The sequence below is a fragment of the Lytechinus variegatus genome, chromosome 4 (genome assembly GCF_018143015.1).
Source record: "Lytechinus variegatus isolate NC3 chromosome 4, Lvar_3.0, whole genome shotgun sequence".
NCBI classification, from domain to species: domain Eukaryota; kingdom Metazoa; phylum Echinodermata; class Echinoidea; order Temnopleuroida; family Toxopneustidae; genus Lytechinus; species Lytechinus variegatus.
Window position 1 is genome coordinate 37,897,739 of NC_054743.1, and position 63,894 is coordinate 37,961,632.

The following is a 63,894-nucleotide window of genomic DNA, read 5'->3' on the forward strand; positions in this document are numbered from 1 at the left end:
TTTCAATTTCCTCTTAAAATGCAAAAAGTTTCCTATTTCCTTTATATAATTGGGAAGGGAATTCCAATGTTTTATAGCATTGTAATAAAAGGAGTTACCAATACTCCCTATCCTTTCTGGTAAGCAAAAGTTGAAATGGCTGTTTCTTGTATTATAGTTATGTATTTCGGTAACGAGATTAAAGTTTGATCCAATGTAATGGTTCGATCTATTGTGATAGATTTTATGCACGTGGTGCAAAATAAGCTGCTTTGATCTTTTGTTGACTTCAAGAAAACCTGCTCCAGTGAGTTCGGTATAGCCAACATGGGTTCTGGGACCAGAACAGTTAATGAATCTAACAATTTTATTCTGTATAATTTTCAACTTCTTTTTATCGAGTTCGCTTATGCCACTATACCAAGCAGGGTTAGCATAGTCAAATAAACTCTGAATAAGTGCAAAACAGAGAATACGCCTTGCTTTTTGATCCATACAACTTTGATACCTGTACAAAAATTTCAAACGGGCATTCGCCTTTTTTACGATTGATTCTACTAAAGATGAAAATGAAAGGGAGCTAGTCAACTCAATGCCTAAATACTTTACAGATTCTTTCCTCTGAATTATCTTATTATTGTATGATACTTCAAATTCAAATGAAGTTTTATGATTACTTTTAGAACAAAACAGAATGCTTTCGGTTTTGCCTAAGTGTAACGATAATCTATTATCAGTCATCCAATCGACACATGTAGACAGCTGTTCGCTAAGTTTTTCCTCAACAAATTTTGGGTTGGAATTTGAACAAAGTAGTACGCTATCATCTGCATACAATAATAATTTACAGCCAGCTTTTATACAAATAGACATGTCATTGATATAAGTTGAAAATAGGATTGGGCCTAAAATACTTCCCTGTGGAACTCCACACGTTATAGGCATAATTTTGGAACGAATATTGCGAATAGCCACTACTTGATGTCGATTCGACAAGTAGGATTTGAACCATGCTACAGTAGCCTGGTTAAAACCCAATATTTGTAATTTTTTTAATAAGATGCCGTGATTAACTGTATCAAAAGCTTTTTGAAGATCTAGAAGTACCATACCAACGAATTGTCCCTTAGAAATATTTGTTCTCAGATAATCAGTCAAGTGAATAAGGCATGTCTCGGTCGAATAGTCATGTCGAAAACCTGACTGATATTCGTAAATCATATCAGTTTCTTTAAAATATTTTTCGATCTGAACACATACCGCCTTTTCAAGAATTTTGGATACTATGCTTAAAACACTGATAGGTCTATAGTTTTCAACAGCAGTTTTATCTTTCTTCTTATGAATAGGAGTTACTTTTGCAATTTTCATATCCTCTGGGAAAGTGCTAGTAAAGATAGATAGATTTATCAAGAAATTTAATGGTTTGTACAAACTCTTTGCTCCTTCTTTTAGAAATTTAGCAGGTATCAAATCTAAACCAGTGCTTTTTGATACATTTAATTTACGCAACTCATTAAAAATGAATTGATCACTAACAGGTAATAATTCAAATTTATCTTGGCTTATATTTTTTTTTTCATAAAATTCACGAATCTTTTCACTGTCTGCACTAAAAATGTCTTTGCAAGATGGAAGTTTATCTACCAACGTAGCTGCGACATTTGTAAAATAGGAATTGAATTCATTGGAAATAGTTATCTTATCATGACATAATTCTCCATCAATTGAAACGACTAATTCTTGGTCCTTTCCATTTTTCTTTTTTAATCCCAAACTTTTTAGATTCTGCCAAAGTCTTTTAGAATCATTTTTATTTTCTTCTATTTTATTTTGAAGGTACTCTAATTTGGCCTTTTTCACCTCTCTTTGAACCATATTTCTTAATTTCTTGTATCTTTTGGAAAGCGTGTCATAATCCTGATCGCTTAGATTTTTCTTCATTTTTCTATACGCCACATTTCTTTCTCGAATAAGAGAAATAATATCTTTAGTCATCCAGTTTTCTGATCTCTGTTTAATTCTAATCCGTTTTTGAGGCGCTATCATATTCAACGTTGAAATAAAAGTATTTTGAAAAATTGACCAAGCCTTATTTACGTCAGTGCATTGGGTTAAATCTGACCAATCAACGGCAGACAATTTAAGATTGAAAGATTCTTCGCTAACAATGGTCGTTTAACAATGCATCTGGTGTTTACAAAGGATTAGTTCGTGAAATATTATATTCTCTCGAATCAGCATTCCATTTGCACTCATCATTATTTACAAACGATTAACACGACTAATTAAGTTTAGGTGTTACTAATGTGTGTCATATGGAGATGTGTGTCAAGGATGTCAGATGATTCAATATGCCTTTCATAACTCTTTTGCGGTTCTTGTAGCCACTGGTGGATCCAGGGAGCACAGCCGGCCCAAGCCCCCCCCCCCCTTGAGAGGCACAATTAAAATTTGTAATGTAAAAAAGGTCGTTAAAACAAAAGTGTGCCCCCACCCTTTCAAAGTGAAGACCTTTTTTTTTTCTTGTCAAATTTTTCGTGGACGAAATACCCTTCATTTGTGGTAAAAAACCCTTTTTTTGCTTGTCAAAATTTTCCTTGTCAAAATGTGCCCTCCCCCCCTTTCCAAAAACCTGGATCCGCCTCTGCATGTAGCATTTTTACTGTATTGCGTTTCTGCTAGGAAATACTTGATAGTACGGAAAAAAATCTATACATGATTATAATAAATAAACAAAGGATATTGCAGCTTAAATGAAAAATCATGTATTGCTTTAAAATATGAGTTGCCTTTGAAATAAAAATTTAAATATCAAACTTCTAAAGGAAATAAATGTGTTGATATTCATCATGTTAATAAATTAAAAATGTATATATACCTATATAATACCTATATGTAAAAAAAACAGGTCTTCACGGCACGCTGTTAGAATTAGGTGGTTTGGATAAAATTCACCTCCACATTAGTTTCTTCACGGCACTATCAGTTCTATAAAAAAATCCCTCCAAGCTTTACTTTGACAAATTCTTTCTTTAAAAGAAAGTTAATGTCATTGTTCAGTTTGTAACCATGGTAACTAACAACCACCGAAATGCCAATAAATCGAATAAATTACATTTATTGTCGCTACTAAATTGACTTTGAAATTCTAATGGCATAATGCCAAAATGAGGGTACCCACGTATAAGTTATTGTTGTATGCCACGATGGCTGACCTAAATTCTTTGTTAAAATGGCACAAAGAACCGTAATAATGCGATATCACTGGTGATTCCCCCCCCCCCAAAAAAAAAAAAAAAAAAAAAATTGAAATCCAGATCATCCCGTCATTACCCCCATCCTGGGGCCAGTTTCATAAGTAGTCATAACTATTGTAACTTTACCAATATGACAACTTACCATGGAAAGCTTGATTGTGATTGGCTGCTGAGCCCCGTCATCTCGGTAGTTGCCCAAATCATGATTGGGAGCTCCCCCCCAAAAAAAAAATCAAGACCAAGATAAGGAGAGAGAGAGAGAAAAGGAAAGGAAAGAGTGAAATATGATATTATTTTCCGAATTGTAGGCCAAAATCTATCTTTTTTTTAATTTCCTTTTATGGAAAAAAAAAATCGAAATTTTTGCCTGATAAGCCATATCTGGCCCCCTCAAAATTGTTGCATCATTACGCCCTTGCTGCAAACCATCATGTTATTGCCATGCATTAAATATGAATTTTAAAGTTATATGGGCCTACAGGCTACAGGTATATAAATACAAATGTTGCGTCTGATATATCTCAGATTTCCTGCACATTTCCGTTTTATGTACTCCATTCATTGATTTAGAATGCTTGTTATCTATATTTCGTATTTATCGTATGTACCAAGTAAAGGTTGTTCAGATGAGTTGTGTAATTATATCAAAGTTTTGTAACATGTCGTGTTTGTGGAATAAAAGCCAAAATGAAAATGAAGTTCATGCCCGTTATCATCGAACAAAGCTTAGTGTAACTTTTTTGGGGGGTTACACCTGGGCGCCTACCTTACTCCACACGAGGTACTTTTGGTCATCTTAATCGTTCACTGAAGTAAAATTATTCAAAACATTAATTGATTTCTACTAACTTTTTTGTTTGTTTATCCTATATTTTCAGAATGCAGGAAAATATAAAGAGAATAATATCGTTGTACATGTTGACTATTTAACAAAATAAAGGCAGAATCGTTGACGCGTTACCATTGAATATTTTATTGTTATTTTTGCCTTATTTTGAAGAGACAGAAATGCATTGTTTTGGGGAAAATGATAGAAGTAGATTGAAGTTAACAAATCAACCAGTTCTGGATGAATTGATGGGTTAGTGAATAGTGACTTTGCGGTGTTCTGGTATGCCAACATCACATTCCATTTGTACTTTTTAATAAAATTAAGGATTAATCGTAAGAATTGATTTAATGTTATCTTTTGTAGACAGAAAGTGCATTCGAGGCTCGAGTCCAACAAGTTCGAAAGATTTTACAATAAAGTGATCCAGTTATTGACATTTCCAATGATTTAAATTGTCTCAATTCCAAGGAATGTTCTTATGTCTTCCAAAAAGAAATTAAATACATTCAAAGAGACAAAATAAAAGTAAAAGAATGAGAGATAGACAACAAACATTCTTAAAAATGAAAATATTGATTTCAAGGTCGGTTGTTCTACGGCATTTTTAGGTTGTCCCCAAAAGAAATAATACTTCAACCTATTTTGTGTTTTCCTCTCCTGATAATGCGTGGTTTGAATTTGATAATATACACGACGTCACAAAGATAATAGCGTCAAGTTAAAAGGCACAAAATAATAAATGTTTTGCATACTTTCTGTCCAATTCTTCTCGCCCCCACCCGGTGATCAACGATGCAGAGGTGAAATAAACAAGGTAATTTTGATAAAAAGATGGATGTGGATACTTCATCAAGCATGAAGTCATTACCTGGATGGAAATTAACCTGAAATTGTTGATCTACATTGGATTGGTGCTGCTGCTAACAAAGTGAGCTCCTACAACTTTAAAACGAGAGCTCTTGAACTTGACCGAGCTATTGGTTTGTCAGCTTTCTTGCAGCGAAGACGAACTTTTACTCCCATACGACATTGTTGTGTACAGCAATTGGAGTTCATGATTCGACGAAAGGCAAGCTTCCAGACGTTCATATTGGCTGTGATACAAGCGAATAGGTTGCCCATGTTTTGGTTGAATTTTGGCTCGCACGTCTCTCTCTCTCATTTAGACTTGGTCATGTTGGTGAAGACAGTGAAAGATTTTTAAGCTTATCTGTAATTCTTAATCCATATTGCTAATTCATCAGTGATGATTGTTTAAGAACATTGGCAAAGCTAACATACGACTTGTAAATCAGAGTTTCGTCTGCAAATATTCGTTCCAGCCCAAAGTAATACTGAAACTATAGCAAAGAAGTTGAACTTTAGTTTTACGATGATCCATTATTCACGTTAGTTTCTACAACAACGAACCTTCTACAACGGTCTAAGAACAGAACATAATAGAACCATGTCTTCATCGGCGAAGAAGATGATCTCAAAGATCATCCCTAAGAGGAAAGCGAGATCGAGGAACATCTCGTCAACGGCATCATCATCAGGTGACGATGATCGACCGAGGAAGAAAAAAAGTTCACTCAGAGCGAAGGTCCAGGTAAGCCTATCTTTTTCCAATTGAAAGCATTAAGAGGTTCTCGTGGGAAATGGGGGGAGGGGGAGGTCGATCATTTAAGTAAGTTGTATTGGTGTTTTTTGGGGGTATACTTATATTTACACTAATATTTTTAATAGGAGGCTGCACTCAACAAGCTCCGCTTTTCAGCGGCCTCATTTATTCCCAACCTGATTATATGATTATCTTGATTATGATGTACATTGACATTTTCTATCGTTTATTGCGTATACATATCAAGATGTATGGAACAAAACATATTGTAAATGTTGGAAATGGAAATAAACGACATGAAATGAAAATGACATTTATTTACTCTACGTCACACAAATTTTCTACTCGGGCGCTGGTAAGTTCTCCACAAGTATCGAGTGTCTATGATGGCTCAGTGATGAGTGTGCAAGGGCCGCCGAACGATTCTGAAAGTGTGAGGGCAGAACATGCATGAAATCAAAACTTGATGGCATATTATTAACACTGTACTTTTTAAAAAAGTAAAGTGGGACTAAACTTGTTCCGTGGCTCCTGATATGAATGTATTGTAAGATAGAAAAGAAAACTAGCTAAAGGAAACAGAAGGACATAAATATAGGTTCAAGATCAAGTTCAAGTTTTATTTTACATTTCCATTATCAACATTTTAAGCAAATACAAATCAAACATACATTATAAATATAAACAAATAGGCGCAGGAGTGATGAAGAGTGGGAAGTGGCGAACAAGGTGGTACATTATGATAAGGATATGAACGGCAATCATGGCAATGGCGAAGACAGACCAGAGAAGTTAAAATATAAATTTGGAATTCAACAAACAAATGACAGATTTTACAAGGGATTCCCCTCACCTTATATTATTCCCGTTATACAGTGAAAAAAAACCGGGACCGATTTGAAAAGTCTAAAATTTTTGTTTCAAATTATGATCTCTATATTTCGGTGTCAATAGAAGCTCTTGGGTATTATCCTTCAAATGTTATTTTTAAAAATTAATTTCGTTCAGGCTTGAGCGAACACGGAATGTTTTTGTCTAGGGTTAAAAAGGAGACTTGCGCCAAAATGGCATTAAATGATAAATATGATGGTCGGACTTCTTGCTAATCAGCATACTTCCTCTTAATCTTTTCATTATCTGTGCCATAATTTTCGAATTATGCGGTCAAAATTCATTTCCAAATCTACTTATTTGCTTGAATATTTCTGTCGTTGTTCCTTTTTAATATGTTCTCTTTTAGGTTTGAATATTCCTTCTTTAGCATTTAGGCAAGAACATTTTTTTTTACCGAAGTTAGGGAGAACGTGTGTTTTTTTCAAATCCTTTCATTATGTGCTACAAAGGTTATGGTGCCTTTGAACAGTGGCATACTGATGGCTGGGGGCTCGAGGTGCTCCCCCCCCCCCCCCCCAATTTAAAAAAATTATGACCAAAAGAAAAAGTGGAAAGAAAAATAACAGAAAACATAGAAAGTGAAATATGATATCATTTTCGGAATATTATGTCAAGATCACAAAATTTGATATTTAATGAAAAAGTGGAAAATTTTGCTTGCTCGCTTCTACCCCGATCTCACTAGATGGAGATTCCGCTGCGATTGTCAAAAATCGACAAAGCGTGGTATATCGTAGCTTGAACGTGGCTTGATCTTTTCAATCTTCTCCGTCGTACCTTGATCTTTTCAGAAGCGGCAAGGATCGCCACCATCTTCCTGGTCGCCACAAAATTTTGAACATGTTCAAAACTTACGTAGCGAGATCGCGGAGGTGCTAAAGCGCATCATAATCGAGTCAAGAGCGTATTACAAACGACATATTCGTAGCTGTAACAAAGCTCCAACGCATAAAGCGTAGTAGAAGCGCATTAAAAGCGGCACCGATCGCCCGTGTTTTTCAGGCCCGTTCCCAAGACAATTCTGCTACGCTGCTTCCGTTTACAAGTTCGAGGCCTTGCGCTCGACACGCTTCACACCGTTTCCACCGCGACGCTTTCCCTTTGCGTGGCATGTGGCACACGTTCTCAGCCCGCTGCAGGCATTCGCGTTGCGCTTTTGCTGCGCCGCTGATGACTGGGCAGCGATTGAGCAGCGACCGTCCGCGCTGCTACAAAACACCGTCCCGATGGTGGCGGATTATCACATTTTCAACAGATTACGAGGCGACACCACGACGTTTTCAAATATACCTCCCAGAAAAAGGACCAAAAAGGGCTGTCGGCGGTCCAAGAGGAAGAACAAGAGGTTATGGTGGTGGTAGAGGAGGAGGAAGAGGGGGTACATGTCTTGATGACGACATGGGTTACCTCCGCAAAAAATATATAAATCGACTATGTTTTAAAAATAGAATGAATTGTAACTACAGTGACAGTAGACAATATTAGAATTTTGTCACTGATGTATTGATTGGGAAAGCACACTGTCTTTATGGGGATTCTGGCATTTTGCCTCCCCCCCCCCCCATGAGTGCTCTCACATCAGTAGACTACTTCTTGTAAGCAAATTTGAAAGGAATTTACCTAGCAATTTTGAGTGACAAACTTTTGTGGAAAAAAAATCAACAGAATATCAAAGATTTTTATGCGCTTTTATAAAATTCTGGATGCATCCCTCATATTAACTATTAGGCTCATCGACATCTTTTGAATGAAATTTCAATAGATATTGTATATTATGACTTAAGCGACAGCCAGGATTCTGGATGCATCCCTCATATTAACTATTAGGCTCATCGGCATCTTTTGAATGAAATTTTAATAGATATTATTATAGCCAGGATCGGACCCAGTATTTTTTTGGTCTCCTTCTCCTGTCCTCGTATCAGGTCCTCGTATTCAACTATAATGCTAAGATGTATAAGTCCAACCAAATTCTGGACAAGTCATCCATCTTGGTTGGAGGTTGGCAATCGACTGAAAAATGTCTCATCGGCCGCGATTAATATGCCGATTGCTTGAAATCGTTTCAAGAGCCCATCATGAACGTAACACAGTCGCTCCATTCGTAGCACCACCGTACCGAGTTCCTAATTAGCGTATGAGCCTCGTTGTACGGTCGCTTTGATCGCAGAAGCAGCGCAACACATCTGCCTCAAATCGTGGCAAGCGTCGTACTATCAGCGTATTACCATCGCCTTCAGCGCAGGTCCGTCGCAGTGAAGTTGCAGAGCAATCGCCTCTCAGGCTAAAAATAGAGTTCGAGGACGATTCTGCTACGCTTTGCGGGATTTAGACAGATCGCCATGGTCGCCGTGATCGCCATCCTAGTGAGATGGCGCTGAATTCACAAATTTTTGATACATTTTACCCGATCTGCCAAATCTAGCCCCTTCAAAATTGACTCAATACACCATTGCCATTGAAAGACATGAATCTTTTCCTTTTTGTCCTGTCAAGGACATAATTAAACTTGGTGAATGATTCAATAACCCCTTGAAAATAGGATTCATGTCTTTTATATTTACCATAACATAGTTTGTTTCACAAGATAAAAGGATTTGAATGATTACAAATTCTTCCTATTGATAATGCAATTCTTCTCACCAGGGTTGACAAAAAGTCTTCTTTTCTTACTTATAAAGGAAAATACAAAGGTAAAAGAAGTTTGAATGAAAAACAAAATAATTCAGGTAAATACATGTATATAAATTTATAAATGAAATTTGACAGCATTATTCAAAAATTATGGCAAAGATAATGAAAAGAGAAAGAGAAAGTCTGCTGATTAGCCATAAGTCTAATCATCAAATTTGTCATTTCTGCCAATTTGGCGCAAGCCTCTTTTTGAACCCCAGACAAAAACGTCCCGTGTTCGCTCAAGCATGAACAAAATTTATTTTTTTAAATGGCATTTCAAAGATAAGATCGCAGAGCATCTATTAACATCAAAATATAGATATAATATTTTGAAACAAATTTTGTATAGACTTTTCAAAACTGTCCCGATTTTTTTATACGCACTGTATATAGTACAATATATAACTCCTTGGTGCCAGGGTCAGTGGTTCAAACTCCCGGGGCCAAATCGAGTATCATATCCAGTTTGTTCTCATTCTCCTTGCGACGGTGCATGGGATTGTGTGTCTGACATGAAAAAGGGGCACCAAGATGTCAGACTTAGAATGCCCGGGAGAACAAACCCGTACAAAAATGTTGTGGTTGCCATAGAAATACTCTACTCAGCGAATGTTGCAGAAATCAACATAAATCAGCAGTGCACGTGTTGTCACGATTGTCCCGTGTTAATTCTTTGTATTCGTGTTTATATTGGTTCAGGGTTATCTTTTATCATGTCTAATGATCAATGTAAAATTTTCTATTCCTAATCGTATGCTAGTACCCGATAGACACTAAGTTTTATATAATAATTATCAGGATTAAGAAGAATAATGACGCAAAAACGAACCCTTGTACCTTTCTTCTATCTCTCCAACTCTCTCTCTCCCCTCCCCCTCCCCCATCGGTAGGTTTGGAGTCGATTTCGTTGGTTTGACAGTAGAAAATTTCATTTCTTCATTCATTCATTCATTCATTCTTTCATTCATTCATTCATTCATTCATACATACATTCATGCAATCATGGGTGTCGATCGGTATTCTTGGTTGGGGGGGATGATTGACACAAATGTTCTTGTGGATGGGGATCTTTCAACATATACCCCCACTAAAATCACAAGTTAGGACATTTGGGAGTGGTTGATATGCATGGTGTTCTTGGAAATTCCTTCATTGTTGTAGTGTACTATACTTGTATAATTTTTTTGAAAATTCAATTTGTGTTACAAGTAAGCCTATTCTAAACTCATACCGAGAAAACAGGACAAAAATTGACTGGACCATGTACATAGTGATCTGTTTATTGAGCATGATGTATACACAGGGGCGTCGATCCATTTTTCAGATGGGGGGGGGTGGCAAAATTATGAATCAACGTTCCAAAGGCGCTCACAAAAAACGAACAAACTCACCCACACACCCCCACACACATAGGCATATATATATATAACTCATGAGAAAGAGACGCATACCTCACCTTCACCAACAATGCGAGCGCGAAGCGCGAGCTAAATTTTTTTAGTATGTCATGAAAACAGGAAAAATGTACCTGTTTAGGTTTGTTTGTAGTAACTCATGAGCAGGGTCGATACATCTATCTCACTAGAGAGCGAGCTAAAATTTCTTTATATTCTGACCTGAAAGCTTGATATTCTAAGCATTGTTGGCACCAATGATTAAGATGGGTATCTAGAAGAACAATAGATGCGCGAGCTGAAAATTTTGATCTGGAAAAAAAGACACTTTAATGGAAGATATATATCCAACAAAAGATTTTTGCAAATCAAAGTTCTTTTGAGGTTTAGAATTGAAAACGGGACATTCTATTCACCTATATAATCATGATAAGTATGGGTTTTTGGTACATGATGCGAGCGCGAAGCGCGAGCTGAAAATTTTTATATTCCAATCTAAAAAACCGACATTTTGAGCACGATTTTAAATCAAATTCGAGTTGGTATCTCAATCTCGCTTGCTGATTTCAGTGTAGCATTACAATATTATTTTATTTTTAGTTGCACATGCGGAATTATGGGGGGGGGGGGCAAAACGATATGTTTGCCCCCCAATATTTTATTGGTGGGGCGATCGCCCCCTTCCCCCCCCCCCCACCCAGGATCGACGCCTCTGTGTATACAACTTCTCTCTTAAATCTAACCTGACTGGCAATATTTTTATTCTTCTTAATGCATGATGATAAAATGCAGATTCGGACCAATTAAGACTAGCACAAATTCAACCTGTGTGGCTTCTCGTGCGCCATCGGGCTTACCGTCATTCCTTAGAGATTTATCTTGCCACCCTTTTAATCCCGTTTATTTTTCCACCCTTTTGAATTAATGATTTATTTAAATTAATTTATTCACCACTGGTGGGATGGAACACCCTATCAACAAAAGTTGATTTTCGTTGGGGTCCATTTAGGTCATGTGCTAAAAAATATCAGATACATAAACATTTCATTCTTTTTCATCTTGAACCTCCACCCATCTGTTTAATAGTCCTGAATAATAACAATATACACAAATTGCTAGGGAAACAAACTGATTGATGGCATACTATAATCACTTTGTAATTGTATATTCTCCTGTAAATTGATTGTAAACTTTTTTTGTTGAAATGCCGAATAAAATAATAATAATAATAATAATCATGATCAAACTTTTCATTTTTTCATCATCATTATTATAATTTTTCTACCCTAAATTATTGGGGGGGATGATAATACAGGCCATCCCCCCCACTTGAAATATTGGGGGGGATATATCCCCCCCATCCCCCCGTGATCGACACCCATGCATGCAATACTTTATTTTCATTTCCATTCAATCATCATACAAATTGATATAAATTAACTGATAATCATGATAAATATTACATAATTGGTAATTGTGAGACTGAATTATAAAATACGTAGCATGAAATAGATGTGACAGAGCTTATATAATTGAGGAGGTCAACTAAAAGTAAAGGGTGGATCACAATTGAAAATGAAAGAATAAATTATTAAGTACTTATTCATCATGTAAATGTATGAAGGAAATGAAAAATAGGAAGGAATAAAAAAGATGGATGAGATTGATGTAAACAGTTTTTTTTTCCATTTCAAAAGGAGGAGAAAAGCCTTGATTAAGGATAAACAACAAAAAATTAAATCCCTGAATTTATAATTAACAACCAACTTTATAACTGAATACTAATGATCAGTCCGGAAACAGTGGGAGTTGACTCTTGATTTTTACGAGGATTTAGAAAAGCAAAATAGCGCCGTAAACAATAAACAAACAAACGAATGCAATCAATCAGTTTGCCCACACTTATGAAAACTTATTAGTCAAAATAGGGAATCGTCAAAGCGTTACCATAGCATGACGATTATTCTAATCAAAACAAGTGTTTCCTTATTCCAAAACGCCTAACACAACCATTATACCATGGAGTATATAGCCCCATGATTATATATATCTAATCAATAGATAAAACAGTTTCGAATGGTTGACCATTCACATAATCGCTCATGAAGAAAATCAAATTGATTGACGGTTTAAATGAATTCTTGTTGTTGCTTTTTTCGTGCAGAGCTCATTATGTGACCTAGTAATACAGGGTTCGCATTTTTGATCTGGCGGTTCAGACATTTTTTTTTATTGAAACCATTAATGATTCTCATGTGGTATGATATTAGTGTGCACAGAGCTTTAAGCATAACCACTTGACAGTTATGACTATTAATATTAATAATATCGACTGCATATTTATGAGTATGCTTATATATCATCAACTTTGTCTCCACAATTTATAAGTTTCTCTTTAATTCACAAACAGGACATGAACGTGCTCGGAGGGGTACCTTTGTTTGTAAATTATATGATTTTACAAGTAGAGTAAAAATATAATAAATAGACAAGACACTGATGATTAGATAAAAAATATAATGAATGGAGAACAAAGTTATTGAAAATTACATTTTTTCGGCTAAAACAACTATTGCATGCATGAATAATGTAATCAGCAAAGATAATGACGTCATGTCTCCACATTTTTTTTGTAATTACATATTGGGTGTTTTGTATTGTTTTGTGTTTTTGTTTTGAACAGAACATTAGCAGATGCCAATGGTCTTCCGATGCATTCAATTCAATACTGAATGTATGCGTATAAAACATTTCCTGCTGTAAAAAATGAATTAAAGCAATGATGATGTTAAACATTAGATCAGTAGGCTATCGCATTCTTACATGCTTGGCACTGACGTACAGATAGGGTTGGGGGCCACGTACCCCCCCCCCCCCACTCCACCCCTCAAAAAGTGAATAAATAAATGAATGAAATAAATAAAAACATAAAATTTAATCAAATAAATTAAATAATATAACATAACATAAAATGAAATAAGGTAAAATAAAATGAATTGAAATAAAATGAAATGAATTAATGACATGAAATGAAATAATAATAATAACGTATCAAGACCAAGGGGAAATGAGAAAAAGAAGGAAAGGGAAAGACAAAAAATAGAATATTAAGTAGAATTCTATCACAAATTCAGATTTCTGTATATAAAAAAATGCCCAATATGCTTTGTCTGGCCTCCACAATTTTTTGGCTCATTACTCCACTAAGGCTTGGAGCGGAGAGCTTGAATACTCGTAATTGTATTTACAATATGAATACGAAATAATGAAACATCATTAAGTAACTCATCACATGTTTATGGATTTATGGTGATATATGCAAAATTCTTTAATGTTATTATTCTGTCATTTTCTATCTAATTCAGATGGAATTTTCTCTCTCTCTCTTTCTTTTATTTTTTTCTTGCTTGTTTGATTTTGTTCAAAATTATTTATTTATTCAAGACGTACTGTATCCAGAATGGATAACAATTCAGTGGTGCGATGAAACAAACGAATAACTTTTAATATTTCAGCAGCAAAATAAACACCATTGTATCATAACATCAACACTAATCTTTGGACAAAGAAGCTAAATGAACCGCTTAAATTGTCGGATAAAACATCAAAGGATGGAAAACAGACTAGCAGTAAGTTATTTCTCAGTGTTCCAAAGATCAGGATATAATAGTTAAAATTCCTTGGAATTAATAGTCTGTGAATAGTGGATTGATATTTAGCATTTGCAGTTTTCGTGTGAAAGGAAATGTATTCTAATTTAGATTATCGTCAGCAAAGCCTGGTAAATTGTATGCCTATTAGAAAGAGGCAAGAAAGTGGTTAACCCAGACTGTGGTAACACGACAGGACACTCTTTTTATACGTTTAAGGGGGGGTACCCTGACCCCCCCCCAAAAAAAATGTAAAAATAGTAGAAAATGATAAAAAAATATTGATGATGGTTTGATGAACATCCATCAATTTTTTTTTTTTTGGGGGGGGGGCGGGGGTTCGGGACGTCATATGCTAACAGCTAGTAGAAAATCAATGAAATGTCATTTTTATTGCACCCGAAGTATATCAATCGACAAATCTTTTCACAACCGCTCTTGAAATGATTTTTAGTCATCATGATCCACTAAAAAAATTCCAATGTAATCTTATAATACATAACACACGGGGCATCTGCTTGCATGGCGTCACAAATCAAAAAATGACATTGGAAATAGCTTACTTAATCTTTCATGGATTTTCCTCAAACAAACCACCATCCCAATTACGGAGACTCATCTTTGCCTCTTTAAATTCTCAATTTTTGCATTCTTTCTCAATCACTCGTTAAAAAGAATTTATCTTACCTTGTATTTTCACTCAACTCCCCACCCTAAAAGCATCTCTAGGACCTACCCTTAATGTTCTCCAGGGTTTTTTGGCGTCACCTGTGCCAGGGAGTCGAAAAGAGAACCGAATCAAAATGACCAACGGCTCTCGATTTAACTGATTGGGGGTGATGGACAGCTACCCCGGGGTTTAACCCTAGTCCAATCTAAATTCTGTCATTTTTGTATTTCGTTAGAACGTGAAACCTAAGCTGAATCCTCCTTTCCGAAAGAAGAGATCGAACATCAATGTGAGGAACTCCCAGGGTCTCACTCCACTTCATCTAGCTGTGATCAATGGCAACGTAGAGGGCGTCAGAGAACTTCTCTCCAGAAGGGACATCGACATAAATGTAAGAAAGCATGAAACATTACTACCAATCTAATCCTTTTCATTCATATATGATCATTTATTTTCTTCCATTTTCACATAAATTCAAACAAATTCCATTCATCATGAAAATTATAGAAATATTTACCGGGATTCTTGACAGAAGAAGGCGTAAATACTAAGAAGCAAATGCTTGTGCATGTGATGGGTTACATCTGCAACACATCTGCAATACGATTGCAATAATACATACAGAGTAATACCTTGGTCACATTCGCTCTACGGCGGCCGTACGACGAGTCGAAAACAGCCGTTTTATTAATTTTAAGTCAAACCACCTATATATAGTTGGACCAAAAAAAATGTTAAAACGGCTGTTCTCGACTCGCCGTACGGCCGCTGTAGAACAGATGTGACCAAGATATAAGGGTTCTTCATGTGAATCACTTTGGGTTTTTAATCAACATAATCAAGGCATACATCATTAGTCACCCATCTCGTTCATTACTAAAAAGGGATTATGGTAATATTTTTTAGTTCAGATCCAACTCTCAAACTCCAGTAGTTACAGGTTTTTAGCCGTTTGTCTTACGCAGATCCTTAATTTCTTATTCAAAGGACAAGTCCACCCCAACAAGAAGTTGATTCGAATAAAAAGAGAAAAATCCAACAAGCATAACACTGAAAATTTCATCAAAATCGGATGTAAAAAAATAAAGTTATGACATTTTAAAGTTTCGCTTAATTTCACAAAACAGTTATATGCACATACTGGCTGGTATGCAAATGAGGAGACTATGACGTCATCCACTCACTATTTCTTTTATATTTTATTATGTGAAATAAGAAATATTCTAATTTTCTCCTCATGGTCAAGTGACACAACAATTGATTCCTCCCTGAACATATGGAATTAGCATTGTTTAATACTATATGGTTCAGTCAAGTTGGTCCTTGTTGCCAAATGTATTTAAAAAAATGAAATATTGTATAATTCAAACAATAAAAAACAAAAGAAATAGTGAGTGATGGACATCATCGACTGACTCACCTAGTTGTGCATATCACTGTTTTGTGAAAAATAAGCGAAACTTTAAAATGTCATAACTTTCTTATTTTACATCCGATTTTGATGAAATTTTCAGCACTATGTTAGTTTGATTTTCTCTATATATTCAAGTCAGCATTTCCCTGGGGTGGACTTGACATTTAAGAGAAATGTTGAAGTCCATTGTGTGTTTTAAATGTTAAAAGATTTTAATTGAGATATTAAAAACCACCTGGGGAAAAGATACCAAATATAGAAAACAAAATGTAAAGTTAAATATTGTTTTCAAAGAATATGAACTGGTACTTAATTTCTTTATTATGTTTATTTTAACTGTGCAGTGTATTTTCACCAGCACTCCATCAGAAGATGCTTTTAACATCAATAATACATTTCAGATTTCCATTTGTGCATAACGTTCTTGCAAATATCGTATGGCTTTGGATGAACTATTTAAATCCATACTCGATCACCTGATCATTCGTACACAGGCCGAAGATCGTCGCCATCGGACGCCCCTGATCATCGCTTGCGAGAACAACCAGACCGACATCGCCCTCAAGCTCATCAAGCACAAGGCGGATCTGACAGTTTGGGACGAAAACTTCGACACTCCACTCCACATTGCTCTGAGAAAGGGAAACAGAATCGTCGCAGATAGGATGATTGATCGAGCTAAGGCTAAAGGACATCTGATAGAGGTAGGGTCAGTGGGCAAGAATAGATATCCGTGGTCTTTTTACCTAAATCATCTTCTATATTCATATCTCACTCTAATTCATTAGACCATAAGATTATTTTTTCATGTAAATATATTTCATACTCGTAAGTGTGGAGAAGGTATTTTCAGATATTCTGTTGAAGTGGAATCTGGCAATGTGTTTAATGTCGCTGAACATTGAGGAATCCAAGATGCCTTGTTTGTTTCATATTCATTTTTGACTTTGCAATAAAATCAATGATTTACTGCATGTAATTATATTCTCCCATTCCTATTCTCTCTACCTCCCACGTCCCCGCCCCTCCCTCTTTCTCTCCCGTCCCCGCTTTCCCTCCCTCTCTTTATCGCTCTCTCCCTCCCTATATCTCTTTTCTCTCTTTTCTCTCTCTCTCCGTAGTTGGTGACCGAGCCTAATTGGAACTGGGTAGCCCCCATTCACGAAGCTGCAAGAGTAGGCCATACAGACCTCATCAGGAAATGTCTTGATGAAGGTGAGTCACATAACGAATCTGTTACCCTCGGACTGAAAATATATCATATAACACGAATTGTATTTATATTCCAATTGTAATATTTAATCCATGTTCGCTATGAGAAATATATATTCATGTTGATGAGTCAAGAAATGTGATAATACTCTTAATCATGAAAAAGACGATGATGATGATGCTGATGATGGTTATGATGATGATGATAGTGATGGTGATGGTGATGATGATGATGACGAAGATTATGATGATGATGGTTGTGATGAATTTCTGTTACATGTTAATCGTCTAAAAGCATATCAATTCATGTTTTCATTTTATGTAATCTCGTAAAGTAGACAAACATGATGAGATCGAGAAACACGACTTCGGAAGTGGGCCCCACGATGACCGCGACTATGTGCTCGACCTCCGCGGTGAGAACGATGATTCTCTTCTGCATATTGCTTCTTCGAACGGGCACATCGATCTAGTGGAGCTGCTGGTCCAAAGAGGTGCGAAAATCGACAGTACAAATTGGGATCTTCGTACACCATTGCATCTATCGTGCATTGCCAATCAAAGGGCCGCCGTGGAATATCTTGTAGAAAAGTAAGGATGTTGAAAGATTGATATGAAATTTTTTACCCAAATAAAGAAATAGATGAGCAATGTTATTTATTATACTCACCAGGATATAAGCTGACTAACATTTCAGTCTTTTTGTCTGTCTTATGTCAGCTTTTGATGTTTTTTGATAGTTTTGTAATACAGGAAAAGTATATCATTACCAGCTTATTCCAGATAGAGTCACTCTTCACATTCTCAGTATAAGTTTTTATTTTACAACTTCTTTAAAGGTAACGATATTATATAATTTTTAGCAAAAAAGGCAACATCACTACGTGATGGTATCATGCTGGAGCAAGCTAGTAATTATAATAAACTTATAAACTTATAAAAAGCTAGTAATTATAATAAACTTATAAAAGTTTTTGGTTTGGAATATTAAAGAATGTTTGTTGAAATATATGGTGCATCTGAACGTTTCAATTTAAAGACAATTACTTCTATAGAAACTTCTTTTGTTTGCATTACCAGGAAGGCCAACCTTGAAAAGATCGACGTCGACTACCACACCCCTCTCCAGGTTGCAGCAAATGCAGAGAGTTTCGACGTCATCATCGCTCTCATAGACCGCTATTACAACAGTAAAGGCCTTGCACAATCGTCCACCAAAGACAACCACGACACAGTGACCATTGTCAGTGAGGGTGGAAAGTCATCGACTGGGTTTGCAGATGGGAATGAACTCAATGTCATCGAGGAAGAGGACGATGTGACTGTGGTTGATGGCGGGCATGATGAGCGATTAGACGAAAGAGACGGAATCGAAGGATCGCTTATAGATATCACTGATCAAGCAAACGACGATGTCAATGGAGAAAGCAGTACAGCTCAGGAGGAGCTCGACAAAGACGAATCAATGGCAGCAGACGAAATGGTAGATGATGTCGAAGAAAACCAAGGTATTGATGTCGACGAAGATGGTGGAGTTGATTCCGTGATTGAGCAGGAGGGGCCGACCACGCCTGACGTAGTGGATGATAAGACCAGCATTGCGACTTTCAACGTCGAACCAGTCCCTGAACCGGTTGCCCAACCAATCAGCGAAGAGAAGGAGGAATCGTTGGCTGAATTCATTGACTGGGTGGTTATTGAAGATAGGGCCAAAGTATTGAAGGTAAATAGACAGGGAAATGATATGTTGAGATGGGAGGGAGGAAGAAGAAGGAGAAGAAGATGAAGAATAAGAAGAAGAAGAAGAGGAGGGAGGAGAAGAAGAAGAAGAAGAAGGAGGAGGAGGAGGAGGAGGAGGAGAAGAAGAAGAAGAAGGAGAAGAAGCAGCAGCAGAAGAAAAAGAATGGGGAGGAGAAGCAGAAGGAGGAGGAGAAGAAGAAGAAGAATTTGTAAAATCGTGGGGAACAGTACACGAAAAAAATATGTATACCGTAGAAGAAAGATTTATTGCATTAAAACTTAGTCTTTAGAGTCACTCTTCACATTCTCAGACTATGTTTTTATTTTAAAGCTTCTTTTGAGGTACAAGTCGAAGCTAAATGACGTCAGTGATGACGATATCAAGAAGTACATGGGACATGCTGCAATGAATGGACATACCGAGTAAGAAGCTTTGATTTTAGTATTTACAATTATTAAACTACTGTAAATCCTAAAGGAAGCCAATATTATTTCAATGTTAAATGTCACACTCTGTCAATTTGGAGTAATTAGAGCTAAATTTAGTCTTTAAAAACTGTCAAAAAAGCAGAAAATGCAGGTCCTATTAAGCTGATCTTTGACATTCTTCAATAAAAAGTTAATATTGATCAGTAACTAGGAAGTGTCATCTGTTTTATTTGGTTAAATCAGACCAGTTGCGTCAATGCCTAATTCAGATTCAGATTCATTAATCTATTGTCCTCAATGGAAATTCACTCTGTTGGCTTTACAAAATATACATACGATATTTACATAGATTATGCTGCACAACGATTCAACTAATATGCATTTATATACACACCTTAGATATTCGCATAAAAACAAATAATTAATTAAATCATTATTCTAATTATTACACAAAATCAAGGACGCTCGGAGTTTTGATTCGTTGGAAGCCAGAGGTTGTCGATTTTTACGACGATGACGGAAAGACACCGCTCCATCACGCCGCTGAGCACGGCCACGACGGCGTGGTCCAGGTGCTAACCAAAGCTAGCGCATCAGTAAATGCCACAACCATCGACCCCGTCAAATTGGGTTACAACAACCACATCAATGCCGACGATGTCACGGATAATACCAGGTGACTTTAACATCAATGAAATCACGTTGAATTATTTTGTGGAATAAAAAAGCCGCCTTGAAAAAAACTAAATTAATTAGATAAGAAGTATTTTCAAATGCTCATAATACTCACCAAATAATTTTTCTTATTACAAAATTTTACTTTTCTTTTGTTACATTTTTTAACGTTCTCACAAAGTTCACTTTGTATTCTCGTTTCCTCTCTTTCTTTTCCTTGTCATCTCTTTGCCTTTCTTCTCTTGTTTCTCACCCCCACGTTTAACTCTCGGTTTATCACTAAGCCTCACTTTCGATTTTTCCCCCTTTGTCAATCCTTGCCTGTCTTTACGTCATATTCTTTCATTCCCAATACTTTTTTTATCGATGATTAATAATACTGAGCTTTACTCGTCAATCCATTTTTTTTTCATGTATAATTCATACTATATAGATCCAGCAAGATGGCCCATGAAAGAACAGCCCTTCATTTAGCTGCCATGAACGGATTCGCCAAGTCAGTTCGATCACTTATCAAAGCTGGGGGTGATATCAATTTTTCTGACAAAAATGGGGTAAGCTAAGACTGTGCCCTAATGATACTCTACATACATCTATATTTTTGAAGTAAATTGATGTAAAATTCGTGTCAAGATAAAGCGCAAATTTCATTAATAAGAAACTGGAACCTTCAATGTAGATATATAGCAATTTCTAATTGAATTATTTCTAAACAATTTCTTCAAATTTATATTAAATGACGATATTTTCATTTCTCTACTAATGATTGTCGATGAATTGTCCTTCCCCCTTTTTTCTCTCCCTCTCTCCTTTTTTCTTTCCTTAACTTTTTGACGCAACCGTTTCTAGGTCACCCCGCTCCATTTGGCGTGCATCGGTGGCCATCTTGATGCCTTAAAACAACTCGTCGAACATGATGTCGACCTGTTGAGTCGTGATCATCGAGGTCGAAATTGTATGGAATATGCCGCTGATGGTGGAAATGAGTATGTCCATTATGAATACCTTATGTCGATATTTTGCTTTCAAAAACAATGTCTAATTTAAGAGAACATTTAAATTTCCTTTCATGTATTTACGCTATCACCCTACTACATTATTGTTTGTCATAGAATCATGTGCTACTTCTCTTTTTTCAAATTAGTTTTCCCTATATTTCTACACCTTTTACCCCCTTTTTGCTATCAATATGTTCCAAATACCCCATTAACCTGTTTCCATTGAATACGTCAACCTCATGTTTTGATGCCCCCATTTTGAAAACAATTTACTCTTATTCCTCTCTCTTAATTTGTAACTCCCAAGTTATCCTCGTATGTCAAATTTTTTTATCATTCCTATTCCCTGTCATCAGTATTTTCTATAACTGCTTTTGTTACTCCTATGATCGCCGCTAATGTCTTACTTTTGTTTTTTGTTTTGTAAGCTTTCATTGCGATTATTCCTTCTATGACATATTGTTATATGTTCTTACACCTCTTTTCTACCACTCTCTTAATGTGTCGCAAGTGCCTTCTGAAATTCACTTTTCGTCACCCCTATGTTGGTCATCTTTTTTCGTCACCCGTATGTTCGTCATCCCTTTTCGTTACCCCTATGCTGGTTACCCCTTTTCGTCACCCCTATGTTGGTCACCCCTTTCCGTCATCCCTATGTTGGTCATCCTTTTTTCGTCACCCCTGTGTTGGTTACCCCTTTCCGTTATCCCTATGTTGGTCATCCTTTTTCGTCACCCGTATGTTGGTCATCCCTTTTCGTCATCCCTATGTTGGTCACCCCTTTCCGTCATCCCTTATGTTGGTCATCCCTTTTCGTCACCCCTATGTTGGTCACCCCTTTCCGTCATCACTATGTTGGTCATCCCTTTTCGTCACCCCTATGTTGGTCATCCTTTTTTCGTCACCCCTGTGTTGGTTACCCCTTTCCATTATCCCTATGTTGGTCATCCTTTTTCGTCACCCGTATGTTGGTCATCCCTTTTCGTCTTCCCTATGTTGGTCACCCCTTTCCGTCATCTCTATGTTGGCCATCCCTTTTCGTTACCCCTATGTTGGTCACCCCTTTGCGTCATCCCGATGTTGGTCATCCCTTTTCCGTTATCCCTATGTTGGTCATCCCTTTTTCGTCACCCTTATGTTGGTCATCCCTTTTCGTCACCCCTATGTTGGTCACTCTTTTTCGTAACCCTTATGTTGGTCATCCCTTTTCGTCACCCCTATGATGGTTACCCCTTTTCGCCACCCGTATGTTGGTCACCCCTTTCCGTCATCCCTATGTTGGTCATCCCTTTTCGTCACCCGTATGTTGGTCATCCTTTTTTGTCACCCCTATGTTGGTCACCCCTTTCCGTTATCCCCATGTTGGTCATCCTTTTTTTGTCACCCCTATGTTGGTCACCCCTTTCCGTTATCCCTATGTTGGTCATCCCTTTTCGTCACCCCTATGTTGGTTATCCCTTTTTCTTCACCCTTATGTTGGTCATCCCTTTTCGTCACCCCTACTGTTGGTCATCCCTTTTCGTCACCCCTATGTTGGTCATCCCTTTTCGTCACCTCTATGTTGGTCATCCCTTTTCGTCACCCTATGCTGATTACCCCTTTTCGCCACCCGTATGTTGGTCACCCCTTTCCGTCATCCCTTTGTTGGTCACTCCTTTTCGTCACTCCTACTGTTGGTCATCCCTTTTCGTCACCCCTGTGTTGGTCACCCCTTTTCGTCATCCCTATGTTGGTCATCCCTTTTCGTCACCCGTATGTTGGTCATCCTTTTTTGGCACCCCTGTTTTTGTCATCCCTTTCCGTTATCCCTATGTTGGTCATCCCTTTTTCATCACCCTCATGTTGGTCATCCTTTTTCGTCACCCCTATGTTGGTTATCCCTTTTCGTCACCCTTATGTTGGTCATCCCTTTTCGTCACTCTTATGTTGGTAACCCCTTTTCGTCACCTTTTTGTCGGTCATCCTTTTAAGTATCCCATTTCGTCACCCCTATGTTCGTCACCCCTTTTCGTCTTCCCTATGTTGGGCATCCCTTCCTCGTCACCCTTATCTTCGTCACCCTTTTCGTCACCTCTATGTTGGTCATCCCTTTTCGTCACCCTATGCTGATTACCCCTTTTCGCCACCCGTATGTTGGTCACCCCTTTCCGTCATCCCTTTGTTGGTCACCCCTTTCCGTTATCCCTATGTTGGTCATCCTTTTTTGTCACCCCTATGTTGGTCACCCCTTTCCGTTATCCCTATGTTGGTCATCCCTTTTCGTCACCCCTATGTTGGTTATCCCTTTTTCTTCACCCTTATGTTGGTCACTCCTTTTCGTCACCCCTACTGTTGGTCATCCCTTTTCGTCACCCCTATGTTGGTCATCCCTTTTCGTCACCTCTATGTTGGTCATCCCTTTTCGTCACCCTATGCTGATTACCCCTTTTCGCCACCCGTATGTTGGTCACCCCTTTCCGTCATCCCTTTGTTGGTCACTCCTTTTCGTCACCCCTACTGTTGGTCATCTATTTTCGTCACCCCTGTGTTGGTCACCCCTTTTCGTCATCCCTATGTTGGTCATCCCTTTTCGTCACCCGTATGTTGGTCATCCTTTTTTTGACACCCCTGTTTTTGTCACCCCTTTCCGTTATCCCTATGTTGGTCATCCCTTTTTCATCACCCTCATGTTGGTCATCCTTTTTCGTCACCCCTATGTTGGTTATCCCTTTTTCGTCACCCTTATGTTGGTCATCCCTTTTCGTCACTCTTATGTTGGTAACCCCTTTTCGTCACCTTTTTGTCGGTCATCCTTTTAAGTATCCCATTTCGTCACCCCTATGTTGGTCACCCCTTTTCGTCTCCCCTATGTTGGTCATCCCTTCCTCTTCACCCTTATGTCCGTCATCCCTATTTGTCCCCCGTATGATCTGATGCCATATGGTTTGTCATTCCCAGTTTCGTCAGATTTGTTCTGATAAAATCTATATATCTATCTCCTTACTCTATAAATCAATCACTCAAATATGGGTTTTAAGATTGATCCTTAAATGGGAACAGGAAATGACAAATTCTAACCCCCTGCCTTTATAGTTTTTAAGATTTTGTTTAGTTTTGTTTTAACCTACATTAATATGAGTTTCAATTATATTAAAAACAAGAGAGAATTAAGCATCATATGTTGTCGCCCACATTTCCAATCGAATCTAATTAGTTTACTTATACCGCGTTCCGTTTGTGTTAAAGGAACATAGCATACTATTTGCTAAGCCATCCCGACTGGAAACAAATAATGTCATCAAGCTCGTGGGATGAGTATCATAAGGACAGATCAACCCCGATGAAGAAACTCATAGAGAAAATGCCAGGTAAGCAAATATGTCATCATTCAGGGTTGATGCCTCGACGGAGCAGGGGACGAAGCATCTCTTCGACTTTCAAGTAGTGTAAAGAGGAGAGATATAAGGAGGGAGAAGGAAAAGTTAGAGGAGGGGAAAGAAATAAAATCATGAAACGTGGAAGAGCGTTTAATCGACATTTGCCGTCTGATAAGTTGTCAGATCTGACAACTTTCCTTGATTTTGATTGGCTGAGAATCGCAGATCCGATGGTAACATATTTTGTGAGATGAAACATCTCACAAATCCTTTCAAGAAATGCCCTTCCCCCACGGGTACAGTACGTGGACCATCACAAGAATTATGTCAATTTCTTTGTGTCGGCAGAATGAAAGACGAAATGAAAAATTAATCGTTCTTAACTGACTTAACATGTTTGGAAATACCGTGATTAGGGCAAGTTCGAGATAACCTTCCATCATGTTTATTTTGTAGATTTTTCTCCATCTTCTTCATCGTTTTTTTTTCTTTTCAGATGTAGCGCAAGCTGTCATGGACAAGTGTATTGAAGTCTCTCCATATGCTGACCGTAAAGATGAAGAATTCTGGATTGAATTTTACTACGAATTCTTGGAGGACTCGTTCTCACTCTGGGAAAATAACAGTAAGCAATCATCACTCTTCCTTTTCTCCCCCTCCCTCCCCCTCTCTCTCTTTCTCCCTCTCCCCTTCTCTATTTCTCTGTCTCTCTCTCTCTCTCTCTCTCTCTCTCACACACACACTCTGTTTCCCTCTCTTTATTTCACTTCCTATTATTTTCTCTATCTATCTATCTATCTATCTATCCGGATGTCTGTCTGTCTATTATTCTATATATATATATATATATATATATATATCAGGAATGCGATACAAATTCACGAGTAATGCAGTTTTTGCCATGCCAACAAATAAGTTCTTTTATTCAACTCTCCAAAAAGAACTTACTTGTTGGCATTGCAAAAACTGCATTACTCGTGAATTTGTTTCGCATTCCTGATGTCTTATTATTGCCAATACGTGGAAAACCAAGATGCTCGTACATATATATCAAATATATATTCATATCTATTTATATTCATATATTTTCACTATCTTTCTTTCTTTTCAATATGTTACATGTTGTAATTCATGTAATTTAGATTTCATCACCTAATGTGCACTTTAAAATAATAAGCAGGCACTGAATTATCTGTCCACAAGAATTCATTATCGTTACAGAGCTACGAATTGTTAGATTTCTATTTCATTTCCCTCGTATGTGTCTTATCTATTTTCGATAGATAAAAACATCCCCAACACCAACAACAATAATGACAGCCTACAGGATGAAACGCCACTGACCGAAACACAATCCACACCTACCAACGATGAGACAGACACCCTGCAAGAAGGTGAAACACAGGAAGAAGACGGCGAAACACAGCACAGTGAATCGGAGCATGGCGCCAACCAAATCGCTGACGAAACACAAGCTGATGGTGACGACACCGCTCTGGAGAATGAGACGTCATTCACCGACCAGCCGGATGATAGTGGTAAGATCAACGGCGGATTCAAGGTTGACGAAGGCGACATCGAAGCTCAAAAGCCAGAGGGCATAGCCAGCTACAAAGAGTTACAGGATGAACAAGAAGAAGTTCTGATAGTGACGGCGTACGACGATGACGGTCGTTTGAGAGCCAAAATGAGACCTTATTCAAGTAGCCCTGCAAGGATGGTGAAAAATCATCCCCTGATTGCCATGGTAAGTAACACTTGCATGTATAAGATGCCTTCTTAAATATATCATACTCCAGATGCATTTTGCGGATCTTTATTTTGGATTTATTTTTATTATTTGTAGCAAGCTAATAACGTGTATGGGAAAACATAACTCTGACAGAAGATAAAACCCATCTCTTTCTATACATTCTAGAAGCCAGTATATCCATTAGTTATATTCTTTATTAAAAACGCGCTTTCATGGTCGTTACTTACGGTTGGCTCGTTTCATTTTAGGTTAAATCAGAGCGGACCGACCTCCTCACCCATCCCCTAGTCGTCAGCCTTCTGAACCATAAATGGTCAAACCTTGGTCGCTACGTCTTCTGGCCGTCACTCATCATCTACTTTATCTTCCTGGTGATGCTTACTGGTTACGTGACCGCGGTTGCACCGCAGTACTATGCCGACGTTTCCAACGGGACGGATCTCGAGTGGTTTGGTGACGGCGAGCAGCGCTGGATCGACGGTATTCCGCAGGACACTCTGGTTGTTTTTGCGGTCAGTGGTCACTGGGTCATACTAGTCTTGGCAGTATTACATCTCCTGTGTGAGGTAAAGTATCTACAAGAAATGTGATGTTATTATGTATTTACGAATAAATCTCCCCGCACTGTTCACACTAAGTTGCCCATTCACATCACCCTTACATGGTATCAATATCAGCTCTCTGAGAGGTATGAATCCGTGTTTTACAATCGCTAGTGGTGAATGTATATACAGCTGGTGGGAAAAGTGAGGGGTGTTTACCAAGACGGCGTCAGCATCACAATTGAGAACAGAATGTCAAGAATTGAATGGACAAAGAACATGATAATTGCAAGAGGTACAACTCGTGCACTAAAAGGCCAGTATCGAAGATATACATCCCTATGTGTTCTCGTGATTCGTGAAAGAGCGATAAACATGGAGCTTTCCATTATGATTTTGTTCATATATATTTTATTGTTTGTCTCGCTATGAGTTTCATCTTTTTTTCTCTGTATTGATGGGATATATTACAAGGGAAATATCACTATGATGAATCCATTTTTTTTTAATCCTCTCTGAAGCTTATTCTTCTGGTGATACAGAGACTGTCCTATTTCCGGTTTCGGAAGCTTGTTGAATGGTCCGTGTATATCTTGGCTATTCTCTTCGTCATACCTTTCGCTGGACAGACTGAATATCAACCAAGTATATCACTGCGTATGGTAAGATCCCTCCCAAAGACACTATAAAACTGAAGTCTTCGGCAATACCCTAGCATGGTTAAGAAAACATCAAATTTGGAAAATGAAAACTCACACATAACGTGCTTTTTATGTGTAAATTGGATTGTGTTTGATACTGTTTTTTCCATGCGCTTATACGTAAATTGTAATGTATCATTCACTGATTTGTCATATTGCAAAGAAAGTGTATTTGGTAGCAATTCTGTGTTCAAGTCCCATTACGTGATTACATATTGCGATTTCTTCGCTCCCAGTGTTTCATTAGACAGATATCGACCCGTATCTGTGCCCCGTTGCTTAGAAGTTACTGTTATGGTAACTTTGTCATCCAATGATAACTACCATGTTAACGCTAATCACCAACCAATCAAAATCAAGTATTCCTTTTAAGTTAAAATTGGATGGCAAAGTTACCATAATTATAACTTTTATGCGACGGGACCCTGGACCCTGGTGTAATTTGGGGGAAAATAGAATGATTATACGAAACGCAGGGGGTTCTTTTACGCAGCAAAGCGTTCAGAATGGAAGCATGAGCTTTTAATTGCTTGGGATTAAATGTTCTTCTTTAATTTGGTAACGAGAGTACCGAAATGATGACGTCAGTTGCCATGGTGTAATGGCGGCCTGGTTCTAAACAAATGAACCCGCCGAATTTAAGCGTGTGTTTCTCATACATGTCATAGGAGAAACGGCTGCTATCGGAATTTGATCGCTTGCAACTTTCAGTCGAGCCAAAGTCATACAAATGTGTACAGACGATCGTCAGCTTCGACTATGTTTAGAACTACCCCGCCATGACACCATGGCAACTGACGTCCCAATTCGGTACTCTATAGATGATAGCTTTTTAAGTTATGGATTCCCAGTTTCTAAAAACCAATCTATCTCCATTGACATGTTGACACAGGGATGGCAGTGGCAGTGCGGTTCAGTAGCAGTATGCCTTGCATGGATCAACTTCATTATGTTCCTAAGACGATTTTCATTCCTTGGTCTTTATGTTCTCATGTTCATGGGTAAGTTTGGTTGCCATGGTAACCTTGAATTTATAATCGTCATCAGGATATATTATGTGTACTTTATGTGACTCAGGATCCTATAAGATGAAATAAAGTCTTAACCACCTACAGCACTAAGTTATTGTACATGTAGTTGCTGCTGGAAATGTGCTATTAGTCATTATTTCACTGCATATGTATACTTTGCAATCGCAGGGCAAACGCCCAAAATAATGTTAAATTGTTTCTCTCAACCTTTTTCTAATTTTTCGGCTTCTTGATCCACCGCAGATATTCTTCGAAGCTTCCTAAAATTCATCTTGGTTCTGTTCTGTTTTCTGATGGCCTTTGCCCTCGCTTTCTACATGTTGCTCCTTAATCAGGTAATAGGTCATTCAGTTTTATTGGATTCATTCTTATTAACACATAAGATAGATTGATAAAGACACTTAAACAACGAGGTCATACTTTGAATTAAGAATGTTAACGTTTTCGACTGAAAGAACAGCAATGTACCATGTGTTCTTTACATTAATTTACTATCATTTTTTTCAAAGATGTAGTCAGATGAATTCACAAAGGCCAAATCAGTAAGACTGTACCTTGTTATTTTTTAATGACAGTGAAAAATACCGAAACGTGGATTAAAACCGATATCTTTTCAATGTTGTCGCCAAAATAATCTTTTCGTAAAAAAAACCTATAAAGATGGGTAGAATTTTCGAACGAAATGGCTCTCAAAGGTTGGTACAAATTAGCCTCCGGAATTTTAACCACATGGCCCAGGGTTTTAATCCCACCGGGACACTCGACTTTTATCTACATTTATCATTTTCTCGATCAACATGATCAAGGTGTAGTACTTGTGTGCCGGGGGAAGAAATTCATTGAGTGCTCGAGAATGAACCAAACATTGGTAACCTTACTAAAGCTGGGGCAATATAAAGTGCGTAACAAAAAAAAATTACGCTTTGAAAAAGCCTGGGGAATTAAAAAAATATACAACATGTGTGTAATTTTTTCACATATAATCTTGTGTTTGGGTCTCATCTATCCAATGAAATTAAAAGTTTTGACAGAATGTTACACTTGTGTGAGCACTGTCCAGTTTTGTAAAGCACGCAGAAATCTTTTTTGCGCAGAAATGCTTTTTTTCGCGCTCTGTTAAGGGGAAAGGGCGAAATAGAACTTACCCTGCAAAACATTTCTCATACATTTCCTTTGCACTTTTAGTCCGTTTAAATAAAGCGAATACATTCAAGCATTTTGTAACAATTTTGCCACCCAAATTGAAATTTCAACACTTAGTAAGCACAACCTTTACCCTTTTTGTGCCAGCTGGATCTGAGGACATAACTGAATCTGAACAAAAGTTTATATCAGACATCTCCAGCATTTTTTCACTAAGTTCTTATCATTTAAAGTGGGTTTACATTTCATTTTCATTTAATAATTGTTTCTCCACACTTTTTCCAAGCTTGACAATGATTAACAAAATAAAAATCAAGCCTAAGCCATTTTATGTAAATCACAGCTCAGTGTAAAACAAATATCGTCACGATGGCCTCAGTGTGTAGGGGAGTGGGGTGGGGCGCAATGCACTCTTTGAAGTGTTTTGGGCAAAGAAACCAGTTTAAAAGGGTAACAAATATCTACAAATCAATTTTACTAGCAAAATTCCATATGTTCTTCATGATTAAGGTCTACCTTTATTCGCAGAACTATTTCAAAGTTCTGCGCAAATCATTTTCCACTAACTTTTCAAAAGTGAGTGGTGCTCACTCAAGCGGAAAGATTTTCGACGGTTATATCGTCATTTGCTTAAATGGATCTGTACCAATGCTAAAATGCGGAAAAATCTTCAGGGTATTACAAATATATAATTTTACAGGATTTGTTCAAAGTGAAAACTTTTTTGATACGCACTGTAGTTTGAGACGATTGTAAATAGTGCATTAGGCGCTGTATAAATGTTTCATATTATTTTAATTGTTATCAATATTTTCAGAGTTTGTAAAATCCTGATATCTCTCACTCTTACTCTTCTCCACACACTGCCACAGCCGCCATTCAACCGCATTGAGCAATCCCTAGTGAAGACCATGGCCATGATGTTAGGTGACTTTGACTTCGTTGGGATCTTCCACAGACAGAACTACCTAGGTACTGAGAATACTCTGGATGTTAACGAAGATGACTTCTTCCTGACATCCGTCTTCTACAAGGCCATCACTTACGTCATGTTTGCTGTCTTTGTTGCAGTGATGTCGATCATTGTCGTCAATCTTTTGGTATGTAGCCTTAGATATGCTTGAATCTGTGGGTATTTATTAGTTGTTGTCTCAGACATGTATAATGAAAATTATGAAATATATTATCAGTGCGTCGCCCTTTTTACGGGAACTGCAGACCACCACAAGTTCGCAAAAACTCCCCGAATATTCAGCATCATAATCGATTTCATTGTAATACTGGTCGTCGATTAAACTCTTGTCATCGCCCTTTCGGAAATACATCGCATCCATATCCGCACCTCATTTTGCCCCTGATTTCACCACTAATATACTTCGATAACCGTTGTACCCGGAATATGTTTAGTATATCTCAGTATTCTTTCCATTTTAGGTGAATACAAAATATCTGTTCTTAGTATTTCGAGTCAACGTGTTTGAAGCAATAATAATAAAAAAAGCATTGGTATTGTATTTGACTTATCTTGACAAATCATTGATAGTTGTACAGCCTTGTTGTTTTTATTATCATTATTATCATTCCTACTTTTTTGTGCATTTAACGGAAAATAGAATTAATATCGACTTCTGATTAATTTGAATGATTCTGATAAGCTTTTATTATCATCGTCTCTAACAGATTGGTTTAGCTGTCTATGACGTTCATGAGATCAGACGAAAGGCCAAGTACCATCGTCTTGCCTTGCGAGTAGGTCAAATATAAATCATAAATATTTATTTTAATTGTACTATAATTATTATTGATATATTCATCTTGTCACTTGAATTCGTTTCTTTTGACGTTCCCTGATAAGGAATTAAGATGACTGGTTGTAGGAGCATGATTTATAAAAGAAAACTTTGACAAGCGAAATCCCCCACCCCCACCCCTAAAAAACACTTTCATGGTGCGTTTTCCTGTCGTTTCTTTTATAACAAGCGCACCCAAAAGGTTATGTGAATAAATGGATAAATAAGTAAATGAATAAGTAAATAAATAAATAAATAGATATATGAATAAATATATAAATGAATGAATAAAAACTGAATAAATAAATGAATAAAAAAGTAAGTAAATGAATGAATGAATGAATAAAAAATGATTGAATAAATAAAAAGATGGATAGATAGATAGATAGATAAATGAATAATTCTTTTGGTTTCAGCCGGGGCCGCGTTTCAAATATGCCCCTCTCCCTCCCTAGATCAGCCACTCGATTGATGGATAATAAAGTTTGAAGGGAATATCCCTAATTTCGTATTCATCACGCGTTGTTTGACTGCAGTCAAGTATTTTAAACTATCCCTTTATTTTCATAATGAATCAGGTGGAGACTATCATGGAGGTCCAGCAGTATCTTCCGGTCTGTATCTGGAGGCGAGTGATGCGATCCAAGAAGCGGTATTACCCTAACAACGGATGCTGCCCGAGGGTGAGGCGCGGATGCAGAGTGATGACGGGGGACAGGAGGGTAGTCAAAGAAGCCATCTTGGTCTCCGAGAGGACTGCTGCAGAGGTGAGGCAGTTATGGGGGAGGGGTTAGTTAGAATTATGACTTAAAAATAAACAAAATAATGATTAATGTTGATGACATTGGGAATAATAGAGATAATTACATATAGAGCGCTTTACCATGTTTTTTTAACTATTTTGGGGGGGATGATTGAGGTGATCGTGGAGGTGGTACTTGTGGTGCTGGTGCTTGTTAATTTCAGGGGAGAGTTTCATCGACGTTTACGTCCGACAAGTTGTCATATCTGGCAACTTTCTTTGATTTTGATTGGCCGAAGAGTGCAGTTCCTTTGGTCTGTCGAATAAAACTTCCGACAAGTCCATTCATGAAACGCATCACAGGAATGGATCCTGGATCTACCATGAGGGTTAATAAGGGGGATAATAAAGCCACAAAGTTCACTACTCTTTGGGCCTCTTTCCCGTCGAAAGAAAAGCATTCGGACAAGGACAAACAATTAATATCAGCTTCCGAAAAAGGGCCTTCCAAAAGGAGGCATGGCCTTTTTACCCCTCCAATAAAAGCGCTCCTGGTGATAATGGTCGTATGATGATACTATTGATTGTGGAGACGATGGAGATGATAATGATAATTACCATGAGGGCGATGATGAATTTAAGCATCGATTCCTCAAAAAATAAGTGCATGTATGGAGGGCGAGCTATGTAAGTAAAGTACTGTTTTTAATCCTCATATTTAGGGAGGTCACTTAAAGGAGCGCCTTTCCAATGATGACTTTTACATTCACATGAAGCAGCGACTGGAATCTATCGATGGAAAGATGATGACGACGAACAGCCGAACGGCCAGTGAATACCCGAAGAGGGACGACGAGATCCGAAGTATCCGCGATCGTTTCGATCGGATGGAGAGGAAGATCGACGCGCTCATCAGCCGTAAAAAACTAAAACATGAGGACGAGATGACCAAATAATCTACATAAGCTTTTTGTTATTCATAAATATACTGTTAGAAAAAATGTATGAAAGAAGATAAGTTATAGAGAAGTTATGGGAAATGTGCATTTTACATCAAGGTGACCCGCCGAAACTGCACTGCAGATATACAGGGATTACATGACATTTCTTCCAGCAACAATAATTGCAGCTCCGCTGTTAATTCCACACTATACTAATCGAATGACTAACTTCAACCCTGGGTTTATTCCTATCTTAAACCTTTTCCTAAACCTATATAAAAACCCTATATCTTAGACGAAATAAATCACGGAGCAATGTCGTCGGAGTAAATGTCGTGTCACCAGATAAAGAGATCAAGATTGAGTGTTCCAATGTGTTAATGTATATTCCATCGTAAGGTAATTGGTATAATGGTTATGATGTACATAATTATTATTAGTCATATTTATTCGTGAACAATATAATTTGCAATGTAAAATCATTTGAAAGAATTTTAGTAGTATTCATTTGGGGTTGTGACTCGTCGGGGGGGGGGGGGGTAGGTACGCTAAGTGGTATTGGTATAAAATATCAGACTATACTGTATTTCTGTATTCAAAATCAGTTGGTTGTCCGCATAATGCCATACTTCCCATGTAACCCTCCCGATTGATTTGTATTTAGTCAATTAGATTCATTTCCTTTCACTTCCATTATGTGAGAAAATCCTGACTATAGAGATGATTAGGACGGAGAATGAGCCCCCCCCCCCCCCATCCGCCCCCTCACTTATAACGATTAGGCGAACATTTTTCCTCTTACTCGCAAATGAGGCAAAATATATACACACAATTGTTACTCAACCTAGTTCTATTCTACATATTCTAGTCGAATACATTGTTCCTGCGTTATAATGTACGTCCAAATTCCCTCATCATAAGCCTTTCGACATGTTCGAGGGACTTCTTCCTCACGCCATAATCATTATATTTCATAAACATCTTAATTTATTCGTTGATTTTCTGTAAAATATCCCGCAAAATAGTAAATTGTCTTTCCCAGCTGGCAAATTAAGTTCAGAAGTACTTTTTCATGAATATTTTTACATATTAATTCGTTCGTTTTTGTTTGCTTCAATTTTTATTTTCGTGTAATTGTACGCATGGTGTGTTGGTTAAATCAAATGCCATATTGAAAAGAACAGTTATTGGTATGTTCGTATTTAATGTTTTTTCAACTCATATACCCGAATTTACAAATGAGTTTTCAACAATGGATTAAATTTGATACATGAATGTTTAATTTGTACGTCATAAATGGGGGTGGGTGTCAATGTGAAACGTCATCGTATGGCGTCAAATAATCATTCCATGCATGTGTTAACAATAAGACACCATTGTGAATTTCAGCCGTTTCGTCATGTTAGCTGTATGCTGCTACACAGTAAAAAAAATAATAAATAGCACAATGTATAAGCCTATCACTCTAACAACAAGTTGTTATAACTGGGCGTTGTGGCGTGCGCCTATAATCCAAGCTGTGGGGAAGTTACAAATTGATGCAGACGTTCGAGGTTCGAGCCCTGGTCACGTCTTTCGGATGGTGACGTTAAAGGTCGGTCCCAGACGTAAATAATCATATCTGATTGATACACGTCTGACAAAACTCAAATACACACACACAACAAGTTGTTTAAGCTTGGTTTGTAATTACTAACATGCACTTTTTAAACAACTTGTTTAAAAAGTTCAGACAGCTGTTTAAAAAGTTACACACAAGTTAGAGTGACGGGCTTAAAACGGGACTTAAATCCTACAATGTGCCTGAGATTTTAAACAATGTTTTTACAGTGTATAGATTTAATTAAATCACGTACGTAGAGCAAGGATAAAAAAATGTGTTGAGCTTTTATTATGTATACATATATTTTTCTGTTGAATGAACGGAGATTGAACAGAATAATATTCCCTCTTAGGGAAAATAGCAGCAGCATTAAGGCAGAACAATATGAAGTTAGAGGAGTTTAAAAGGAAAGCCAGTGAGAACGACGAAGGGAAGAAGAACAAAAACAAGAAACAAAAAGATCAAGAGCAATATGAACAACAATAATAAAAAGATAATAAGATGATAATTTATAATGATGATGATGATGATTATGATGATGATGATGGTGGTGATAGTGGTGGTGACGATGTCGATGACACTTACCGCAGACAGAATAAATTAGAATTAAAATTAGGGTGCGTTTACAATGCAAAGATTTACAAGTCTTATGCACAGTGGCGGCACCAGGATTTTCAAAGTGGGGGGGCAAATGGGGGGCAAAAGAAAATATTGGGGGGGCAAGGGCAGTCAAAAATTTTTTTGCATGTGTGGAAAAATCGAGCGCGAAGCGCGAGTTTTAGTGGCCCCAATAAACATTTTTTTGTTACACTTGATATAAACAGAAATTTTTGTAAAATCAGGTAATGCTTAATGGAGCAAAGTTATTGATCAAATTCATGAACTGAACATTTACATATATGTAATCTTAAGGCGTAGACCTATTCTACTTTTACATTTTTGTATCACATCAGAAAAAATGCATGATCGCATTGTAAAAGACTTCAATATTTAATTTCTGTTCTCTTTTTCATATCTTATTTTTTTCATACATAGGCCTAATAATTTTCTTCCGAAGACAGGAAAGTTTTTAATACACAGGGTAAAGTTTATTTTCAAATATACTATAGTTGGGTGTCTTGTTATGAGAATATAGCCTAATAGATACAGACATTCCCCTCGTGGAAAGGTCGAAAATTTAAGAGGGAGGGGACAGAACACCCATCGCAGATTGCACATCTTTACATAGCCTATTTACTTTTTCACTAAAAACCATGACGGTGACAAATTATGAACGAAGAGTTCAAGCATTCTTATTTGTTAATGAAGCAAATCGATGAGTTTAATCCAAATTTTACATGAGTAGATGCATATTTATTTCAAGGAAGGGGGCAGACTTTGAGTATTATTCCTCCACGCCTCCCCCCCAAAGAATAAACATTGCTGACGACAGAATACACGCCATGTACTGTAGTTTAACACTTACATTAGCTTGTGTATCACACATTGAAATGTCTGCCTTAATGCAAGATATAACAAGCGATATAAACTTATTACAAACTAATAGTGTGCGAGGAAGCCAACAGCGACTAAGTGAGAAAATTTTCAAGTTTTGAAGAGCAGAAAATGGTATTTTAGATCACTTCACAGCTGAGCTTGAATATGTAGTACGACAGCATCTACTTATTTACAAATTACTGTATAATTTTCTTTTAAGTCCTCAAAATTTCTGGGGGGGCAACTGGGGGGGCAAAGCTTCTGAGTGGGGGGGCAAATGCCCCCCCATGCCCCCCCTTGGTGCCGCCACTGCTTATGCATAACCAATGCAAGATATATACTCAGGGAAATTTGTAACAATAATGTCACTTTCATGGATATAGAATAGGGGGCTAACTAGTTTTGTCATCTTTCTTTCTTTCTTCTTTCTTTCTTTCTTTCTTTCTCTCTCTCTTTCTTTCTTTCTTTTTCCAGAGAGCTGATTATTAGGCCTACAGGTAAGGGGTGATGTGAGAAGAAGAATAGAAAGAGGAAAAAAAATAAGACGGAGAGGAAAAGGAGAATAAGAGTTCAGATGCGCAGGCCAATGACACAGAGAGGCGAAAACGCACTGAATCCCCAGCCTGACCCCCATCCCAGAAGAAAAAAAAAAGAAAAAAAGAAATCCTACGCTGGGGATCTTCCATCACGGTCACCCACAGAGATACGATATTACGTAAGCTCCCGAAGGGAGCTAGAGAGGTAACTCTTTTCGCGCGTTTTTATTTCCCATAGGTTTTGTACACAGCCAATATGGCTGCCGGCGGACAATTTGAAGGGTGATTTTGGAGGGTCAATGTTTTATTCATAAGAATGACGTCAAATTACGCAAAATACACTTCTATGATTGGCTAAGAAGCTAATGTTTTATTCATATCTTATGAATTAAACACGTTTTTTCCTTCCCACAATTCCCTACGAGATCTGTGCGAAGTGTTGTTCTTTTGGACTCTGCGAATTTCCAGTTTTTACAACGAAATAGCTCGACTAATCATCTGTTTATAGAATTGATGTTCGAAATCGTGATTTCGGAGTGAACTTCATTGGAGCAGAAAATCTTGGAGGGAACATCAATATTAATTTAATGACATTCCATAAGAATAAAAGTAAGTTAAGTTCATTTTCATGTTTTGATCTCACTTGCAATGGTGATGTGTTTGCCGGGTTCGGGGCCCATCCCGTATTACTTTACTACGTAAACCCCATTTCCATACACTCCCATTTCTTTTGCCTGAATTCCAAATAAATCATCTGTAAGTTAGTTAGTTTCTCCAAAAAATAGGCCTAACTTACCATTTGTCGTAGACCTTCATCGAAATGCTTCATGTAGGCAAAAAGTAAACCTGTATTTCAGTTTTATTGTCAATTATCAGGGGTAGATGTGGACTTGTTTCCGACCTCCTGTTTTAGTAACGACAAACTGTCGATTTTGGTCAGAGCGAGATCCGGCCTTGATATCGCCGGCACTAGCCGGCTAGCGAGATTGTCGATGTAGTCATGGGGTATGAAAATAGCGGGGACGGACTAGGCCCAAACTTCAAGCTTGAAAGTTGAAGTTTAGGCCTAGTCCGTCCACGCTATTTCATCTTCATATGAATAAGTATAATTCTCAGCAGCTTCTTTTATTCAGAAACTTTTTACTTCAGAGTAATCATGAATGAAATCCAATTGATTTAGTGTTAGGATTTGATTTTGAATGAAATGACTTAGACGTAAATCAAGTTTCTATTTGAACAGGATGCCCTGGGCCTGGCCTGGGGTGGTATTCTGAAAACGTTTTTATTACATAGTTATTACTTCATTCAAATGTGATGTGATTCTTTAGTTATATACAGGACCAGCATTGACCAGGTCCTGATTCAGCTATACAGCTGGAGCAATATGTGGTTACATTCATTTTACTTTAATAAACATTCGGGTACCTGGTATGCATATGCCTCTGTGAAACTTCATGATAGAGAGAGAATGAAGTTTTTGGACCAGATAATTTAGTTTGGAATATTCATACTTCGATGATATGGGCAGCTGGATTTTTTAAAATATTGTTTAAGAAGAGTAGTTTTATTTATCTCTAATACTCTCAAACTAAAAAAATGTTTATTGCAGATCCAATAGGACGAAGATCTTAGCAGTTCACACCCGGTCAGAGGGACAAAATTGAGAACCATGCAGATCAGCTGCAAGTGTGAGTTACACTCTAATGAGGAACAGGACATCTGAATTGGAAAATTGCAAGGTATGCTTGTTGTTTTAATAATAATACAGGCTGTATCTAAGCTAAAAGTCTAAATCTAAATAAATAAATATTCCCTCTTCAGTTTGGGGGGAGGGGGGGGGGGGGTATGGCTAATTGAGCTGAATCAAGATAAGATATCATGTACAATTAAAGCTCCATTGATAGTTAATATTTGCTTGAATTCAGATTCACCAGTATTTCCATTTTCACCGACCATACCTTCTGTCTATGTACATGTACATAAAAAACATGATATTAACAGTTATCATCTGATAAATATTTCAATTAATTTGGATTCTTTATTATCAAAACATACTGTAAATAGTTATATTGATATATCAATTTATCTGGATGTAGGACAAAAGTGACAAAAGTATTGAATAGAGTTTAAATCTTCTTAATAAAACTGGACTAGATGAGTAAAAATAATTTACATCAGCATCTCATTTTGTTCTTTCTCTATTTTTTACAATGCAGGTTTCCCACTGTCCAAGCTGTTTAAGTACTGGTATCACAAGTACCAAGATGGAAGATATATGAAGGCCAAGCTAATAAGTAGTTACTTCAAATTAATTTGAATAGATATATCAACAAAGCAGTGAATGTTCTTTAAACTGCACATCTGTAGAAAAGAGTTCAGGTTCATCAGCGGCAATGACATTAAAGTATACAAAATTTCACACAAAATACAAGGAAGAAAAATTTTTTCCAATGGGCAAATGTATCACCTTTTATTAATATTTAATATTTCTACTAGTTCTTGAAAGTTTTTGTGAAATTAAATAATTTCCAGTTTAAAGGACTATTGTATACAAGACAAAAATTTATATTTTGAAATAAAAATCATGCGTAGATAAATGTTAATAAAGGTGATCAGAGGATTAAGAAATAATTTTAGTATCACTCCTGGACCTCATTCCATAAACAAGTTATTACTATTGTAATCTTGTCACTATGACAATTACCATGGTAACAGGGCTGAGCAAGAAATCAAGGTCTTTATGGTAGCTGCAATGGGCTTGGACAAAGTTACCATAATTGCAAGTCGTCATATAATGGCTCAATAATTATGTAGGGATATTAAATTGCATTTATTGTTATCTTACTCAAAGTTTTGAAATGGGTTTCCTCTGCAAAAAATATATAAATAGACTTTTAAAAATAGATTGAATTCTACCCACAATATCAAATTTTGTTAGTGATTCACTGACTTGGAAAGGCACTGTTTAGGGAGATTCTTGAATTATGCCCCCCCCCCTTTTTTTGTGGAGTGCTCTCACATTAGTAGAATATTTCTTGTCCGCAAATTTGGAAGGAATTTACCCTTTTTTTGAGTGACAAACTTGTGTGGAAAGAATAAACAGAATATTTCAGATTTTTATGCTCTTTTTATGAAACCTTGGATGCATCCCTCTTATTAATTATTAGGCTCATCAACATCTTTTGAGTGAAATTTTAATAAACATTGTATATTTTGACTTAAGTGTAGAAAATGTACTAAATCCTTTATTTTTTTAAAATCTAATTTAATGCTTGTAGACTCTAGTTGTTATGTTATTTTCAATGTTTCAGAAAATGGATTTCGTAATAAACATGTTAATTTTGAATTAAATTATCTGATCTTGGTCATTTTCATTTATTAATCACCAATTTGTGATGATATATTGCTACCAAAAAAATTTTATGCACAAATGGCACAAGATGTTGCACCTTGTACTCAATTGTGATACTACTGTGACATCATGAGAGCAAACAGCAGTTAATCAAAATATTCTTCAAGAGAAATAAGGATAAGAGTGGGAAAGTATGTAAAATGACAGGAGAATTATTTGCCTTTATGCATATATTTGTGTGTGTCAGTTTCTGAGAGAGAAAGAGAGAGAAGGGGCAGGAGATGGGGACAGTTAGAGAAAGTTGTTTGTTTTAGAAGAAGCAATCATGAGACCTTACTGTTCACGATGGGTATACGGGAGGGGAATTATTTCTACAAAATTTGGAACCTGTATATAAAATGTATTTTTCTTTCCATATAAAATTATACCAGATTCATTTCCAGTTGGAAATAAATATCCTATAGCCTACGATCGGTTTGCTCTCCTGCCTATAGATAATTTTGAGAATCCCCCTAAAATATTGTACCTAGGTCATGGTTATTGATATGATAATGACATAGAAGTCGCCATTTAAAATTAAGTGCTCCTGACTGCTATTCATAATAGGACCTATATTGGGGACTACAATAATTATGTAAAAGTATTTGATTTGTTCTTATTATTTTTTAAAATTATGAAATAAAGGTTCATTTTGTTTTCTGTTCCGTAATTAAAAATAAAAAGAAAAGATAGAAATATAAATGAAGAGTTTGGTTGCAAAAGGGGTTAGGTCCACTTTTTACCATTCTGAGAAAATCCATGTTTTTATTCTTACCTATTGCATTACTCAACTAAATTGTCATGTATACTAGCCTATCATGTGAACATAAAATTGGCCGGGTATAAAAGAAATCTACCTGTTTTCATTTTTTTTTCTATATATTCTTTAAAACATCATTTTGGACCTAAACCCTTTTGCAACTATACTGAAATGAATCCAATCAATTTTGATTTAAAAAGTGATTTTTCTTTGCCACTTTTATTCACGTTTTCATGTGAATTTCAAATTTTCTTTGGTATCATCTTATAGAGCTACTAAACATCTATACATTGCGACAAAAAAAATCAAATTTGATGAAAAATGGACCTAACCCCTTTTGCAAGTGAGCTCTTCAAATAAGGGCTTCAGAAACATAAAGAGATGCCATCGTAATTACATTCAACCATTATTGTCAACCGAGGAACACTTATACGATTTAAGGGAAAAAAATATTATGGCAACATTTTCTTTGGGATCTTCTTCTGTAATAGTGAATGTAATTAGTAAAAAGAAAATTATATGAAAAGAGGGCAAATCAAGCTCAATTAAATTCCCTCCCATAAAGTTTCCAGTTATTGCTTTCGCAAAGATCCTGGCAACTTGCAGCTAAAATAAATCAAAGGTGCAGTAATAATCGTGACAGGCAATAACAAATAGATCAATAAAAATAAGATTACATGTACTTAAGAATGAATGAGTGTAATGATGTCATAATCACAAACGATATTAAATCAGGTCGCGCATTATGCTAATTAGTGACCAAATGCTCATTTACATATTTTTACGCTATGCGCGAAGGACGTTTAATGACCACGCCTCCATTTCGCTGGTGTACCAAAGCAGTGGCGGTGTCCATAGGCTTGTACATGTAAAATGGGAGCAGTGTGCACTTTTGACCCTCCAAAATTTTCTTCAATTCTGACCGGATGCAGAAGCGGAGTTTCCACCCCCTGCGGTCACCTAAGTTGTGCGCCCTCTCAGCTTGGGAAAATTATATAACAATTCAAGATGGCAGCCTCCAGGATCCCACCCGCTGCGATGAGTTTGAAGCAGGTAGAGTTTCTACTTCCACATTAGAGACTATGTGAACACCTCATTTTGATAATTGAATCATTATTGGGCATTATCGTGATATAGGTAACCACCATTCACTTCATACAGCAGCGCTTTATTCAGTCGCACGCACGGTTCCCTATTTCCACCTCCATTCACTTTGTACACAAATGCGCGTACACAAATCTATGAGTGGTTTCCAAAACCACGATTTGGCCCATTATTGTTATTATTATACAATTGTCAGTGGATATCCTTAACTAAATGATGACTACTGTGTTAGTGTTGTCCGATTTCTCTAATTTCAGTCCCATCCACTGTGTTTTTTGTTGTTTTTCTCTCTGCATCAGTGCATGCGCTGGAAATCAGGCTGGATTCCATGAATTCCAGGACCACTCACACAACATGCGAGGTTAGTAATACTAACCTCGCACAACGCATGTGGTTTCATAGTGGACTTTGACGTTTTCATTCATCACACGAATGTGAGGGAATTAGAAACGCCAAACGTTTCAGTATTTCTCCACTAATGTAATGATTTCTTTTTAATAAATTTAGTTTAAAAAAACAAAATGAAGTGGAAATTATTTATAAAACTGTTTTTATCGCTTACCTCCAAGTCTCAACCAGGATACTCCGTTCGATCCGTCCTTAATACTGCGGTGGAAAGTACGCAAACAACAATCGAAAAGCAATTTTTCGTATCGAACATTCTCAATTCAAGTCGTCAGCGCATAATAGGAAATTGTACCAAAAATCAACAGGTTGCATCTCATGTATAGTGAGTGGTTGTATTACCGACCGGCCTTGTATTACCGAACGTGCGCATCGTACGCGTCAGAAAATAATTTCATACGCTCCATTCTTTGCAACATCCTTCCAAAGAGAACTTGAATAGAAAGATGATGAAAAATGGTCAAAACACATTTTCAAAGTCTTAATATTCTAAAAATAATAAAATATGGTCAAAATAGCTCATCAGTGATTTTGTTGATTTCTCAACTTTTCCCATTGAAAACACACGTTCGGTAATACGACACCTTTTTCAGGTGACCAAAATATTCACATCCGAAGAGGGGTCTGATTGGAAGCTAATATCATCAAAAGAAAAAACGATTTCGGCAAATTTTTTACATATTTATATTTTGTAGGTAATTGTGTATTTATGGTGAAAGTTTGGTGAATTTCATGAGAATAATATTTTTGAAATGATTGAATTCATGAAAAGTGTTCGGTAATACGATCCACTACCATATATACTTATTGGTAAAGTACGCCATCTTTTGACAAGATGATGATGAAAGTGGATTGAACGAGCAAGAAAATAATGCTGATCGCCTAGAATGCAGCTAGCTTGCAAGACCGTAAACAAAGGTACGGTAGGCACTTAAGAACCAAGTTTGAAAGGACACTCGTAAAATTACGTCACTCTCGCGATGAATAATCATTAGATCGTGGTCGTGCGTGTTCAATAAAAACTCTCTGCATGCATGCACTCAGTGTGTATTGAACACGCACGACCACGATCTAATGAATATTCATCGGCGAGAGTGACATAATTTTACTTGGTTCTTAAGTGCCTACCGACTTTGAAATAATATCGCGCGCCCTCTTTAGGCAAAAGTTGATATCAACGCTGATCAAGAGACATCTACGTGAAGATCACGAAAAATGCTCTTATTTTATTCAAAACAACACCAAACAGAATTCAACAAACGATCCATATGGTTCGGTAAGTGTCATAGAATAAATATAATGCTTAGCTACGATGTAAAGTCATAGTTATTTTAGTAAAAAGGGTGTGAAAGATTCGCGTGCACCAGGTGCATATGAATCCTTCACACACGAGACGATTTGAAACCATGAGTGTTCCAGGACCTGGAACATGTGGAACAAACATAAACAAAGGCTAGTTTTAGCGTGTTGAGGAAGAAATAGCGCACTTGCTTTCTGTAGTCACCTTGTCTTAACTTTTAACATGTTTAATCTACGTCTTAATCATTTCATGGCCTTTTTCCAGTGAATTTTATTTAATTATGGCAAGTTCCCCTAACTTTTATTAGATCAGGCAGATACGCATATCACATCAAAATCCCCGAATCGTGTGCAAAGTAAATGGGTGCGCAGACATGGGGCATTTTTTCCAAGAATATCATATTAGAGGCAGCGTAGCTCAGTCGGTTTGAGGGCATGTTTCGGATTATCGGATAAGATCGTAGATCTCATCGTGAGGGGTTCGAGTCCCGCTCATGCCGAAACGCGTCTAACAAAAAATCTGATGCTATAGCGTTGTGTGTTATGGTGCCTCACCGCTGTATTCAGTGCAGGTATGAATGCAGTTGGAAAACACTCCGTCCATCGGAAAGGACGCAAATGTTGGTCCCGTGTATAGGAGAGTCACAACCTATGCACGTTAAAACCAATACACTATTCGTCAAAGAGTAGGGTGTTCACCCGGTGTATTGCACCTGCCGGTCCTGGTAAGTCAAGTCAATCTTGACGTTCATATGCCATAATAATCAATATAATGATTGTGGGCATTAACGGAAAGACAAGACGAGACATATATTTCTTTCATATTTTTATGAGATATTTGGCACACTAACTTATTATGATATAAGGAACATTATCGATTGAAAAGATTTTGTGAAATATAATTTTAAATTTCAACTCAAATCGTTAAGTGCACAGACTTGGGGACCACCATCATCATACTAGATTAGATCCAAGATTTGATCTTGCTAAAAAGTCTTGAAACGGGTTTGAATCCTGCACTTGATGGCCAATGAACCTGTGCTAGGCATTTCAACAGTGCAGCATCTTAGAGTTTTACTTTTAGACTACTACTACTAGATCAAGGCCTATATTGTAAGCAATTATTGCTGATCTAGTTGTTCCAACTTATCATGGGCTATACCTCTGCATATGTGCATTCACTTTTTTTTTAGAATCTATATCAAGTGACTAGTTTCGTTTCATTTCATTTAACGTTGAATGGTACTAGGGGAAAAAATAAAGTTTACCAAAATTTGATGCAGGCTGTAAGGCTGTAACGTGTTCCAGCCTAAATTATTATATTTGACCAGTGATGCATTCAAGGCATGTGTCTCATTTTGTTCGATTCATTTTCATTTTTGTGTATATTGTGTTTTCACTTCCTCTGTAGTTTATGCTGCGTCAGCAGGTGATTTCACTTTACCGAGATGTGTTCAGAGCTCTACGTGCTATGCCTGATGACGCACAGAAGAAAGAGGTGAAAGCCTGGGCAAAGGAAGAGTTCCGTAGGAATCAACATCACAAAGATGAGGTGAACATTCTTCAGGTTTTATGATGATGATATTGTGGTTATTGTTGGGAATATTTCAAGCCACATAACATTAAAGAAGAATGAAACCTTTGCAACAAGATAGCTTGAGTGAAAAGAGAAAAATCAAAGAAACAGATCAATGAAAGTTTGAGAAAAATCTGACAAATAATGAGAAATTTATGAGCATTTGAATATTTTGATCACTAATGCTATGGAGATCCTCACATTGGCAATGCGACAAAGATGTTTGATGTCACTTGTGAACAACCCTCCCCATTACTTTTGTATATATTTCACTTAAACTGTCTCTTTTATTACATCTATCATTAGATCATGTGTTCTTTCTAATGAAGGGCATGAAATACAGATTTTCAAAGAATACATCATGGATAAAGAGTTTGTATCACCAAAGAAAAAGCAATTTAAGGTCCATCAAAGGGAAAGTTGTTCACATGTGACATCACACATTTCTGTTGCATTGCCAATGGGAGGATCTCCATGGCATTAGTGATTGCAATATTCAAATGCTCATAACTTTCTCATTATTTGTCTGATTTTTCTCAAACTTTCTTTGGTCTTATTCTTTGATTTTCTGTTTCGACCCAAGCCTACTTGTTCCAATGGTTTCATTCCCCTTTAAATTATGAATTTCTATACACAGTACATGTATAGGGTCACAGTAGATCTAATATTCCATACAAAATCAAATACAATACAGTAAAATCAATGGAACAAGTACACAACAAAATTTAGAAAAACCTGATACAGCCTGAGATGATTGGGTTTGTTGAATTGTAGGCTTTCTAGAAGAAATATTGATTTTAGAATAGTTTCAATGAATTTCATTCCCATCAATACAACAAGAATTTGTAATTTATATGAAAACAATTAGCAATCTCTCTTATAAAATGAGATTGTTAGTTTATTTTATAAAAAATTGTATAAAATGTTAATAAAATGTCATTGTTTTTATAGATGGTGATTAAGATGCTGCTGACTCAAGGCCGTCAATCTCTCAGAGAGCTCCAGAAGACTGTCAATATGGCTAGGTGATGACCACAGATTAAACTCTGAGCCAGTGCATAGATGTCCACATTCAGCTGAGCATACTGATGGGGGCTAAAGCAATCTGGACATCATTGACTCTTCCTGAGGATGAAATTCTGTGATTTTACTATCATGCAACTGAAGTATACTTTTCAAAGATTATTCAGAGGAGAGGATCAAAATGTAGAAGTCACTGATTTTGTCAAGAGCAGTTTTCTCAGGACTCACTGAGCATACTGTTGTAGCAATCTGGATATCAACTCAGGCCCTCAGGGTGAAAATAAATTCTGGAATCTTGAAGTAAACTTCTCAAAGGTTATTCCAAGGAGATGATTTGAACCTGAAAATGATTCGGTCAGGACTTCTCAGGACTTGGTGAAGCAAGGATCTTCAGTAAGGTGAGGAAAATGACATGACTTTCAGATGACAAGTTCCATTGACAAAAATGGACTGTTTGTTGATGTAACAGATATTTTAGAAAATACTGTATAGTTTTACCAAAAAAAAAAAATTAAAAGTTCTTTATTTAGCAGTTGCACAAAAGAGATTGATGGTATGCCATCAGACATAATGGAAATAGCTTCAACTAGGTAAGTCTGTTTTGTCGACTGATTGGAGGTGTGATAGCTAAGTCGGTAGAGCAGGGTTTTCCGATTCCAGTGACCCGGGTTCGATTCCCACTTTGTGTGCTAGTGGCCTTTGGTAAGGCATTAGTTCTCATTACCAGGTAACCCTTGGAGAGGACCATAAGACCTTGGTCCTCTAGTTGCTTACTTATTCATTCTTTCTTAGCAATCAGGTAAAAAAAAATCACTAGCGTTTACTATCATTAGGACTGTAGCATTAGTAAGCAACCAGAAGACCAAACACTGTTCCTCTTATTTTGAGGGATGTAGGAATGAGTATTGACCTTAGTGCATCAAAATTATATCTAATTAAAGTTTGTGCATGATGAGACATCTGCAACTACCAAGATGTGTGATAATGAACTCACTGAATAGGCCTCGGCTATTTTTAAACGAGGGGACTAAAACTCAAAAGAGTACAACCATGCTGAGTTCAAAGTAACCTTGTGTTTCGTATTCATAAGGCAAATAGTAGGCATGGATTTCAGCTGGGGAAATTCCATTAATCCCCTGCTAGTAATGAAATCCATAATTCAAATCAATCCTAGATTTTACTGCAGACACAGCTGCTAGGTCAGTATCAACAAACAATATGGCAAAAACGAATACAAATATAAAGATATGAAAGGCTTATTCGTGTGAGTCGGGTGTGACATCTATCTGCTTATCTGCATAAGTTGACTTTTTTCAGATTCTAATCAATAATTTAGACTTGGGGGTATTTCACAAAGATTTAAGATTGACTTATTGTCACACTTAAATGCAGAAGCATACATAATATGCAACATTCAGTCTTATTGATCAATACGCAGTATTGCACATCTTCGTCGCATGATCTGATCAATGCGACCATACGCAACTAGAAATTTAAGTGCAACTTGAAGTCATACATAATGTTTGTGAAACACCCCCCAGATTTGGCAGATTATGTAAAGCACGATATAAATATACTTCCAAGAAAAAAATTCTTTTTAGTCAAATTGATGTTGTGATACCCCAAAATTAAAGAAAGGCAGATTCCATGATCACATGTTATACACTGAGCTTATTGCATTTTCTCTGGAAGCTGTATAGGGCGAGATTGGCGATGTTCATACCATCTTATTGTGTATTTACTAACTCAACTCAATAGGCCTTAATTTGCCAGAAGCTCAAGGGATAGGTAACAACAGAACAAAGGGCACCTCCTCTACTAAAGAGTAATCCTTTCATTGATGAACTGGTTATTGATTTCCTTTCATAAGCGATGTTATGCTTATTAAAGTGGCAGCCTCACTTGCATTTGACCAACAGCCCTTATATCTACAAACTCAACACATAGCATTTTATCCATGTTCTGTGTTTGCAACCACATTACAACATACATGCTTTTTTACCATAATGGATGAAAATGAGAAGTTTGGTCATTATTATACTCCTTTATTTCAATTTTTGTTGTTTGATTATTGCAGACAAAATTTTTGCACTCAAAGTAGATCATAAAACATAATCATTATCCAAACGAATGCTTATTTCCTTTGGAAAATCTTGATGAGCTTTAGTTAGAAATTGTTAGTTCAACCATACGTCTGGGCCCTCGTAACACAAAGAATAGGACGAATAGCAAATATGAAAGAATGCTTCTGATTGGTTCCTGGTCAGTATTTTTAGCCTAATGCACGTGTGACATTGATCCTTATTGGTCAGTTAATTTAGCGATTGATCACTAATCTGTTACAGAGTCCATGCCAGGATGTGGTATCGTTTGTATGATTATTTCATGTGGACTGATTCATCTTTCCCATTTAATATTTCATCATTATTTAATTAAGTTATTTGAAGGTCTTTCTTTTGATTAGAGAACAACAAAACATGATGGTAAATCAGAACTCACCAAAGAATTGTGGATTCATATATCATTTATTCTAGTGCTAGTAGCCTATATAAGGGAAAACTCGGTGGCCTTAAGTAGGGATTAATGCAAGAACAAATCAACAAGTCAGAATGGAATTGTGTACATAATTATGTTTTATTTCAGATTAATGTGTGGTGCTAGTGCAAATAAATAATATATGTTATACCAGATAAATCAAATATACATTTAAGCTGTTCAAAGTATTTTAGAGTATTTTATGCTGTCTTCTTTTTATTTTATTTTCCTTTTTTTTGGGGGGGGGGTCTTCCACATTAGCAGCAAAAGCTGATAAAGAACAGATCAAATGGGTTAATGACAGGAAAGTTAAGAAGTTAACTTTGTTGAGAAAGAAGGAGAGAGTAGTGCAAGAGAAGTTGTTAAGAGAAACAAGAGAGGGGAGAGAGTGGGTGAGAGAGATAAAAAGAGAAGAATAAGGAGAGGGAGGGAGGGTAAAAGAGAATTTGAGAGAATAGAATGAGAAGATTCGGCTAAATATGGTTTGAGAGAAAATGGAAGAGAGCGTGAAAGGTAAGGGGAAAATAGTTGGGCATGAAGAGAGAGCAGGGGAGAGAATGTGAGGAATGATAGGAAGAATATGATCAAAGGGAAAGTTAAAAAGAAAGGAAAGATGAAAAACTTATATTTGAAAAAAAGTTATTAGACAAGGCTGATCTATACATATATATATGGTGAAAGAAGTGGTGGCAATTGCAATAAAAAAATAGAAGGTAAGCAAACAGAAACACAGGGATATCTCAGGAAGTGCCAAAGTTTTTCAAACAATAACTTGACAGCTGCCAGTCTGTACTTATGGCACACCACGAATTCAGGGGATGTTCAATTTTCTTATTATTTCTATCAATTCTATATACATTTACATGAATATATTAGCATTTGAATATATACTAGTAGCCTCTAACTAAATTCATGTGTTATGAAGATGGACAAAGTTTTACATCACAGTACTCCCAGACGGTGTTCTTGAGTGTTGTAAAGCACCATGGTCTCTCCTGTCCTCCAGGATTCCGGCAGAAGTTATGATGTCCAACACCCAAACTCTCATTAATGGTGTCGTCCTCCGACATGTAGTCGTGTTCGTGTGGGTATTTCGACGTCCACTTTTGACAGGTGATGCCGCTCTCGGTGAAGTCCACATTCCCACGGTAGTCGCGTCCGTCGCCGCTTTCACTATTGAAGCAAGGCTCTGGTAAAGCATGAAAATGGAGAGTATCAAATATTTACTTATATCTAGGGGTAGGGTGGCGCTTGGGTATTTTGCAGGGAATTTGAGATGACCTGTATATTATGAGGATCTGATATCAATTGGAATATAGGGGTAATATATGATTACATGACAAGGACCTCTAATATTTTCCACCTTTTCTATTTCTTTTTAACTTTTTATCTTCCTTTTTCTATTCTTTTACTACTTTAAAAATAATCATATGGTTGACTCCCCCCCCCCCCCGGCCCAACCCATGAAATGCCAACTCGGAATTTATGATGCTGATGTATCCTGGTTATGATTTTGTATTTTATATTTTAATACATATAATAATTGTGTTAATGGATAGCCCTTTTTCTATAATGATAAATAATAAGTAGTTACACCAGCATTGACATATAGATGAAACCACAATAGTTCCTATCAAGGAATGCATGATTTACTTACACTGGTTGTAATATTCAGAAATCCATATATTCTAATTATAAAAAAAAATAATTAAATTAGTTATATCTTATATACCTTTCTTCTGTCTCCTGGCTGCTCTAACATTGCACTCATACAACCCTCTAGTCTGGGCAATGTCCAGCTCACTAAGCCCGTTGCTAGGTCGGTTCATGCTTGCTCTGACATCGGGGAGGAGTTCGCGGTATCTCTTCTTCATCCGTATCGTTGGCTTTCCATTGGCGCTGAAGGCGTTTGCGGAGTAATGCATGACGGACGCGAAGTCGTAGGGGTAGCCCAGGGACGTCACGTTGTCGATGTCGATCTTGTTGAAGTTCTCTTCTGTTCCTTGGGCGATGTTCCGCTGGACTATCTGGATATACTGATCTCGATCCTGACGACTCTACAGACGAACGAACAAAAAACTTGAAAATGAACTGTGATGGAATATGACGAAGCAGGCGCGTATCAGGGGGGGCAGAGTGCGTGTCGTCTATTTTGAGAACATCTCTTTTTATTATTTTCATTCGTGTATGTCGGACATTTTTTTTACATTATTGTCGCTATTCTGCCTCCCTCTTCTCCCCCCCCCCCCCCATATGAGCTAGCAAGGAAAGATAGTGGTGTTGGGTTGGAAAGTCCTGCATAATCATGACACTTGATAAGTTTTAGACAAAACGGGAATGCCCGGATCAGATGAGAGAGAAGGGGACTAGAGAGAGGAGAATGAAGAAGGTTACGCGAGGTGGTTGCCATCTCGCATTTCTACCCACACTGGAGTAAATCCTTTATGATCTTTGGTGATGATCCCGGGATGATGAGGGACGTGCCCTCTTTTGTTTTCGATTTGTTTAATCACCGCCTCTGCCGCCAATGTTGGCACCCCTTTAAAGAAGGTCATATTGCCCTCTTTAAAAGTTTAATGGTTATTGCAAACATGAACAAAGTTGTTGCAGGTGAGATAGTATACGCAAAGACATTTTAACAATCAGGGAAAGTTGGAGCACGATTGACTGATGCCTACCTGTTCATGCCAGTATCCGATAGCGTGTCCGAGTTCGTGGACGATAGTACTGAATACTTTACACCCTGGTCCCATGGATATCAACTGCTCCCCTCCCTGACGACCAATGAATGACCAACATCTACAACATAATGAAGAAAATAGATAACCTTCTTTAAGATAACGATTGCATTCTACACTGACGTCTCGAGTCTCGGGCGCTTGACAATTAAAATTGCACGACCAAGAAAAACGAGAAGCAATATATATATATTTTTAATGAGATAAATGATATTGAAAAAGGCAATGACATTGCTTCTTTGTATTATGTAAAATCTTTTACAAGTTAGATTTTTTTTATTACAGAAATGACAGATTTGTCGCTCGCTTGCGATTTTCCCCCGTAAACACCATATACGTCCCTTAATTTTGATGACGCTTTACATAACTGGCATGTCCACGCACACTGAAGAGTGGATTTTTTTAACTTAGTATTAGAAAAAATATCACGTGTTGAATATTTTAATCCATCAGTTTTCAGAACATCATTCATGATTCTTCTTAACAAAAATGTTATCAAACTGATTTCCATTTCAAACTCATAAATTCAGGGATTTAAATATAGATATTGAAGACACTTTGTCCATCCAAATCACATTGACATATTGAGTGTACACATGGAAATATATATGTACTTCTAAAACGAAGTAAGAAGAGTGAGAAATGTAAACAAGAATAAAAGGGAAAGTGTTAATTGTACGTATCTACTAGAATGATAATGACAATGAAATGGGAAACTGCATGAGAACAAACAAGTGCACTGTGGTGTAAAACAAAATCTTTAAAGGACAAGTCCACCCCAACAAAAACTTGATTTGAATAAAAAGAGAAAAAGTTAACACGCATAAAACTGAAAATTTCATCAAAATCGGATGTAAATTAAGAAAGTTATGGCATTTCAAAGTTTCGCTTCATTTCACAAAACAGTTATATGCACATCTCGGTCGGTATGCAAATGAGGGAACTGATGACATCACTCACTATTTCTTTTGTATTTTATTATATGAAATATGAGATATTTTGATTTTCTCATCATTGTCATGTGAAATGAAGTTTCATTCCTCCCTGAACACGTGGAATTCCATTATTTCAACATTTTGTGCTTCAGGCAAGGAGGTCCTAATCGTCAAATTCGTAAAAATTGAAATATTGTATAATTCAAACAATAAAAAACAAAAGAAATAGTGAGTGACATCATTGACTCTCTCATTTGGATGTAACTGGCTCGTTCGTATAACTATTTTGTTGAAAATAAGCGAAACTTTGAAATGTCATAACTTTCTTATTTTACATACGATTTTGATGAAATTTTCAGCATTGTGCTTGTCTGATTTTTCTCTATTGATTCAAATCAACATTTTTCTGAGGTGGACTTGACCTTTAAACAGAGGATTCTGAAATATGCATTACCTTGACGGTCTTTTACTTACCCTGGAAAGTAAGCGAATCTTAGGTAATCATGGTGAAATGGTTCCTTCTGAACAAATCTGATGCATGTATTCTGTTGCCAGTGACGTAGGGCAGATTTGATGAGTCTAACAGTTTCATGATCTGAGTAAATAAAAGGAACGTTATATAGTATCTGACTATATATCATGATATCCTATTTATGTAGTTCTCATGTTCATGACATATGCTCAATGAAGAACGGTGAAGGGCAAATATCATGCCGGACCTCGGGGGGGGGGGGGGGGGTAAGCAAGTGAATCCCTCCTCTCCTAATTTGCATGATTTTTAATTTTGAATTACTGTGAATGTGGTTCCTAAAATGGCGGTGACTTTTGACCTCTTTTTTTCCCTGTTTATTCGTCAGGAAAATGTTGCCCATCTTGACTATGTTTCTCAGATACGCCACTGGTCAGGAGAATGACAAGACTTGTATAAATATTTTCTAAATTATTGAAAAGATTCTTTACCGAAACATGTTGAATCATCAAAGAATATGACTGCTCCCTCCCCATCCCCATGAGTGCCCAGCAGTGGCGCTATATAAGAATCTATCATCATCATCACCGTCACCGCCACCACCATCATCAACATCACCATCACTATCATCATCATCACCATCGTCGTCATCACCATCATCTTCATCATCATCATCATATTATCATCACCATCATCATCATTATCATCACCATTACTATCATCATCATCACTATCATCATCATCATCACCATCACCATCATCATCATAATCTCTTCTTGCGACAATCCAATTAATCCAGGACGTTCCTGAGTTTCGTTGCTTTTAAATGTATAATCAGTTGCCCTCGAAGTGAAATGCCTGTGAATTTTCGCCTCTTTTTTTATCATGTTCATATATACATTACGTTATTCAACGGTTTTACTTCACCCCCCCCCCCCCCCTATCCCCGGGTATCTCTATTCAGCCTATAAATGGCTTCAGTGAGATATACTCTAGGCTTATAGATATTATCTCTATCCACAAATCTGGACCAGACTTACTGAAATCCGAATCTATTGTGTAAGGTATGATGGCGTCCGGCCATCGACGATCACGGCCTTCGATGATAGCACGACGTGATCGAGATCGAGACGACCGTTGACTCATACTCGACAGTCCCAGTTGTCTTCTCTGGTCCCAGTCCAGTACGATGTCACCCTCGAAGAAAGGAGTGACGAAAGAGCTTTGAGCTGTTAAAAAATAATAATATGAACTTGATAGGTTTTCTCTATAAGTTGATACGAATCCTCTTATTTTGCTGACTTATAGTCATTGAGTTTATTCTGTCTTCTGATAAATATCATTTATCCTTAATATTGTTATCATCATTGTCAGTATTATTGATTATTCTCTTATAATAATCCCATCCACACACCACTCCGGTCCACCCACCACCCCCCCCCTTTCCCTCTGTCTGTCTCTGTCTCTCCCCCTCTCACTCTGTCTGTCTCTCTCCTTCCCCTCCCCCTTTCTCTGACTCTCTTTCCCTCTCCCTCTTTCACACACTCTCTCATAAGCTCTCTCTCTCTTATTTCTCTATCTATCTATCTAGCTATATAGCTATAATTAAAGTTCAAGAAACTACGATGAGTAAAAAAGGCTAATGACAAATATCAAATAGTTAACGAAGGTTATAATAAAAATTAATACATTTCGCCCATTATCATCTCTATCTAGCTAGCTATATACAGCTATAATTTAAGTTCAGGAAATTATGATGAGCAAAAAAAATGTTAATAACAAATATCAAATAGTTAGCGATGGTAATAATAAAATGTTCATATCGATATATCGCTCATATATATCATGTACATGCCCTACGTGGCTACTTCTATTGATGTATTTAAATCTAAAACTTCCCTTTTCTTATATCCAATCCCTAATATGTAAATGCCAACTGAGTTTTGTTTGAACTTACTTTCACCATTTCGAGTTTGAAGCTGAATATTGCACAAATGTGAAAGGGGCGGTGGACAAATATCTGGAAGAAAGCATTGAAAATATAATCAAAACATCAAATTTAATCAAATAAATTAAGTTTTTAGTGATCTGATGGACATTCCATGAAAGAACAGTCGCAAATTATAAGATTGTAAATCAAGTTTTGCAGTCTGGATCATGGTTTGATTGGTTTATCTGATTGACTTCCACTACGCGGAAAACATAGCGAATGTGAAAGTTTGTCTTTCATGTCAACTTTGATAACTTGGTAAAGTAATTGATTGAATTTACATCAAAGGCAAACAAGCTATTAGTCATCCGGCGTGTGCTATAGCATGATAGCGAGACTCGTGTACTGATGATGATGTTGCATTAGCCTCATCCATTTTTTTCTATTAAAGGGGCGGGGCTTTTTAAGGAACAAGTCAAACAATAAACAAGCAAACATAGAATCATGATTTTTAAAATCCCTAGTAAGAAAACATCAAACTGATTACCAGCAAATTATATTCTGAAAATTTAAGATTTCAAAACAAGAAATATATATAGCCAAGTAAAAGAACATCGTCGTTTAATTCGCAATCGTGTTTTTTTTGGGGGGGTGGTAGTGCTCGATCCCAAGCCCTCCGTAAAAATCTCAAATCTTACTATTCAATTATTTAAGATTTATACTTCAACATAATCATGAACATAACTTCCATTTAATTTATTCCCTTAAAGATTTGTCCTGTGATTTCTATCAACAATATCTATATAAAAGTTAACTACTAAAATGTTTATTAAGGTCTCTATATTTCGTACGTTTTTGTAGGACTCCTAGTAGGAGGAGACTTGCTTCCAGATTTATTTCCCAAAATATATTCCGCCCCCTGAAAAGATTTGCCTCAGTACGCCAACGATGAGTGGATGAACTTGTACTGCAGCACGTCGAGCTTGTATGTCGGAATGGGACATAATTACATTACTTAAATCACCAATTCTTCAATCGGAATAAGGGCGATGCCGGTGAGAAATTATTTTGACAGAGGGAACATGATGGTCCGAACGTTACTTCATTTTTATTCATTTTATTACAAAGTTTTTAGAGTTATTCGACCTAAATCTCCTATTTTTATACTATTCTTAAGGCTTCCCTTTTTTTCTTCCATTTCTATCTTCTGTCTTTTTCTACTACTGAAAAAATTAATAGGGGTGCCTTCCCCCTGGTCCTAATGGCGACTTTATTAAAATTAAGAATTTATTTAACGAATGTCCTTACTTTTATTTATTTGCCACGGTTCTCTCGACTCTTCGGCTTCATTGCTCGACATCGCTTTTGTCATCGACCTCTGTATCGAAGAAGCACTTCTCACTTGACGGTGGTCATCGACATCTATCGCGGTCAGGTCACCGGCTACGAGTGGCCAATCGATCACGGCTCGGCTTCCAATGGGCAACGGATGACTTATCGTTATCATGATAAGAATGAAGAACTGCGAGTTCATCGATCTTGAAGGTGATACAGCTGAATTCATCTTCTTTAAGTTCAAATTTATTGTTACTCGCAAATCATTTCCAGGCAAATCTTCAGGTATTACAGAAAGTTTCCCGATTTTGAATACTCGAAACTGCATTTAAATTAAAGATGATTGTGTCTCCTCTCCACTGTATTGTAACCTAGACTCTGATGGTATGATGACTTTTTCCTGTCCAGAATATAAAAGGAGAGAGTTCAAAAGGCACTACCAATGTTTTATAAAGCAGATTCCTCTCTACACCGTTGATATGCACAGGATACATTCAATCAAAATCCGATAATATTTCGGCGCGAAATCTACATGATTCAGAAGCGAAAAGAAAATCAAAATAACTGGCATGAATTTTCAGAAGAGGAAAACAATAATGCTGCTTTAGCTCTGTCTGCTCCCCCATTTATATATTCTCAACATTCTGGAAAATTTAATGATTTTTTTATGTTCTCTAAATGATTACAAGAAAAGGCAAATCTAATTTTCCGTCATTTCGACAGTCATAATAGCGGTTGATGACGAAGTTTGTGCTAGTCACACCCACGAAACCATCTCGTGACCGATCAAAACTGTTACAATATACGAATGACATACAATCTGTCGGTTTGGAGTCGGTTTCGTTGATGAGACAGTAGCGTGACATTGACATGAGCACTATACCACGACTGGCGGGTCTGCTCAGAAACACTAAATTAAATAATATGATTTCCACAAATATCGGAGTCGGCATGTTCGGAAATCATAATGGCACCTGTCTGAAATTCTGAATTATCTTGTTTTCCCGTGAGAGAACATACCGTTATATGGTGAGAATGTTTGGACTCATGTCGTAACATCCTGTATTCCACAAAATAAACAAACACAGAGCTGCATCATAATATCCTATCTTTACAATTAAAAATCAAAAGTTTGATAGGTTTTTGGAATTTTGGCAAGAGACTTCCGGTGTCGTGAGTAAGGTTGGGGTAAATTTGTTAGCCAGGACCATCATCATCAATCAATAGTTTTTAGGTAAAAATATTTCACAAAAATTACAATTATCATTCTTACTTCCTGTTGTTAAAATTAAGATTTTGATGATGTTTTTTGAAGGTGGACACCACACGTGCCCGTCCAAACAACAATAACGATAACAGTGATATTAATTTGAAGTGGGAAAAGAAAATATATACGAAGATGATACAATAATAATAAAATTGAACACTTCTAATAAAAACCTCTATTTCGGCAGAAAATACAATTGGGTGAAAATCCACTCACTTTTTTCGTTCATGTCATTTACCATATCATGGTTCCCATATACGAAAAAAACACACAACTATACCAATAAATCAACTTGTCACAATGTCACTTTTAAAGACAATTCTGTCTCGATGATGATGGCGACGATCATAATACTCACGTTCAAAAGCAAAGAAGATAAACATGAAATGGTGACATTACAAAATCGTCGGTGTAAGTTGTCTGGCATGTTAAGTATAGTAATGATCACCTTCCACTTAGTTCAAGTTCGTGCAGCGAGTAATTCATTTAAACCTTTGTGCTTTTGATAGATGCTTCAGTATGGACTACGGATTAAGATTAAAGGCTTTGGGTCAATGGCTTTGAGTCTAATCAACAGAAAGTTTAACAAGAAAGGAAATTACAAATTCAAAAGAATAATAGTGGCCCGCGATAACCACAAACGGGTCCATCTGGATATGACAAGGACATGGTTTGGGGATTCTGAGAATCTTTTCACAGAATAATCAAGATAAAGATCACGTTGAAACGGGGGAGCGGGCACGGGCGACCCACCCCCCTATTTTTTTTCAAAAACTGATGAATATCGGGATGGAGAAAGTATAAACACGTGAAGAGGGCTTTGCTCCGTGTGATTTAGAAAATGACGTCCATGCCGTCGTCCCCCTGCTGAGGACCACCCCCCCCCCCATCTCGAAAAATTCCTGGGGTCGCCCTTGCCCTGAAACCTCAACCGTCGACTGAACGTTAATTCTCTACTATATCCCTCTTTTCTCCCCCCCCCCCTCATATTTTCCTGTTTGCCCTTGCTGAAGTTATTGGTGTTGACGTATGATACTTTGTGTAATAAATTTACTTCGTCATGAATTCAAATCACTATCGTAGATGTCATTTCATTTTCGATAATTTCAACGATTTGTTAAATTTCTTGAACAGATTAATCTCACTAAATGAAAGGTAACAACGCGAATCGCGAGCTGACAGAATTTTTTATTGATACATTTCAAGCACATTTTGTTATGATTATACTGAGTGATGCTTACGTGAAACGATTTATCGGTACTATAGACGATTCTATTTTTTATCTTAGAATTCTGTCCATAATTTGCGACTCAAATAATGCGAACGCAAATACGGCCTTGATTTTTTTTTATATAGGCCTTCTGAACTAAAACGTGACATTAAAGACAATTTTGTAATGGAAAACATGACACGTACTTCATTAAACAAATAATTCGAGCGCGAATCGCGAGCTGAAACCTTAACCAAAAGTTTAGTTAGCACGATATTAATGCAAATATTGATACGGTATGTATTTAAAAAAATAACGATACGATATGCCATCACCAAAAAATTCCAAAATACTAAAAAGAAACCCCCAAAATCATCTCAAAGTCGTAAATAAATATAAAACATAAAATAGATTACACATGCATAAGCCAAGTTTTGGTATTTATCATGTATATAAAAGTATGGCATTTTCTTCTTACACAGAATGAAATAACAGAAAGGAAAGGAAATTGTCTATGGCTATATATCCATCAAAGAAAATAGAATTGTGCTGTTGATAAAAACTTCGCCTGCTGAATATTATTGGGCCTATTTCTGCCCTTTTCCCATACGCTATATTTGAAGAATTTTAATAAAAAAGAGCTGAATCTACTTCGGGCGTTTTCCTTTCAACATGGTAAATCAAGGTTTTTCATTAAACCACTTTCCCTTATATCCACTGCTGCTTTATTTTGATATAGTTCTGTCATCTCAGATTGCTTAGATTTAATATAGCATTCAATATCAATTTTTAAGAATATTTTTTATTTTCATCATGGATTTATTTCCTTTTGGTATAAAAACTTTGTTGAATGTCAATTTTTGCCAATTTAAGCATCTTTGATATTGAATATTTTTTTAAATATTTTTTACATCGAATCTAATGTTTATGCATAGAAAATTTAAAGAGAATATTTTTTCAATTTATTCTAAGGACGGTGACTTTTCGATGTTTTATTCCCACATTAGCTAAATGAAAAAAATAAATATAATAATAGTATTATTAGAACTATGATTGCAAGTAACAGGCGCGGATCCAGGAGGGGGTCGAACCGGCCCCCTATTTTTTGACATCCTGCAGAAAAAAGTGTACTCTTTATATTATCTTGATAGAAATTACGAAACACAGAAAGAAAAGTAAGAAAGAGGTATTTTACCCATGATGTGTAATTTACAGCCTCGTAACCAACGGCCGGCCCGATCCTGAAAGGATAGAAAAAGGTGAGGGGAAGATTTGGAAAATAGACTTTATATAAAAAATTTCGCTCGCGCTCGCATTGCCTGTGTAATGAATCCCATTCAAGAGGATTAAATGACAATTCATAAAACCAGTTCTGAAATCGATTTGCACACAGTATTTTAGCTCGCACATCAAGCTTTCATTCTTTTGTTTGATTTACACAAATTGTTATATCAAAATTTTCAGCTGAGTCGCGCTGCGCGCTAGCATTGTATGATTTCTGAAATCCTCTTTGGAAATTCTTTCAAAAATTTGTCAAAATGATCCTTTATCATGTCAGTATATAAAAAAATTAAGCTCGTGCTTCGCGCTCGCATTTAATTGTTTGAGACACACAAATTGTTCTTTATCTAAATAAAAACGCGCTTAGACTGTCCAGTTTTCAGGTCAGAATATCAAAATATTTTGAGTTCGCGCTTCGCATTCTCATTATTTAATTGGTGATATACTTGTATCCTCTTCACGCTCGTATTGTTTAGTTAATTGGATACTTATCTTTGTTCATGATTATAAAAACTGCTCAGAATCTTCATATCTAAGGACATAAAATATCAAAGAATTTTAGCTCGCGCTTCGCGCTCGCATTATATATTAAGACCACATGAGATACCTCATCTTGTTTATAACAATAAAAACTAACATATACTTAAAACTTCAGTCTTTAGTTAGGACTAGCCCCTGAAAAACGAACAAAAAAAATCAGATTATAGCGGCCGATCGAGAAAAATGTTGATGAAAATATTTTCGCCCCCTTCCCCTATTGGCGAAAGCCGGATCCGCCCCTGAGTAAACTACAATTAAACGAACAACTTTCAATATTCATGTGTTAGGCATATAGACCTAACTAAAGGAAGTGCCTCATCCGGAGCTCAAAATTTTCTGCTCGCCCTTCGCTATTATTGAAAAGTGCAAGAAAAGGCTAAATTCCTCGATTTTGGTCTCTAGCTTGGACAAACTTTAGGCTCGCTTTGTTATCATTCGATTTAAAAAGAAAGAATAGAATTCGAAAATTCCCGGAAATGTCTATGAATTTCAGGAAATTTGAGATTCAGTTTCTGGAAATTTGTTTTGGATCTGTGGAAACACTAATGATATGAAGAAATATATTTAGAACAATCCCCATACCATTAATTATATTATGTGTTTAATGAAAGCATGAAACAAACAAAAGATTGTTTAATAATGTATTTTATTCCCAAAATATGGAAGAACAACCCTCAACATTTTATTAATACATTAGACTTGATGTCTAAGACATCAAGTACGAAATTGATTTAGATTTATACCAAAACTTAAATCTATACCCCCTTTTCTCTAAATTAATCATTTTGTCATGCATGCATGCATTATTGGTGTCAACAAAAAGATGAGTTGCTCCTTCAAATTTCATAATGAGGTATAACGTAAATTGTTATGTTCAGTAATTGATTGCCAGTCAAAATTCGCGGATTACCTTCAAATTGATAAATGACCACTGCACTTTGAGTGGAGGGGTGCGGCGGGGGGGGGGGTGCATGTGTTGGTCACTTGGACAAAGTTTAGACTTGCTTTGTTTTTGTATGATTAAAAAAGATAGAATTTGAAAATTCTAGGAAATGTCTATGAACTTTCAGGAAATTTGAGATTCAGTTTCGGGAAATTTGCACGGGAAATTTGGTTTGGATCCGTGGAAACACTGTATGAAGAGATAAAAAAATATATCCTCATATCATAATTGAAGTTACTGAAAGTATGAGTATATAGGGCCCTAAAGAAAGTATTACGGGGATTGTTGAATTTTATATTTTATTTTTTATGAAAGAACAATCAACCCCTCAGCATTTAATTGACAGACGATGTTGAGAACATCAGGTATCAGAATAATGTTTTCCATTTTACCCAAACTTGCTTAAATCCATACCTCTTGTCCTCCAAATTCAGTTATGCATGCATTGGTACAAAGGTGTCAACAAAAAGTTGGAGTTGCTCTTTCAATTTCAGAACGAGGTAAACGTGAATTGTTAAGTAAACACACTCGTACGTTGTGAAGAGTGTCTCTATATAATAGTGTTGCTGCATGGTCTATTGTTTGCTGGTATAGTGGAAGGAAATACAAATTATGGTAAAAAGAGGGCGCGGTATACGCGGGAACTTTAAGTTGGTGCAGAGTACAGTCAGTGCAGTGCATGTGCATGCAGTGCACTGATGCATATAATGTAGGTGGACAATGCAGCGACTGGTGTGGTGGTGCACTCGGGTGTCTGTGGTAACAAAACGACAAACAATTTAAATTGTGTGTTTCGAACATACAGCACGTATAGATCGAGTTACACTGTGCATTAATTGCGAGCTGCTGAGACCCATGGAGATTTGACAAGACCCAACTTTTCAATCGAAATTATGGCAAGAGTTCCCGGAAAATGTTACTGAGCTGAGTCAACACTACGACGCTGGACTACGCATCAGTCAGATTTTACCAGCTGCACAGCGTCACCTTCATGTAGTAGACACAACATTCTTCTTGGTATATTTGGTAATCATTGGTAGATAATATAAATAGATTAGCCCTCTGAAATTCCTGAGGCCCTCAGTGAGAGAAGGGCTCTCAATCGTTTGTCAAAATTAAAGGTAGCCATGAACTGTATGTGCAAACGCAATATTAACTGTCTAAACATTGACTTGTCTTTTTTTTTACTTAAACATACACTGTATTGACTTGTATTTTGTGTTTTGACATATTAAGTGTGATTTGGATGGACAGCATGCAGCAATGAGCTTTAGCTCACTCCCCTTACTCATTATCAATTAGGTCTACACTATAAAAAGTTGGTTTGGTCAAGTTATTGAGTATTGTATTAAATATTGTATTTTAAAAGAAAATTTGGAAAAAAAAAAAAATATACATGGAATTCTAGATCTAATACATCTGTCATTAGATTTGGACCTTGTAGCGTAATAAACAAGTATATAAGGCTTTGAGAAAGTATAGTAAAATTATCAATCCTTGGGCTTGGTTGGTCTGGCAATTACTATTTAGTAATATAGTTTGCCAGTCCAACCAAGGATTGATAATTTCCACTATGCTTTCGAATGAAACGCCTGATATATTTGTTTTATATCCTACTTTTAATATTTTATAACCAAAATCTATGTGTTGAGCTTGCAAAGTCCGGTTACTTGCATTGAATTACCTATATTTCTCCGAGCCACCAAAGAGCTCGCTGACCGGTGTGCCTGAGAGTTTAGCTAAATATCCAGTTTTCTGACATAATGACGTCAGAACATTGGTATAGCGAAAAATATATAGAGGTCTGACGTCACGCAACATCATAGTTGAAATATATTTGGTCACATGATGCTATCTGAACCAATCACTATACAAGATTCAACCTATATAGGATGTAGCCTAGGTACGCTGACTTCCATTAAACCTTATATTAACATGTTTAATATTTGATAGAAAAGTTACTTTATTTTCATAAACTTAAAAGATTAATTTGTGAAACAGGGTTTGATCTAAACTTGTTTTGAAACATCCCAAGATTGAACTATAAATATATAGGCCTAAAAATCTAATGGATTGACTTGACAGGCTACATGTACCATATGTTAGCTATAGC

General features: G+C 36.7%; 4 protein-coding genes and 1 long non-coding RNA gene across 7 annotated transcripts; 4 read left to right on the forward strand and 1 right to left on the reverse strand.

Annotated features, from left to right (window-relative positions):
* The first annotated feature begins 5,012 nt into the window (after positions 1 to 5,012).
* LOC121412966 (ankyrin-3-like) lies at positions 5,013 to 18,179 on the forward strand. Its single transcript, XM_041605728.1, has 5 exons — positions 5,013 to 5,662; positions 15,194 to 15,349; positions 16,867 to 17,076; positions 17,494 to 17,587; positions 17,923 to 18,179. The coding sequence occupies exons 1-5, from the start codon at positions 5,519 to 5,521 to the stop codon at positions 18,177 to 18,179; spliced, it is 861 nt and encodes a 286-aa protein (XP_041461662.1). The 5' UTR covers positions 5,013 to 5,518.
* A 491-nt stretch (positions 18,180 to 18,670) lies between these two features.
* LOC121413992 (transient receptor potential cation channel subfamily A member 1 homolog) lies at positions 18,671 to 33,563 on the forward strand. The gene is made up of 16 exons (XM_041607023.1): positions 18,671 to 19,307; positions 19,656 to 19,747; positions 20,214 to 20,429; positions 20,862 to 20,982; positions 21,278 to 21,414; positions 24,652 to 24,773; positions 25,279 to 25,407; positions 26,066 to 26,529; positions 26,784 to 27,101; positions 27,599 to 27,739; positions 28,671 to 28,779; positions 29,053 to 29,144; positions 30,825 to 31,052; positions 31,633 to 31,701; positions 32,321 to 32,509; positions 33,207 to 33,563. The coding sequence occupies exons 1-16, from the start codon at positions 19,050 to 19,052 to the stop codon at positions 33,438 to 33,440; spliced, it is 2,919 nt and encodes a 972-aa protein (XP_041462957.1). The 5' UTR covers positions 18,671 to 19,049; the 3' UTR covers positions 33,441 to 33,563.
* A 3,660-nt stretch (positions 33,564 to 37,223) lies between these two features.
* Positions 37,224 to 39,425, forward strand: LOC121413993. The gene is made up of 3 exons (XR_005969792.1): positions 37,224 to 37,649; positions 38,650 to 38,779; positions 39,257 to 39,425. It is a non-coding gene; the product is annotated as an uncharacterized LOC121413993 (long non-coding RNA).
* Positions 39,426 to 42,156: 2,731 nt separating this feature from the next.
* Positions 42,157 to 49,321, forward strand: LOC121413995 (LYR motif-containing protein 2-like). Its single transcript, XM_041607028.1, has 3 exons — positions 42,157 to 42,244; positions 45,411 to 45,551; positions 46,527 to 49,321. The coding sequence occupies exons 1-3, from the start codon at positions 42,200 to 42,202 to the stop codon at positions 46,602 to 46,604; spliced, it is 264 nt and encodes an 87-aa protein (XP_041462962.1). The 5' UTR covers positions 42,157 to 42,199; the 3' UTR covers positions 46,605 to 49,321.
* A 53-nt stretch (positions 49,322 to 49,374) lies between these two features.
* On the reverse strand, positions 49,375 to 58,271 carry LOC121413994 (zinc metalloproteinase nas-37-like). 3 transcript variants are annotated; one of them, XM_041607025.1, is made up of 8 exons: positions 58,166 to 58,271; positions 56,514 to 56,940; positions 55,233 to 55,295; positions 54,316 to 54,504; positions 53,281 to 53,401; positions 51,812 to 51,932; positions 50,866 to 51,190; positions 49,375 to 50,322 (listed from the first exon to the last, which is right to left on the reverse strand). In XM_041607025.1, the coding sequence occupies exons 2-8, from the start codon at positions 56,866 to 56,868 to the stop codon at positions 50,051 to 50,053; spliced, it is 1,446 nt and encodes a 481-aa protein (XP_041462959.1). In that variant the 5' UTR covers positions 56,869 to 56,940; positions 58,166 to 58,271; the 3' UTR covers positions 49,375 to 50,050. The 3 variants fall into 3 exon arrangements, with proteins under 3 accessions (XP_041462959.1, XP_041462960.1, XP_041462961.1); XM_041607026.1 differs by having other exon boundaries at positions 56,514 to 57,068; positions 58,166 to 58,265; XM_041607027.1 differs by lacking the exon at positions 58,166 to 58,271 and adding an exon at positions 58,024 to 58,145.
* Positions 58,272 to 63,894: the final 5,623 nt, after the last annotated feature.

Coding starts and splice junctions, on each gene's coding strand:
- LOC121412966 (XM_041605728.1), top strand. CDS start 5,519: ATGTCTTCATCGGCGAAGAAGATGATCTCAAAGATCATCCCTAAGAGG. Junction 5,663..15,193: donor CACTCAGAGCGAAGGTCCAG/GTAAGCCTATCT, acceptor GTATTTCGTTAG/AACGTGAAACCTAAGCTGAA. Junction 17,077..17,493: donor CTAAAGGACATCTGATAGAG/GTAGGGTCAGTG, acceptor CTCTCTCCGTAG/TTGGTGACCGAGCCTAATTG.
- LOC121413992 (XM_041607023.1), top strand. CDS start 19,050: ATGGCAGCAGACGAAATGGTAGATGATGTCGAAGAAAACCAAGGTATT. Junction 21,415..24,651: donor GCCGCTGATGGTGGAAATGA/GTATGTCCATTA, acceptor TTTGTGTTAAAG/GAACATAGCATACTATTTGC. Junction 28,780..29,052: donor TTATGTTCTCATGTTCATGG/GTAAGTTTGGTT, acceptor GATCCACCGCAG/ATATTCTTCGAAGCTTCCTA.
- LOC121413995 (XM_041607028.1), top strand. CDS start 42,200: ATGGCAGCCTCCAGGATCCCACCCGCTGCGATGAGTTTGAAGCAG. Junction 42,245..45,410: donor CTGCGATGAGTTTGAAGCAG/GTAGAGTTTCTA, acceptor CTTCCTCTGTAG/TTTATGCTGCGTCAGCAGGT. Junction 45,552..46,526: donor ATCAACATCACAAAGATGAG/GTGAACATTCTT, acceptor TTGTTTTTATAG/ATGGTGATTAAGATGCTGCT.
- LOC121413994 (XM_041607025.1), bottom strand. CDS start 56,868: ATGCAGTTTCGAGTATTCAAAATCGGGAAACTTTCTGTAATACCTGAA. Junction 53,402..54,315: donor CACAATAGATTCGGATTTCA/GTAAGTCTGGTC, acceptor TTATTTACTCAG/ATCATGAAACTGTTAGACTC. Junction 51,191..51,811: donor TCGGATACTGGCATGAACAG/GTAGGCATCAGT, acceptor GTTCGTCTGTAG/AGTCGTCAGGATCGAGATCA.